Source organism: Solanum dulcamara, chromosome 3 (genome assembly GCF_947179165.1).
Source record: "Solanum dulcamara chromosome 3, daSolDulc1.2, whole genome shotgun sequence".
Classification (NCBI taxonomy): domain Eukaryota; kingdom Viridiplantae; phylum Streptophyta; class Magnoliopsida; order Solanales; family Solanaceae; genus Solanum; species Solanum dulcamara.
Genome location: NC_077239.1, coordinates 15,945,086 through 16,017,174, shown reverse-complemented (window position 1 = coordinate 16,017,174; position 72,089 = coordinate 15,945,086). Strand labels below are relative to the sequence as shown.

At 36.7% G+C, this 72,089-nt stretch overlaps 1 protein-coding gene across 1 annotated transcript; it reads right to left on the bottom strand.

Moving 5' to 3' along the window:
• Positions 1 to 41,634: 41,634 nt before the first annotated feature.
• Positions 41,635 to 57,730, bottom strand: LOC129882443 (protein trichome birefringence-like 34). Its single transcript, XM_055956736.1, has 5 exons — positions 57,280 to 57,730; positions 56,116 to 56,293; positions 47,268 to 47,464; positions 46,254 to 46,412; positions 41,635 to 42,205 (listed from the first exon to the last, which is right to left on the bottom strand). The coding sequence occupies exons 1-5, from the start codon at positions 57,681 to 57,683 to the stop codon at positions 41,848 to 41,850; spliced, it is 1,296 nt and encodes a 431-aa protein (XP_055812711.1). The 5' UTR covers positions 57,684 to 57,730; the 3' UTR covers positions 41,635 to 41,847.
• Positions 57,731 to 72,089: the final 14,359 nt, after the last annotated feature.

Here is a 72,089-nt window from a genome sequence, read left to right as displayed (position 1 = left end):
CTGATCCCTTTAGCGACATGGGTCATGCTTTAGCAAGGCTCGCCTCTTGGTAGGGTAATTTTATGATGCCTAGGAGTTTATTCTAAGTCTGTATTTCAGTTATTTCTCTAAACTTTAAAATCTCATTTCGCTCTCATTTCCTGGCAAAATTTGGTGAATCAAAGGTCAATTTGTGGGATATTACTAGGAGAAGGTGCTGGAGACTTCGAAACTTGGTTGGGGACCTTCATTTGAGATATATTCAAGAATTTACTTGCTTCCATTGTGTGTTTTAAGCTAATTTGAGAAAATTCTTGCATGTCCTTGTTCTTGTTGATCCGAGCCCCAAATTGTGTTCTATTTTGGAAAATAAATCCAAGGAGGCATTTTGGATCTTTACACGTAGTCTATTCTAGAATTAGCAAAATGGGTCCATAATCCCATTTCTAACTCTAAAATTGGTCCATCTCTGATTTTAGTAATATTAATGTCAAAAGGACCATATTTACGTTGTTTACTGATATTTTATAGCGTGACAACATTCAAAGGCCATTCAGAAAGGAAAAGCTCTGGTTTCACAATTTTGGAGCACACGTGATCGGCCTATAGGTAAGCTACGGCTTCCTATTTCCTAGAATAAACTTGGTTATGTGATAGTATGAGTATTATGAAGAATTTGGGTTGCTTTGGTGATTGAGCATGCCTATTAGTATAAAAATCATTTTTTATGTTTTTTCGGGTATTACCTGGTACTTGTGAGCCTGTTATTTTAAATGCGATCATCCATACTTTGTGGCCTTCATTATTACTGTTTTCTATTGATTATGAGCATGCTGGCCTTATTCTAGGCTTAGTCTAGTGTTGTGATACACTTGCGATAGATGGAGATTTTAGTCCTTATTTTTACCTTGATGTCATTCCGTACGTCTTAGATCCTTGTAGACTAGAATTGTAGATTTAGGTCTGTTAGTTTGAGCCTTAGGTTAGGCGTTGCTTAACCTAGCAACCTTCTACCTCCCTCCCCTCCTCTTATAGCTCGTTTGTAGATGATTTGAGTTTTTGTGCCTCGTTTGGCGATATAGGATCAAGTATGAGTCAATCTTGGAGTGCTGAAGTGATTATCTGAGAGTGGACATCGATCCACGATGGTTTTATTAAGACGAGCTGACATGGTATCATTCGGTAGAAGCTATCATCACAGATTCAAGGTTCATGTTATCTATTTATCTCTTACAGAGATGAATTATCTAATCACAAACTCTTGCCTCTTTGAGACACATCCGTGGTTCAAGTTCCAAGAGATTGATTTCTTAACTTAGACGTCTATATTAACTCTTTGGATATTTCAACTTATTTTCCCCTTTGAGACTCATCTACGATTCGAGGTCTTGGTGGTAGACTTCATAAATAGGTTGTTACTATTGGATAATATTGGTTACTTAGAGGATAACTGTGGTTCGATACTCGATCTATGATTTTCCGGCTCTGGACTCACTATTTCTCATTTGTAGTACTCTTAGCCTTTCTGTGTACCCATCGGTCTTATGGGGATCTTATCGGATTTTTATTTAAACTTGCGTACGAGTGTAACTTCTAGGCTTATAGTGGTGCAGTTATGTTTAGTTATACTTAATTCCTTTAGTTCCTTGCACTTGTGCGCACCTCCTTATTTATTATCTCATTCAGTTATTTATCTCAGATTCTATCTTTTCTTATCACTTTTACTTTTCAAGCTCAGCCAGCTTATGATTCCTACTGGGTAACTGTTATTTTAGTACTTATACTACACTTTGCATCTATTTTAGTAATGCAGGCCCGAGCATCAGTTACCAACGTTGATTTGGGCCAGTTGTAGTCTGTACCAGAGACGAGGGTGAGTAGAGTGTGTTTTAGGATCTTTCTGTCTCTATCTATATATATTTGACTTATCTTTAGCATTTTGATAAAGTCTTTGTTTTTGTAGTCCACTTTTGTGACTATCAATATAGGTAGAAGCTCTGTACTTGTGACTTTCAGGTTCTGGGAGGGATCTTACTTTGAATATATAGTTATTCAATCTGCTTCCGTTACTTCCTATTGTTCCTATTATTGTTTAGTATTATTTAGTTTCAACCTTTAATCCGATTACTCGCAGTTCTGGCATATGGGTTGGATTATTTACTGATGGGTTATAGTAGGTTCCATCATTACTCTATAGGTCATTTTATGACAACCTCAAACCAAGTTCCATGAATAAATCACTCCAAACTTGAACAAAATCCAACCTGAATAGACTAGCGGCTTCAGAAATAAGGACCAAGTACACCGGAACTGATAGAATGAGGGAAATTATGGATATAAGGTTCTAAGAGATGATTTACAACCTAGTAAGGCTCAGACTATCAGACCCAAGTCTGTTATATCAGTCTAGAGGGAGCTAAACCATACAAAGCAACCTCGAAGAAATTCTAAGGCCTATCGCTCTGTAATGCACAAATCTATGATGATCACTAGTCTAAACCTAGACAAAGACCAAACATGCTTCTATAACAATTACAAGTCACGCCACAAGGTAGGGATGATCAACTAAAGCAACTAATATGCTATCGATACCCGAAATACCCGAAAGAAGCCTAACACCTGTATTCTAAGAACTTAAACATGATCAACTAGAAAACCACCTCAAATTCATGAAAATCAACATACATTTACATATTCATTCTCATCTAAGGAGAGGGAAGTTATAGCCTACCTTTAGGATGATCATGCGTGCTCCAATTGAAGTTGTCAGAGCTTTTCCCTTTCGTATGGCTTTGAACGCTTCCAAGCTATCAAAAATTATTTCACAACGTCAATGCGGTCGTTTAGACACTAAAACCACTAAAAACAGAGAGACTAATTTCAGAGTCTAAAATGGGAATGTGGGACCCATGCCAGAATTTCTGAAATTGTCTTTGTAAAAGAGTCCAAGCTCACCTCTCCGAACTTATCTTCTAAAATTGAACACAATTCGAGGCCCGGGAAAGCAAAATTCAACTCATGCAACATATTTCATTACTAAAGCTAAGAAGGACCACTAGGAAATCAGCTAAAATACATAAATTACCTCAAACGAAGGTCTCCCAACAGCTCCGGAAAACTCTAACATGTTCCCACAACAATATCCAACAATTCAGCCTTTGAAGCACCTAAATCGGAGATAAAACTAATGAGATAATAAACTTTGAAATTGAGCAACTAAGCTGAAATATGGTTCTAAAAAGTATCCAAAAATTGTCGCTACAGGGATCCAAAATGTCGCTAAAGAAATTGGGCCTCATAGGCGGGCCTCGCTGCCTCTTAAACAAGGGTCGTTAAAGCGGAGCCAAGGCCACAAAAAAGGAGGTATCGGTAACAGATGCATCAACTGCGGTGCGGTAAAAATTTTCATTCAAATAGTGGACCCCACACTAAATTGCCATTTTTAGCAAATCCACAAGGAGCCTCAAAATTATATCAGAAGCTCAGAATATGCACAAAAGGTTGTTCTAGACCCAAATTGATATTTTAGAGCTAACTGCACTGCTAAATTTTCATTTGAGCTTGTTTTCTAGTAATGTTGACTAAGGTCAAACTTAGGCCAAAACTTAAAGGCTAAATGCCTAATTGTTCAAATTCGCACTGAAAGCCTCAGAACTCGAGCTGAGCATGCCCCTAGCCTAAAATGACCATTCCGGAGATGATGAATCCATAAAAGCTTTATTTATTCTAAGGTTGTTTACCTAAAGTTTTGACCGAAATCAACTATTTAAGTTTTCAAAGCTCTAAAACGGAGAAACTGGCATAAATCCGAAATGAACGGCTAGGCAACCAAACATTCAGTGCAAGCAAGTCACAAATGATTTTATGTCTTTATAGAAATGCTCTAAACCATGAAAATAATGCATTTATGTAGAAATGACCTGGAGGGTCATAACATTATCTTCTGAACTCTTTGTATTTGGGTTTTGGTTTTCCTACTTGGGGGTTATAGTAGGAGTCATCATGACTCGATTTAGGATCATGAAGATAATATATATCACACAAAAACCTAAATTGAAACATGAATTATTAGTTCAATTTCAAATGATTCATATCCAAACATGTACTTCGCATTATTTCCAAAAACAAACATAACATACATATAAGTAATATTATTCACTTTCTCGTTGTCCCTTCTTTGCCTTGTCGATTTCAATACTTTTCTCATTGGAGGTATTCACAATTCTTTTTCATTTGCCTCTTTTCTTACTTTTGTTCTACTAAAAAAACTCTTTACATTTTTTTGGGACATAAAAGTCTTTAATGTTCTTTTTCTTGATTCATTTCTCAAAAGTCTTTAATGTTCTTTTTCTTTATTAGTTTAAATGGTTGATATACATTGATTTGGTTTTGTAGGCTTAATTATTTTGAGTTATTAATGTTTTTCTCTTTTCCAATTCTTAAATTTGTAACACCTCTTTTATTAGATTTGATGGTTTTAAAATGTTTGATGAAGTTCTATGACACTTCTGTTTATTATTATTCTATCAATTCAAAAGGCAAAAAATTATCTTTTAATTTTTGTTGTTGTTGTTCTCTTGCTTTCTCAGATTTGATGTTTCTTTCATTATTGATTGGTTTTGTAGGTTCAATGACTTAAATTTATTAATTTTGTTGCTTCCTTTTAATAGATCTTGAATTAGTAAAGCCCTTTTCCATGATTTGATATTTTTTTATTTAAAAAATCAAATATTTTTTTCTTTAAAATAATCTTCTATGATAATTCATTTTATTGTTGTATCAAATAAAAAAGCGAAAACAAAAATAAAGATTTTCCCCTTATTTGTTGTTGTGTTGTTTTTGTTGTTGTTCTGATTTCCCCTTAAGATCAAACCTTTTAAGGGTATAAGTATATAAAGAATGTGTTTTTCATCCTTTAAGAATATCCCTTTTTGGGATTTGAATTTACAATTTTTTAAGGATATTTGTTAATTCAATTGATATAAATTAAAAATTTATATTTTCTTAATTAGTGTTTATAAATAAATTTCGTGAATAAACTTGTGGGTGTAGTGATATAATTGTTTTTTTTACATTTACTTGTTTAAGCATAATGATAAACACTCTGTTAGCATTTATGATCTTACAAAGTTTCTATGTTATACATGTTATGAGGAAAACAAATCTTATCAAAGAAATAGAGATATAAGTGGGGCAGTCTTTCACATACGATACTTTATCAAGTACATTGGAAAATAACCAAGGACATAATATCCCTACAATTAGATTTATTAAAATTTTCTCTCACCTTTTGACCCTTCATAGAGGAAAAGTTGTTAAGTTTACCCTCGATATCTCTTTTTTGAAAACATTTCCTAATAATAAAAACTTGGTATGTTTCCTCTCTAGAAATGACATTCAAAATGCTATTCTGAAAATCCTAATATGAAATCGATACAATCTACTATTTTCATTTTTACAAATTTGCGTAAGAAGCATTTAACTCTCAAAAGATGCCTAATGTCTCCTCCATTAGTGTTGGAGATATTTGATAGGATAATTAGTCTAGAACAAAGTCATGTCACTATATCTTTTGAATTTCCATGATACATGAGATTAAACTTCCATGAAATCCAGATGAAATTGTGACATCACTTAGTTCCAGAATAATTAGCTTATCACATCCCTCAAAGGCTTGTGGAAGATTCACTTGAAATCTTTCGAGAATCAAACTCATCAAAAACAAACTTGTGAAAAATGAAGAAGGTAATTGTATCGATTCTATATCAGAAGTTTAATAGAATATTTTGAGTGCCAATCATACAGAGGAAATTGATGAAGTGGTCAACATTAGACCATGTTTTTAGAATAAGAATGTCGAGGGTAAACTTTGTAATTGGTCCTTTATGAAGGATCAAGAGCTGATAAACAATTTAGAAAACCTAATTATAGGAGGTATTAAGTCCTTTGAAGTTTCTCAAAGTGTTTGATCAAGTTTAAAATGTGGAAGGTCGCACTAGTTATATCGCTATTTCTTTGATAAGATTATTGTCATCACAACACGTATTACACAGAAACACTATAAGACAAAAATGTTAGCAGAGTGTTCATTACTTCTCTTAATAAATTGTACTTATACTTGCATAATTGAGAATTAAGCTGATTTAAAATAAGTGAATAAACCAACTATTCAAACTATAATATTTATAAGGTGTTTCTAATGTGTTTGCGTAGTATGAGATGCTTGTTGTGTGGGGATTGGATTTGGAATGTGATAATCTAGATCCTGCCCTATGGCCATCGGATAATCACCATATGAATCACCAATGTACTATACATGTCAAAAATGTAAATAAATGTCGTATACATGGAAGAGTATAAGTCTTGGACAAATATAAAATGTCGTCTAATCAAATATTTCAGGTATATTTATAATCGTTAATTATATGTGCCAACACAATCAAGTAGTCTTTTATTGGCCATTTAACTCAATTAACATGTTCCCATCGTAGTTGTGTCATAAATTAGTCAAACATGATATATATGATTTCTACCATAACATGACACCAGTACCCATTTAAGTTCACTTGATCTCACTTATACGGGATATGTAAATGCCCCTAACTCATCTCATATGTGATTACCAACACAACACTTAATAAAGAGTTTTAAAAGTCTCATGTTGCTTCAAGCCCAATGCACAAAACTGTCAAATAACAAATTTTCCGTCTCACAATTCCTTAGAACTACTCTAATCTGGTCAAATATGTAATCCACGTGAATATATGAGTCCGTATACATTGATAATACAAATTGATTGTAATATACTTTTCAGACTTATTGAAATTATCAAATCACCAATTTGAAATTTCTTGATCAAAAGTTGACTGTGATCAAACATAACTATTACAAAACTCTATAATTTAACCAAAGGCTCTAATCATTCTTAGATGCTTTAAAAGTCGTGCCAACAATCCAACTTCCCGAAAATTCACCCTACAAGCCTAATGGAGATGTACTTAAAACCTTCAAAACTAAAGTCTCATTCTATATTCATCATATCACCTCGGAATCATGCCACTATTCCACCGAGTCACAAAGAATATACATAAGCTACAGGAAGAATCAAAATAGGAAAAACACATTAAAATTTCAAAAGAGATTACGTCAATATCCAAGTTAGACCCTAGATGTAACACGGTGATTAGAATCCCGAGGTACTCCAACCAAGCCTCTTGCCATACATAGCATGACATACAAAGCATGAAATCGAAAGTAAATTTTCAATGCGGAAAATAGTCTCAAAACATTAAAATCTCAATAAAACAGAATTCAAAACATAACGTATGAAATGAACAAAACATACTAGTCTAGTCTAAGCATTCCTCTACTAATATAGACAGGGGCTGTAACACCCCTCAAAATTTTTCCCTAAGATTCAGACCATTCTTGTATTCGGGTAGGGTCGAACTCGAGTATTGTGGAGCATTTGCATGAGTAAGACAAGTCGTAGAGAAATTTAGCAGCGTTATAGGTGATGTGGGGTCATGAAGGACCCCTAGAATCAAATCAAATCCAAAAGATTCATCGTGGCTAAGTTTGAGGAGGAGTTCGCATAAGGGGTTGACTTCTAACAACCCTATCTTTTGAAAGACGACAATCTGGGCGTCCCACGACCCATCAAATTAAAGTTCGTCGAGTCTTCTTTCCAACGCCACCAAGAATGTAATTTTTGGAGTTCGGAGTCGAAAGATATGACGATCCTAAGATAAACTAGCACAACAGAGATTTTCAGGCCTGGGTTGCAATTGCTGGAAAACTGGGCTTGGCGCCGCAGTGGCGCAATGCGCCACTATCGCGCCAGAAACATGCCTCAGTAGTTTGGGCTCTGGCGCGGCGCGCCACTATAAGGTGTGCAGGGTTTTTCAAGCCAATTTCCAGAACCCAGAAAATATTGGCCTTGGCGCCGTAAGGGCGCGATGCGCCACTATCGCGCCAAGAATGTGCCTCAGTAGTTTGGTCCTTGGCGCGGCGCGCTACTACGAGATGTGCAACTTTTAGGCGTAATCAGCCTAGCACTGCAATGGTGCGACACACCGCTATCGCGCCAGGTGCATTTTTGCCTATTTTTCAGAACTTTTGAGAAGGGGCAATTTGGAAACTTACCCAAATTATATATGTATCACCCTATACTATTTTGAGATCATATTTTCATCCCCCACTCTCTCTCTAAAAATCCCTAGGAGTCTCTCTCTCTCTCTTCTTCTCCATTTCCAACAAGAAGAGTTCCAAGAACTTCAAAATTTGAGTCCTCCATTGAAGACCAACATCAAGGTTTTCTCCAAGTCTCCGCTAAGGTATGTAAGGCTATCTAAAACATGGGTTGAGTCCACCCATGTGCCTTACTCTTGCTTTGAGGTTAGATGTCCATAAAAATAGAGTTTCTTTGTAGGGTTTATGCTTGAATGAGTTTTGTCCCCTATTTATTTGATGTTATACGTGTTGATGTAGTTGAGCTAAGAAGTTCCTAAAACCCTAATGTTAGTAGGAGTTGATGGAGATGACTTGTTATTTATGTTTTGTTGATCTCTTTAGCCATGTGATTATGTTGCTTAAGTCAATTTCCTTAAATGTGTTATTCTACTTGAATTGTTGAGCTAAAGTCATAGAGTTGTGATGAGTCTTGAAGAGATGTCATAAATGCTTATCTAAATGAGGCTTTATTGAGTTGATTTGAGGATGGAATTGATGAGTGGACAAGGTCCTAAATGAGACATGCCATTATGACTTAATTGAGTTGAAATGAGAACCGAGTTGATGAGGTGGCAATGTACCACATGAAACTAGCCATGAGGGCTTGTTTGAGATGACTGGAGGAGTTTTATGAGTATGGAGTCATAGGAGGAGTATCTAGCATCGAGGCGGGTGAGAGTATAGTCCATACTCGAACCCTAGAAACTATGCCGCCAAGGTAGGTAGGGATGGAACTATTAAAGTCAGATGCTTCCCGTGGGATCGAACCATTAAAGTCAGATGTTTCCCATTTTATTGTCCTGAAATGATAGGATTTGACTAATAGATGGTATCCATGATTAGAGAGGCATTCATGCCTTGGCAAGGTATGGACGGACGTGGCAACGACGTCTGATTATTGTACTATCACTGGCTCATAATTGATGGTTATAGGATAAGAGAAACTCCCATTTAGGTCTTGATAGTGCTCCGAGTCAGTTAAGTTGAGTGGCTTATGAGTTTGTCCTGTCTAAACTATCTCTTGTTAGACTTAGGGCATTGGAGTGAGTTGCTATATGCCTATGAGTTAGTCCCGTTTAAACTATTCTCGTTAGACTTAGGACACTTGAGTGAGTTGTCATGTATATATGAGTTGAGTCCCTAGGTTGATATTGATGTTTGTTTGGTGTGTTTCATCCGGCCATTTTACATACTCGTATATTCCATGTACTGACGCCATTTGGCCTGCATCATTTCATGATGCAAAGGCAGGTACTAGAGGTTATCAACCGGCGCTCCGTTGAAGATCCACATACACTTCCAACTAGTTGGTGAGTCCTCCTAGCTCCCGGAGGATGTTGAGCCTTCTTGTACAGTTTTTTTGTCATTTCCTTTATTTTGATTATTGGTAGCCATGAACTTGTCATTGGCACCTTTTAGACTTTGATAGAGGCTTCATAGACTGGAGTGTGGGGAGGTTGAACGGTTATTTTGAGGAGTCTTATCATATTTGATTGTTGGGTTGATAAATGTTTGGCCTTCAGCCCCCATATTATGAATAGTATTTCATTAATTGAGTTTCCGCTAAGAGAATGTGATTGAATGAATGTGTGACTGGACCAGGTGGTTCGCTCGGAGGTCAGAAATGGCCTTTCGATGCCGGTTACGTCTAGGGTACCCTCCCGGGGCGTGACAAACATGGTATTAGAGCACAGAGTTCAAGAGTCCTAGGGAGTCTATGAAACCGTGTCTAGTAGAGTCTTGCTTATAGGTGTGTTGTGCACCACACTTATAAGCATGAGGCTATAGGACATTAGGAATTATTTCACTTCTTTCATACTCTGACTTCGTGCGATAGAGTTAAACTCTATAAAACTCCTTTCTAATTCATGCATTTGTACGTTACAGATAATGCCTACTAAACATACAGCTGGCCAGAGAAACGTTGACAATGCTGAGATGCCCCAATCAGAGGTATACCCAGCAAGGGCTAGAGACCGACCTGCGAGGTATGTGGAGGCACCCCATGTGCCTGCTACTCCGCCTGCACCCACATTAGAGGCAGAATTTCGAGGGGCGATTGTCATGCTCACGCAATTAATGGCTGCCCAGAATGGTAACCAGAGTTCGCCGACTCTTAGCTATAGTTCCCCAAAGCCATCTGCTGCCACTAGAATTAGAGACTTTCTGAGGATAAATCCGCCAGCATTCATGGGTTCTAAGGTTGACGAAGACCCCCAAAACTTTATTGATGAGATGTGGAAAATTCTGAAAGCTATGCATGTTACGAAGGTTGAGGGGGTTGAGTTGGTATCTTACCAGCTCAAGGATGTGGCAAACATTTGGTATAACCAATGGGAGAAAGGTAGAGGTGAGGATGTTGAACCTGCTATGTGGGATGAATTTGAGAGAGCCTTTCTTGACCACTTCTTTCCTCGAGAACTGAGGGAAGCGAAAGTGGAGGAGTATGTAAATCTAAAATAGGAGGGTATGTCGGTTAAGGAGTATGGCCTGAAGTTCATCTAGTTGTCCAGGTATGCTCCCAAAATGATCCCAGATATAAGGTCAAAGATGAGGAAGTTCATCTCCAAATTAGGGAGGCATGTGAAAAAGGAATGCAAAGCAGCATTGTTGATCTCGGATATGGATATTTCCCGATTGATGGTGTATGCTCAATAGGTAAGGGATGAGAAGAGGAAAGATAGAGAATAACATCTGAGTAAGAAAGTAAAATCAGCGGGTCATGAGAGTGAACAGAGGCAAATCAAGGGCAACAGGTCCTTCTTCCAGAAGAGGCCTCCCAATTATGCCTCATCTACCGCCAGCGTACCTATGCCGCAAAACAGGTATGATCGGCAAGGGCAGAGTCGCCAGAATTTCAGACCCCAGGGTTCTCAATCCTAGTCCAGTGTAAGTCAAGGTTCGAGGGGGAAGCCACCATGAGGCAAGTATGGTAGGCTCCACTTGGGAGAATGCAGAGCGGAAAGAGTTGGTTGCTATAAATGCGGCCAAATGGACCATTTTCAGAGGGAGTGCCCAACCGGGGGAAACAGAGTCCAGCATTCCGCCATAGCACCGCCGGCTAGGGGAAATCAGAGGGGCACTATGTTAGGTACGAGTGGAGGTACAAACCGCCTATATGCTATGGGTAGTCGTCAAGATCAAGAGGACTCCCCAAACATCGTAACAGGTATTCTACGAGTCTCTTCTCTTGATTGTTATGTATTGATGGATCCGGGTGCCACCCTATGTTTTGTGACTCCTTATGTGTCTAGTAAATTCAATAAAGTTCCTGAAAATCTTCGTGAGCCTTTTTGCGTAGCTACTCCTATTGGTGATTTGGTCTTAGCTGAAAGAGTTTATAGAGATTGCACTGTGTCAATCCATCATAGGGACACCTTGGCCGACTTAATTGAGTTGGACATGGTCGATTTTGATGTGATCCTTGGCATGGACTGGCTTTATGTCTGTTATGCCTCTATCGATTATAGGACCCAGATTGTCAAGTTCAAATTCCCGAACGAAGCTATCATAGAGTGGAAGGGTTGTCCTGTTATGCCTAAGGGTAAGTTTATTTCTTACCTTAGGGCCAGGAAGCTAATCTCAAAAGGGTGTATCTATCACATTGTCCGAGTGAAAGATGAAAATGTTGAGTCTCCATCTCTCGAGTCAGTCTCGATTGTCAATGAGTTTCCCGACGTCTTTCCCGAAGATCTGCCTAGAGTCCCTCCTGATAGGGAGATCGACTTCGGGATTGATGTTTTTTCGGATACCCAGCCTATCTCAATCCCGCCATATTGGATGGCTCTAGTTGAGTTGAAAGAGTTGAAGGAGAAGTTGAAGGACTTGTTAGACAAGGGATTTATTAGGCCGAGCATCTCACCATGGGGTGCTCCTATCCTATTTGTGCGAAAGAAAGATGGGTCCCTTAGAATGTGCATCAATTACAGACAGTTAAACAAGGTCACCATAAAGAATAAGTACCCTCTCCCTAGAATAAACGACTTATTCGACCAACTTCAGGGTGCCACTTGCTTTTCAAATATAGATTTGAGATCCGGCTACCATCAGTTGAAAGTGAGGGAGAGCGATATCCCGAGGACTGCTTTCCAAACTCGTTATGGCCACTTTGAATTTTTGGTCATGTCCTTTGGGTTGACAAAGGCCCTCGCAGCTTTCATGGATCTCATGAACCGAGTATTTAAACCATATCTTGATATGTTTGTGATTGTATTCATAGATTGCATTCTGGTCTACTCCAAGAGTGAAGAGGAGCATGCCTATCATCTTAGAATCGTTTTACAAACTTTGAGAGACCAGGTATTGTCTGCAAAGTTCTCAAAATGTGAATTTTAGCTTGCATCAGTGGCCTTCCTAGGCCACATTGTATCTGGAGATAGTATATAGGTTGATGCTCAGAAGATTGAAGTTGTGAAGAATTGGCCCACACCCACATCCCCGACAGCGATAAGACGCTTCTTGGGTTTGGCCGGCTACTATCGAAGGTTTGTAGAGGGATTCTCATCCATATCATCACCATTGACTAAACTGACCCAAAATAAGGCTAAGTTCCAATGGTCGGATGCTTGTGAGGAGAATATCCAGAAAATGAAGGCCAAGCTGACCACTGCCCCTGTCCTGACCTTGCCCAATGGAACAGAGGGCTTTATAGTCTACTATCATGCATCCAGGATTGGTTTGGGTTGTGTGCTGATGCAAAGGGGGAAGGTGATAGCCTATGCTTCAAGACAGCTTAAGGTTCATGAGAGGAATTACCCAACCCATGACCTTGAGCTGGCAGTTGTGGCATTCGCGCTTAAAATCTGGCGCCACTATCTATATGGAGTGCACGTTGATGTATTCACTGATCACAAGAGCTTACAATATGTCTTCAGCCAGAAGGAACTCAACCTAAGGCAAAGGAGATGGCTCGAGCTACTCAAGGACTACGACATAAGCATCCTCTACCATCCAGGTAAAGCTAATGTTGTTACTGATGCTCTTAGCAGGTTGTCTATGGGTAGAAATGCCCATGTAGAGAAAGGGAGGAGGGAATTATCAAGGGAGGTACATAGATTACCCCATTAGGAGTTCGACTCGAAGAGAACAATGAAGGTGGAGTGAACGTTCGAGATGGGGCTATGTCCTCACTTATAGTAGAGGTAAAGGAGAAACAAGATCAGGATCCTGTCCTCCTTCAATTGAAGGAAGTTGTTCACAAACAAGGGGTGATGGTATTCACCAAAAGGGGAGATGGTGTGTTGAGATACAAAAATAGACTATGTGTGCCAGATATCGATGGTGTTCGAGAAAGGATTATAGCTAAAGCGCATAGTTCAAAATACTCTATCCATCCCGGCTCTACAAAAATGTATCATGACTTGAGGGAAGTCTATTGGTGGAGTGGGATGAAGAGAGATATCGCAGAATTTATTTCCAAGTACCCGAATTGCCAACAGGTGAAGGTCGAGCATCAAAGGCCCTGTGGTTTAGCCCAAAATGTAGAGATTCCAGAATGGAAGTGGGAGATGATCAACATGGACTTTATCACCGGGTTGCCAAAGTCTCGGAAACAACATAATTCGATATGGGTAATTGTGGATAGGATGACGAAATTATCTCACTTCTTGGCAGTTAAGACTACTGACACCGCAGAAGATTATGCAAAGTTGTACATTTAGGAGATCTTCAGATTTCATGGGGTCCCTTTGTCTATCATCTCAGACAGAGGAGCCCAATTCACTTCCCAATTTTGGAAATCCTTTCAGAAGGGATTAGGTTCGAAGGTGAACTTGAGTACGGCCTTTCATCCCCAAACAGATGGCCAGGCCGAGCGCACCATCCAGATATTGGAAGATATGTTGAGGGCATGTGTGCTTGACTTCAAGGGAAATTGGGATGACCACTTACCTCTCATAGAGTTTGCATATAACAATAGCTATCATGCAAGCATTCAAATGGCTCCTAATGAAGCCTTGTATGAGAGGAGGTGTAGATCGCCCATTGGGTGGTTTGAAGTTGGTGAGGTTGAGTTGATTCGGCCTGACCTTTTCCACCAAGCCATGGAAAAGGTGAGGGTTATTCAAGAGAGGCTAAAGAAAACCCAAAGCCGCCAAAAATCTTACACCGACGTGAGGAGGAGAGACTTAGAGTTTGAGGAGGGTGATTGGGTATACTTGAAAGTGTCACCCATGAAGGGAGTCATGAGTTTCGGAAGGAAGGGGAAGCTTAGTCCCCAATATATCGGTCCTTACCAAATTTCAAGGCGGATTGGGAGTGTTGCCTATGAGTTGGAGTTACCCTCAGAACTAGCCTATATTCATCCGGTGTTCCATGTTTCGATATTGAAAAAGTGCTTGGGCGATCCCTCATTGGTAGTCCCCATTTATAGCGTTGGAGTTAAGGATAGCTTGTCTTATGAAGAGGTTCCGGTCCAAATTCTTGATTGCCAAATTCGCAAATTGAGGAACAAAGAGGTCGCCTCAGTCAAGGTCCTGTGGAGGAATTAATTGATTGAGGAAGCCACATGGGAAGCAGAGGAAGCCATGAAATCTAAATATCCACATCTATTCATGCCTACCGAGGAGAATATTGAAGGTAATATCCACTTCCTTGACATTGAATTCATTTGTGCATTTTGAGTCTGGTTTGTTAATTGATAGAGAATTTGATTTATTGTATGACTGAGTTTTGATTGTGATTTGCACCCCAATCCTATTCATGATTTCTCATCATTCGAGGACAAATGATCTCAAGGGGGAGATAATGTAACACTCCTCAAAATTTTTCCCTAAGATTCAGACCCTTCTTGTATTCGGCCAGGGTCAAACTCGAGTATTGTGGAGCATTTGCATGAGTAAGATGAGTCGTAGAGAACTTTAGCAGCGTTAGAGGTGATGTGGGGTCATGAAGGACCCCTAGGACCAAATCAAATCTAAAAGATTCACCGTGGCTAAGTTTGAGGAGGAGTTCGCATAAGGGGTTGACTTCTAACAACCCTATATTTTGAAAGACGACAATCTTGGTGGCCCACGACCCATGAAATTAAATTTCATTGAGTCTTCTTTCCAACGCCACCAAGAATGTAATTTTTGGAGATCGGAGTCGAAAGATATGACGATCCTAAGATGAACTAGCACAGCAGAGGTTTTCAGGCCTGGGATGCAATTGTTGGAATACTGGGCTTGGCGCCGCAGTGGCGCGATGCGCCACTATCGCGCTAGAAATATGACTCAGTAGTTTGGGCTCTGGCGCGGCGCGCCACTATAAGGTGTGCAGGATTTTTTAAGCCAATTTCCAGAACCCAGAAAATATTGGCCTTGGCGCAGTAACGGCGCGACGCACCACTATCGTGCCAAGAATGTGCCTCAGTAAATTGGTGCTTGGCTCGGCGCGCCACTACGAGATGTGCAGGTTTTAGGCGTAATCAGCCTGGTGCTGCAATGGCGTGATGCACCGCTATTGCGTCAGGTGCAATTTTGCCTATTTTTCTAAACTTTTGAGAAGGGGCAATTTGGGAACTTACCCAAATTATATATGTATCACCCTATACTATTTTGAGATCATATTTTCATCCCCCACTCTCTCTCTAAAAATCCCTAGGAGTCTCTCTCTCTCTCTCTCTTCTTCTCCATTTCCAACAAGAAGAGTTCCAAGAACTTCAAAATTTGAGTCCTCCATTGAAGACCAACATCAAGGTTTTCTCCAAGTCTTCGCTAAGGTATGTAAGGCTATCTAAAACATGGGTTGAGTCCACCCATGTGCCCTACTCTTGCTTTGAGGTTAGATGTCCATAAAAATAGAGTTTCTTTGTAGGGTTTATGCTTGAATGAGTTTTGTCCCCTATTTATTTGATGTTATACGTGTTGATGTGGTTGAGCTAAGAAGTTCCTAAAACCCTAATGTTAGTAGGAGTTGATGGAGATGACTTGTTATTTATGTTTTGTTGATCTCTTTAGCCATGTGATTATGTTGCTTAAGTCAATTTCCTTAAATGTGTTATTCTACTTGAATTGTTGAGCTAAAGTCATAGAGTTGTGATGAGTCTTGAAGAGATGTCATAAATGCTTATCTAAATGAGGCTTTATTGAGTTGATTTGAGGATGGAATTGATGAGTGGACAAGGTCCTAAATGAGACATGCCATTATGACTTAATTGAGTTGAAATGAGAACCGAGTTGATGAGGTGGCAATGTACCACATGAAACTAGCCATGAGGGCTTGTTTGAGATGACTGGAGGAGTTTTATGAGCATGGAGTCATAGGAGGAGTATCTAGCATCGAGGCGGGTGAGAGTATAGTCCATACTCGAACCCCAGAAACTATGCCGCCAATGTAGGTAGGGATGGAACCGTTAAAATCGGATGCTTCCCGTGGGATCGAACCATTAAAGTCGGATGTTTCCCATTTTATTGTCCTGAAATGATAGGACTTGACTAATCGATGGTATCCATGATTAGGGAGGCGTTCATGACCTGGAAAGGTATGGACGGACGTGGCAATGACGTCTGATTATTGTACTATCACTGGATCATAAGTGCTGGTTGTCGGATAAGAGAAACTCCCATTTAGGTCTTAATAGTGCTCCGAGTCAGTTGAGTTGAGTGGCTTATGAGTTTGTCTTGTCTAAACTATATATTGTTAGACTTAGGGCATTGGAGTGAGTTGCTATATGCCTATGAGTTAGTCCCGTCTAAATATTCTCGTTAGACTTAGGACACTTGAGTGAGTTGTCATGTATGTATGAGTTGAGTCCCTTCGTTGATATTGATGTTTATTTGGTGTGTTTCATCCGGCCATTTTACATACTCATACATTCCATGTACTTACGCCATTTGGCCTGCATCATTTCATGATGCAGAGACAGGTACTAGAGGTCATCAACTGGTGCTCCGTTGAAGATCCACATATACTTCCAGCTAGTTGGTGAGTCCTCCTAGCTCCCAGAGTTTGTTGAGCCTTTTTGTACAGTTTTGTTGTCATTTCCTTTATTTTGATTGTTGGTAGCCATGGATTTATCATTGGCCCCTTTTAGACTTTGATAGAGGCTTCATAGACTGGAGTATGGGGAGGTTGAATGGTTATTTTGAGGAGTCTTATCATATTTGATTGTTGGGTTGATAAATGTTTGGCCTTTGGCCCCCATATTGTGAATAGTATTTCATTAATTGAGTTTCCACTAAGAGAATGTGATTGAATGAATGTGTGACTGGACCAGGTGGTTCGTTCGGAGGTCAGAAATGGCGTTTGGGTGTTGGTTACGTCTAGGGTACCCTCCCGGGGCGTGACAGGGGCTTAGGTTAAGCCCTAGCTCTGCTATAACATGAGAAAGTGAAATAGTCTAATGTGAAGAAAAAATGACATAGTGGGTTTGCCCTAGAATCATGAGCACTCACCAAAAATTAGTAACTTGGGGTGGAATCTATATCAGCCATGAGAATGGACAGTAGCATCTGACCTATATTATAAAATAATATAAGAAAACTTATGTGTTAGTACATAGAATGTACAAAGTATGTGAGAAATATGCATAACATGAATAAAAGGACATGATAAATATGAACATGAGATTCATGACCAAAATCCTTGAAAACGTGAAATAAATCATAAAATCACAACATAAGGTCAACGCATCATAACAAGACAACATTCAAAGGTTTGTAAGAAATATGGTCATTTTGTGGGATAAGGACCGTAATCGACAATAAAATCATGTGAGCTATAACAGGAGTTCAGTGTAAATTCTACACCAAAAAAGGAGAACATACTTGTCAAGGTAGACTCTGCATCATTAGCACCATGAGTTATTTGTGGATTCACTAGATAAGTTATTTAAGACAACTTGTGGGGGCACGTAGTTTGGGACTAGAGGCTGCTACTAGAATTTTCTTACCAAGCTTCCACCTCAATCCCTCTAGGTGCTACGTCAAATCTCAATGGAATAGGTAATATCAATTATCATCATATCATTAGAAAATTTAATAAGCATATACTAATCCACATCATAAAATTCATTTAAGAGTATCTCCTTTACATCATGATTCCTAACATAATTCATATAGACAATTATCTTTCTAAGTATCTAAATCATGATTCCATTCATATTATGATAAAATCTTTCACAAATCATTGATACCTACTTGAAAATATTCTTGAAACATACTCCATCACTTTCATAAAATATTTGTAAATACTTCATAAAATTCATGATTATTATTCAAAGTTCATACTTGAAAATCATAGATATAATACATGGGTCCATATAAAATAAATTGAAAATCATGTATCTTAGTAAATTCTTGCATACTAATGTAGAATAACATTAATTGAAATCAATTAAAAATAATCCATGAAGAATTGACATGAAACTCTCATTGAATTGGATTAAATTGAACTTGAAAGTTGAGATTCTTTTGGGATCCAATGGATGAAAGGAATTCATTGGTGAAATACATCATAACTGGCTAACAAATCCCTAAAATCAATGGAGATCAAAGAAATTGAATCTTGGAAACCCTAGCTTTTCTTCCTTGAGTTTGAGAGAGAATTAGAGAAAATGAGTTAAGAGAATTTGAGTGTTTTGAGTGAATGAGAGGGAACAGGGAACTCTTTAAGGGTAAAAATAATTATAGGGTTAGTTATAGTTCCAAAAAAACATCATTTAGAGTTTAAATGATTGGGAAAAGTCCACAATACCCTACATTTAAAACTGTCGGAGTGACCTACGACTGGGACCTATGGGTAGTCGGTCCTTAGACAAGTCATCAAAATGGTTCGTAGAACCAATGTCCAAAATTGCCCAAACTCTACAACCCTTGTCTTATGGGTCATAGGATGTTCTACGAGTCATAGGACTGGCCTTAGAAATCATGTATCCAAAATGGTAGTTACTAGAATTTGCATTTGACCTTATGACTCTAGTCTACGGGTCATAGAAATACTTATGGGTCGTCAAGATTATTCTTCCTAAAAATTTCCAAAATCCCCAAAACCAAGTCTCTGAACCTTGACCTATGGGTTGTCCCTATGGATCGTAGAACATTACTATCCGAGAGGGCCCTCTCGTCAAGTCTTTTTACACTTAGTAAATGTTCCCAAACTTCATGGCCTTCCTAAGACTCATACCTACGGAACATAGGACCTTATACGGTCCGTAGGTATCACGACTCAATTTCCTGAGTTATGATGACCCCTACTATAACCCACCAATAGATAAGCCAACCCGTAATTCCAACAACAATTAATGGGTTTGAGGACAGAAACTAAACAAGAATAGGTAATTCTAAGATAAACAAAATAGATAAGCATAACCAAATCAAAACATACATATATATAACTAAATATCCCTCCCAAAACCTGAAAGTCACAAGTATAGATCCACTAACAAAATGAGTACAAGTCCCAAAAGTTGACCGGAGGAACTGGACTATATTCAAAATTTAAAAGACTAGTCAATATATACAGATGGAGATTGAAATAGTACAAAACAACATGTGCTCATCCTGTCTCCAGATCAGACTACTACAGGCTCGATATCAATGTTGTCCATTGGTGCTCGAATCTGCATCACGAAAAAGATGAAGAATGTAATATGAGTACCAAAATAATAGGTACCCAGTAGGCATCATAGGCAAACTGGGCATGAAAAGTAAAGACAATATGACAAAAAGGAATAAGGTAGAGAAGAGGTCAATGAGTGGAAAGCTAAAAAGTAATAATGAGATGCACATGAGTATATAAACAACTAACTAAAGTAATCTACAAACTAGACTCACCTAACCCCCATAAGCCTAGAAGGTACACTGTACACAAGTTGAATAAAAACCAGAATAGGCCCCGTAAGCCCGATGAATACATAGAATAACTATGACTTAAGAGAACTAAAGCTGAAAACCCAAATTCAGAGTATGTTGAACCTATAGAATCTGACTAAACAGAGGCCAGACCTCGCACTAGATGCTCCCCAAAAGTAACCAAGTAACTGAGGTCGGACCTCTAATAGGATACTTTATATGATTATCTGAGTGATTGAGTCCGAAGCTTGAATCTGGATGCTCTTTGAAATATCAATAAGGTCGGGACTAAAGCATGAATCTGGATACTTGGCAAAAGTGCCAATGTAGTTACTGAAGGAGTATAAATCGATCCATAATCATAACATCTATGGAATCATATCCACACATAGCCAATCAATATAATTCTTGAGGCTGAATCCACAACTAATTAACCTCTAATCGTAGAATGAAACCAATGTTGCTGACGTAACTTGCGAAATCATAGAATCAAAGAAATAAGGTCAAACTATCATCAAGGCAAGCGCATCGCCTAGCTATGGCTCAAACTATCATACTCAAGTCTTCTATACCAGTGTACAAGGATCTCCGCCGAATGAAGCGACGTTCGAGCAAAACTAAGACCTATCGGGTCTAAATCATCAAGTTCTAATGTCAGCACTATTCAAACCTAGGCTAAGGCCCAAAATACTTCCAATAAATAGTAAATAAGTATACAAATACTCCACATAGCATAGAGAATCAAATAATAGTACAAGGCATGCTCACAGTTACCCTATAATCTCCAAAAATAGGCCTAAACATGAATTCTAAATACCTATGCATGATTCAACAGCTACCCAACCAAAATTCCAACTAATCAACATGCAATCACATTCTCATGCTCAATCTAAAGGAAGGAAAGTCGTAGCCTACCGTTAGGCCGAACACGCATGCTCCAAACTACTCCGGTAAAGCTTTCCCTTCAGAACGGCCTTTGAATCGCTGCCATGCTATCACAAAATAGAATCACAATGTTGTTATGATCAATTAGACACTAAAGATACATAAAATGAAGATGGAAATATTTTGGAGTCAAAAATAAAAATATAGGACCCACTATGATAGTTCTAGAATCAACTCCATCAAGATTTCCTAAACACTACCCCAAACTTGTGTTACAAAATAGAATATAATTCGAGGCTCGGAACATCCCAAAGAAGCACATTCAACAATTTTACAAAATTATCACCATTAAAGAGACATGGCAAAAGTTATAGCCAAGAAATTACCAAAAACAAGGGTCCACAGCTGAAATCATTCACACCACAACGATCCACGATAACAAACCCCACAATCTAGGATATTGAATCACCAAATTCAGACCTAAAATAGCCAAAAATATATCTTCCAAAACTTCTCAAATATTGATCTCAAAAATGAGTTATGGCAATAGTTAAAATGAAATTCTTACTTTCAACGAAGATTCAAATACAAATTTTAAGCATGCCAATGCGTTCTCCTCGAAAAATCACCCAACATAGCCCAAAGAATCACCAAAATCAAACCTAAAATGGCTAAGATGTCAAGTCTCAAAAATTTCCAAAATCAAGGTCACAAAAAGGGTCGTGGCAACAGGTATTTCACATAATTTACCTCAATAGGAGATTCCAAATTAGTTTCTGAGCTCACCAACGCGTTTCTTGCAAAAACAACCCAGCAAGATGACCTTCAAATCACTAAAATTGGACTTAAAATGACCTTCAAATGACCTTCAAAGAATCACCAAAATCAAACCTAAAATGGCTAAGATATCAAGTCTCAAAAAATTCCAAAATCTAGGTCACAAAAAGGGTCGTGGCAACAGGTATTTCACATAATTTACCTCAAAAGGAGATCCCAAATCAGTTTCTGAGCTCACCAACGCGTTCCTTGCAAACAAACCCAGCAAGATGACCTTCAAATCACTAAAATCGGACTTAAAATGAGAGAGTTATGAAGGTTTGAAGTTGAGAAATGAGGTTGAAATGGGCCTGCACCAGCTATATATATCAGCTGAAAACCTGAATTTTTTTTGCCAACTTCAAAATATCCGATGAGTGTTCAGGATTCATTCAGAACTTGATAAAAATAAATTAGATATTCTACCATACTAAATTCTATATTTCAGACTCAATGGCGCAGTTGGAATTTTCATACGAGGTCATTTTGACTGAAAGTGAGTCTCACACCCAAGTGTCATTTTTAGCCCACTTCCACAACAGGGCTCGAGATTAGATCAAAAGCCTCGGAAAGAAAATGAAGGATAATACTAGACCAAACTCGATATTCCATAACTAACCGTACTGACAGAAGTTTTATCCGAGCATATGTTTTAAAAATGTTGACCAAAGTCAATTTTAGGCCAAATTTCAAAGGCTAAAATGCCAAATGGCACTAACCTCGTACCGAATGTCTTGATACTTGAACCAACTATGTTACTAGCCTAATTTGGTCATTTAAAAGTTAATGGAACTATCGAAATTCCATTCTGAGGTCATAAACCTGATATTTTTATTAAAGGTGTTAAGTTTCAAAAGTTCCAAAATGGGGAAACGTTCATAAAACCCAAATGTACTACCAGGCGACCAAACAATCAGTGTCACCAAGTCACAAATAACTTGGAGTCGCTATAGAAACACTCTAAATGATGAAAATGAGGCATTAAGAAAAACATGACGTGGTGGGTCATTACAACATCCATTACTAAAAAGTAACTTTGTTTGTGAGAGTAACAGTCAAGAAGTAACTAAAGGCTCAAATAAGCCAAGGAACTGCTTACGCATGTCTTGCTTGGTCTCCCAAGTAGCCTTCTCGACTAGACGATGCCTCCAACAGACCTTAAAAATAGGAATGGCTCTTGACCATAACTTCCTGATATCTCTGGCTAAAATAGCAACTGGCTCTGGCTCCTCTACGAAGATCAGACGATCATCCAACACAACCGAATCTTATCGTAGAACATAAGACTTATTTGGAACATATCGGCACAACATCAAAACATGGAAAACTGGGTGGATAGCTGATAGTGCTTGAGGAAAATCTAACTTATAGAAAATGTCACCAACTGTCCTCAAAACCTTAAAAGGGCCTATATACCTGGGCTAAGCATATCTCGCCTCCCAAACCTCATCACGCCCTTCATGGGAGATACTCAGATGAATACCCGGTCACCTACTACAAACCTCAATGGCCGATGCTTGTGATTCGTATAACTCTGATGTCTACTCTAAGACATTCTGAACCTATCTTGAATAACTCTTACCTAATCCAAGGCCTTCTGAAGGAAGTCTATACCACGCAACCTCGGCTTAATAAAATCAAACCAACCAACCGAAGAGAGATAACTTCTACCATACAAGGCCTCGAGAGGGGCTATCTAAATACTAAAGTGCTAGATGTTGTTGTACGCAAACTCTGTCAAAGGCGAGAACTGGTCCCATTGACACCCAAAGTCCATAGCATAGGCCTGCAACATGTCCTCAAGGACCTGAATAGTGCACTCTGACTGGCCATTATTAGTCTACGGGTAAAAAGGTATGCTAAGATGAACATGGGTGCCTAACTACTTCTGAAAATCCCTCCAAAAGCTGAAAGTGAACTGCGAACCACTTCCCGAATATAGATACAAGTCAACCTCACAGCACTAAAGGAAGTATGAACAGGTAGAAAGTGTGTTGACTTGTTCAATAGGCCCACAATGACCTAAATATTTTCAATGCCTCTAGAAGTCCAAGGGAAAACAACAACGAAGTACATAGTGATACATTCCCACTTCTACTTCGGAATGGGTAATCTCTGAAACTCACTACCATGCCTCAAATGCTCAGCCTTTACCTGCTGGAAACACAAGAAAAATGATATATAGTCTAAGATGTCTCTCATCATATCGCTCCACCAGTAGTGTTTACTTAAGTCATGATACATCTTAGCTCTGCCTAGATGGATACAATATCTGGAATCATAGGGCCTCTCTAAGGATAAACTAAATTAAACCCCCAACTCTTGGGAACATAAATCAGCCATCGAATCTTATAACCCTATCTGAATCTAAAGTATCCTGACTAGTATCACCTGCCAATACCCTATCTCTGAGTTCCACCAAGGAATCATCCTTAAACTGATGACCACGCATCCGATCTAGCAAGGATAGTTGAACCCTCACATGGGCTAATACCCATCTGGAATCTAAGATATCAAGTAGAATCATCATGTTAGATAAGGACTGAATGTCCAAACAACACGGTCGCTAAGAAACAAAAAAAAGGATATACTTCCCATACTCATTACCTTTTGGCTCAAGGCATCTTCTACTATATTTTTCTTGCATAGACGGTAGAGAATAGAGATGTCGTAGTCCTTTAGGAGCTCAGTCCACTGATGTTGCCTCAAATTAAGGTCCCTCTGGCTTATAATGTACTAAAAGCTCTTTGATCAATATAGATCTCACAACGAACTCCATACAGGTCAGTATCTTAAGCACAAAAACTATCGCTACCAATTATAATTCATGAGTGGGGTAGTTGCAGCTTGAGGATGACATGTGGTGCTTAACTTAACCTTAGTATCGAGGCCTTTTTGAAAAGATCTCCAAAAGTAAGAAGTAAATTAGGTACCACGATTCGAAATAATGGACAATGGCACACTATGCAACCTCACTAACTCCCGAATATACAACTTGGCATAATCTTTGGCACTATAAGAGGTCTTGACCGGTAGAAAGTGAGACAACTTGGTCATTATATCAAAAATTATCCAAATTAAATCATAACGCTTTCGTGTAAGAAGCAAACCTACTACAAAATCCATCTTCCCATCTCCAAGTAAGGATTTCAATATCTTGGGCTAGGCCACCCAGCCTTTTATGTTCGACCTTCACTTGTTGGAAATTCGGACAAGAACCTTGCTATGTCCCTCTTTATGCCACCCTACCAATAGAACTCTTTTAAGTATCGGTATATTTTCATTGAACTGAGATAAATAGAGTATGTAGAATTATGAGCCTCCATTAAGATCAAACTACTGAGGTCATCCACACCAGGAACACATAACCGACCTTGATAGTATAACACTCCATCTCCCCCTTATGAAAAGACCTCTACCTTTGTTTATTTTATGAACTTCTTTAACTCAACAAGTGTCAGATCAAGGTCTTATTTTGACTTGACATCTACCACCAAGGAAGATTCAGACCCATTTTGGACAACCATACCACCATCATCGGTATAACACAACTTCACCCCTAATATAGCCAACCGGTGAACATTTTTTACCAACTCCCTCTTACCTTGATCAATATGCTCTAGACTTCTCATAGATACTCAACTAAGTGCATCGACAAACACGTTGGCTTTACCAGCATGATAGTGCACACTGATGTCATAGTCCTTGAGGAGTTCTAGCCACATCTTTTGCCTTAGATTGAGGTCCTTTTGGGTGAACACATATTAAAGACTTTTATGATCGATATACACATATACATGCACCCCATAGAGGTAATATCGCCAAATCTTCAAAGAAAAAACAACGGCCGCCAATTCAAGATCATGAGTAGGGTAGTTACGTTCATGCACCTTCAGTTGCCTACAATCATAGGCTATGACCTTACCATTTTTAATTAAAACACAACCCAACCCAATTTTTAAAGCATCATAGTAGACCACAAACCCTTCTAATCCTTTTGATAAAGTCAGAATAGGAGTGGAGGTAAGTCAATCCTTCAAAGTTTGGAAACACCTTTCACACTCATTCGTCCATATGAATTTTACCTTCTTCTGAGTCAACTTTGTCAAAGGAGATGAGATGGAAGAGAACCCTTCAATGAACATTCTATAATACCCAGCTAGATCCAAGAAGCTCTTAATGTCCGAAGGAGACAATGGTCTAGGACAATTCTTGACCGCTTCTATTTTCTTGGGATCAACCTTGATCCCATAACCAGACATTATGTGACCCAAAAAGTCTACCTCCTTTAACCAAAATTTGCACTTACTAAATTTTGCAAACAACTGTCTATCCCTCAAGGTTTGAAGCACAATCCTCAAATGGTTCTTATGCTCTTCCTCACCCCGAGAGTAGTTTAGGATGTCATCAATGAAGACCACAACAAAAGTATCAAGGTAATGTTTGAACACCTTATTCATTAGGTACAAAAACACTGTTGGTGCATTCGTTAACCCAAAACTCATCTTTATAAACTCGAAGTGACCATACCTTATTCGAAATGCCATCTTGGAAATGTCATACTCCCTCACCCTTAATTGGTGATAGCCGAACCGAAGGCCGGTCTTGGAGAAGTGACTTGCCCCTTATAATTTATTAAATAGGTCATCTATTCTAGGGATTGGGTATTTATTCTAAATGGTCACGTTGTTTAATTGCTGGTAGTCTATGCACATTCGAAGCGACCCATCCTTCTTTCTTATAAATAACACGGGAGCACCCGTGGTGAAATACTCAGCCTAATGTACTCTTTCTCCAATAGGTCTTTCAATTATTCCTTAAACTCCTTTAGTTCTGCTGAGGCCACTCGATAAGAAAGAATAGAGATAGGTTGGATATCGGGGACTAGATCAATACCAAAATCAACTTCTCTTTCAGGAGAGGCACCGAGAAGGTCGTCGGAGAAGACATCGAAAAACACATTTACTATGGGTACTACCGACTCAATAGATGGACATTTGGAGTTGACATCCCTAACCCTCACTATATGGTAAATACAACCCTTAGCAATCAACGTTTGGGCCTTAAAACAATAAATGAACCTTCCTTCATTATCGAATCATGACCCTTCCATTCAAGAATAGACTCATTTGGGAATTGAAACTTGATTTGACAATTCCTACAATCTATGGAAGCATAAGATGCATGTAGCCAATTCATCCCAAGAATAGCATCAAAGTGCACTATGTCAAGTTCTATGAGATCACAAGGAACAACTTTATGTCATAGATATGGGACAACCCTTATAGACTTTTCTAGCAACAATCGAATCACCAATAGGGGTAGACACCAAATAAGGCTCTACTAATATTTCAGGTAATACATCAACCCTATTTACTAAGAATAGAGTAACAAATGACAAGTTCGCACTCGGATCTAACAATCCATATACATCAAAAGAAAAGATCTTTAAAATATTGGTAACAACATTTGGTGCTTCCTCAACATCTTGCCTCCCATGCAAAATATAGAAGTGATTGGTGCATTGGCCACTTCTTTGAGCTTGTTGACCATGAAAAACATGGCCTTGAGGCCTCATACCACCACCACTACAATTCTGAGCATGATGACCCATCTTGCCACATTTGAAACATGCATTAGAGATGGCTAAGCACTCCCTTTTGTGAGTCCTCCCACATTTCTTGCAAGCGGGGAAAGCTTGGTGTTTTCCATTATTACCATAATCGGACCTTTGAGGATTGAACCCTCCACCATCTACTCTAGCTTTGTTGAACCCACTAGAACTCTCCCTCAACTTCTCTTTTTTAATTTGCTTGGTCTATGTCATAAGTCAAGCGATGTCCATCTCTTTGACCAACATGGCCATTTTGCATTCGTTGGACACTAAGCTAGAGACATCGAAAATGAACTTGCTCATCCTTTCCCCTTGGGTCGGAGACCATGAAGGGAGCATACTTGAAAATCTTCATAAATTTAAGAGCATAGTCCCTTGACGGAGGTTGATGAACTCTTGTATTTTGGCCTCTCTTAGCTCTAATGGGAAGAAGCGATCTAGGAAGGCACCTTTGATATCTTCTCATTCAATCGACCCAATTTTTTTTATCCCTCTGAACAACTCATTGTTCATACCTCACTCGAGCCACATCTTTGAGTTGATAGGCCACTAGTTCGTCCTTCTAATTCGGTGGCACACCCATTATAGCCATAATTCAGAACAACTCATCGATGAACTCTATAGGATCCTATTCTAATTTAGAACTATCAAACTCAGGAGGATTCATACTTTAGAAATACCAATCGTACAGGCCGGATTTTGCACTTAAGGAGGAGGTACACCTTGATACCCTAAGTTGACTGAGTCTTGAGCCAACAATGTAATTACATTATGAAACTCAGCATAGGTTACCCATTCCTCATAATGTGGGACATCGGGAATCGGAGGAGCTTGGTCCTCATCATCGACCCTTTCTCTTGGAAGTGCTTTTCCTTGAGGCATTATCTAGAGAATACAAAATGGATCGTTAGTTAGAGGCAGGCTTAGGACACTTTAAGGCATGCCATGAATTTGAAAGAAGTGAAAACTTTCCTAAACGTCCATAGTATCTTATTCATAGTTGTGGCATGCTTCACTACTATGAACAAGATCCTATTTTATGCGTATGTTGGACTCCGGGAACAAGATCCTACTCTAATACCATGTTTCCCAAGACCAAAGCCTAGAGCCTAGATGAGAACGGAGAATGAAGCACTCGGAGGCACCTCACCCAAGCCTCTTAGCATTCATTGAGCAAATCATCAATAATGACAAGCAACAAGCGGAAACATAAGGGGTAATCGAGAATAAGGGATTTCCATTGAATAAAAGTCAAAGTGAACATATCATCTTATTCTATGTCCACCAATACCTTCTACATTAATACTTGGCGGCGGCTAAGACATTTTCCTAACTCACCCTCAAGATTTGATCAAAATAACAATATATATAACTCAAATATCTAAACATAACATAAGCTAGATAGGTTAGAAGTGTTGTTTCCAGAACATGGGAACTCATAAAAAGTGATAGCATTCAACGATCAACTTAGCGATGGGGAGGAGAGTGTGGGGCAATGTCGGTTCCTACATGGTGATATCATGTAGGCAAAAGTATGAATTAGTACTTTGAATGTACTAAGTATGTGAGCATGCTAAAAATGAAAAAATATCAAGTCATATATAATCAATATGCATAAGTGAATGCATGTATGAAAAACATCTTATGAAACCTTAAAACATTTATTTTGTGGGAAAGTGACGTAACCGACATTTAAGACCATGCGAACTATTACATGGAATCCAATATAACCCCTTACGTTGACACGGGAAGACTACTTATCAATTAGAACTCCATCAACTTTAACATTCCTTTAACTTTATCTTTAATGACTAATCGTGGATCCACTAGCCTAGAATAGCCGACAAGGACCTCTTTGTTGGCACATAGTTAATGCAACACGAGACTTTACTTAAGAACCCCTTGGGTTGAGTCCCCATATACATGATATATTCAGTGCTAGGTCAATCCCATGGAATAATATTTAAACATCATAATAGAATAAACATTATATAAATTCAACATTTAAACTTCATTCGGTGGAATAGATCATTAAAACCTTCCATTTGATTCAATGTATGAATTGTCCTTTCACATTGAAATCTTACTTTGGCTAAGAGGACCTTTCATCAATCAATCATTTCATAAAGACTCCCTTTCATAAAGATTTACTTTATATCAAGCATTTTGAGTCCAAAGCTTCATTTCACCTTTACTTTAATCATGAGGAAAACTAGGTGGGTTCTTTTCATAAAACCTTCAAATTCATTTTTAAAGAGTTCTTACATGTATGAGAGTGATGAAATACATCAATTTAGAAAAAATCAAAATAACCCACCATTCATACTTAAAACTTCTTTCAAGCCTTCATAGAGGCACTTTAGCAAATCATTCTATTAATATAATTGAGAGTCAAAATACATAAATATAGGTAAATAAACTTAAAATACTTCATAATCCATGCATTTGAAGTTATTATATAAAATCCCATGAAAACTCATCATTAGAATTGAAATATCAAGTTGAGAAGAACTTTTGGTCTCCATGGGTGGAAGGACCTATGGGTGGAAACTCGCATACCTTGAAGAAAACAAAAATCCCAAAGATAACTTGGGGAAGAAAGGAGACTTGAGGGGCTTTAATTAAAAACCCTAGGCTTGCCTTGAAGTTCTTGAGAGAGTTTGAGAGGAGGGGAATTTTGTGTATGGAGTCTAAGTATGGACAATGAGGGTTTTAAAGGTTTTAGGGTCTTTAGATAGAAGGATTCAGCCTCCAAAATGACACCATTTAGAATTAAAATGCAAGAAAAGACTGAAATGCCTCTTTTTAAAATTTGGCCAAAAGGGATTTCACAGGGACCCTTCACGATTTGTGGTGGGGTCCTACGGTTAGGGACTTACAAATATCTTGGGAAAAGGCCTGCAAGATAGTCTCTGAACTTTCACCATGGGACCTCTTCATGATCCATGAAGGGAATTACGGGTCGTAAAAGGTGGACGTGGTGTAGGTCATGTAGGTGGACTTTCAGGATGTCCACTATGAGGGCACACCACAGTCCGTGGAGGGTTCCATGATCCTTGGTGGTCATCCATGGATCCTACCATGGAAAATTCCTGAGGGTCTTGGCGAGGGATCACCACAAAGGGCTTCACGGCCCGTGGTGTTCACCACGGTCTGTGGTCCTCCTTCGTGGTTCTTTTCCTTCAAGTGTTGAGTCTCTAAATCTCTACCACATTTGCTCACCATGGTCAGTAGTGCTTACCACGGTCCTTGATGGCTTCCGTGGTCATCTTCTTTTGCCAGTTTCTACAACTTTCTAAGAATTCATCCTTAGTTCCTTGGTTTAGGACCTTCCACATTTTCGAGCTTTTATACTCCCTAATGAGCCAAACCTTATCCATAGCTTCACAAATCAACTAATTCCCTGTCAAAGTGAACTTACCAGCATCAAACATATAATCAGAGATATACACCTCCCACCATATAAGGCCTCAAATGGTACCATTTGTATACTCGAATGATAACTTTTGTTATAAGCAAACTCAATCAGTGGAAAATGGTCATCCCAATTACCTTTGAAGTAGATCACACAAGCCCTCAACATATCCTAAAAAGTATGAATAGTTTGTTTGTCTTGACCATCGGTTTGAGGTTGAAAAGCCATGCTAAGCTTAACTTGAGTATCAAGACCCTTTTGCAACGATATCCAAAACCGAAAATTAAACTGAGTACCTCAGTCCAAAATGATAGACAAAAGAACCTCATGAAACTTAACCAACTCTCAAATATTAAGTCTTGCATAATCCTCGGCTGAATAAGAAGTCTTAATGGGAAAAATGTGTCAACTTAGTCATTCGGTCCACAACAACCCAAATCAAATAATGTTGACTATGACTATGAGGAAAACCCGTAATGAAGCCCATGTTCACGTCTTCCCACTTCCAAGTAGGAATCTCAATATCTTGAGCTAAACCTCCTATTTTTTCATGGTCAACATTCACTTGTTGACAATTCAAATACTTAGCCATAAATTCTGCAATATCCTTCTTCATGTCATTCAACCAATATACTTCCCTCAAATCACGATATATCTTGGTGGATCCAGGATGAATAGAATATCGTGAATTATGAGCTTCGAAAAAATCATTTCCCTCAACCATCAGCATTGGGAACAAAGAATTGACCTTGATATCAAAGCACATCATTTCCCCCTATGAAAATGTCTCAATGGATTTTTAAAAATCTGTTTTCTTCAAGTCAACCAAAATCAAATCATTATCAAGTTTTCCCTTCACATCCGACACAAGCGATGATTCTGAGCCATTTTGGACAACCACACCACAATCCTTGGAATCAAATAAGCAAACACCTAAATGAGCTAGTCTATGCACATTCCAAACTAACTCTTTCTTTTAATCCTCAATATGGCAATATTATCCATGGACAGCCTACTTAGAGCATCAGCAACCACATTTACCTTTTCAGCATGGTACAATACACTCATGTGAGAGTATTTAATTAACTCAAGTCATCTCCTTTGTTGTAGGTTCAAATCCTTTTGCTTGGATACATATCACAAACTATTATGATCGGCCAATACATCAACATAAACACCATAGAGTTAGTGTCAACAAATCTTCAATGCAAACACAATCCCCCGCTAATTTCAAGTCATTCATCGGATAGTTCTTTTCATGTACCTTACCATTTTGCATCAACATACAACCTAGACAAATTTTTGAACCATCATAATACAAAACAAAACCATCGGATCCTTCTAATAATGTTAACACCGGGGCTGAAGTAAGTTGATATTCAAATCTTGGAAACTCTTTCACACATATTTCGGTTCATTGGAATTTCACCTTCGTTTGAGTCAAAGTAGTCAAAGGCAGATTAATAGAGAAAAACCCTTCCAAAATTCATTTATAATAACCGGCTAGATCCAAAAAAAATTGAATATTTGAAGGAGATAGATCTCTCAACCAATTCTTCATCACCTTAGTTTTCTTGGGATCATCTAGAATAGCACTACAGAACATAATATGGACAAGGAACGCTACCTACCTCAACATAAACTCACATATTATAAACTTAGAAAATAACTGACGATCCTTGGGAACTTTCAAGACAATACTCAAATGACCAGTATGCTCTCCTTACTTAGAGAATAGATCATTATATCATCAACAAACACAATGACGAACATATTCAAATATTACTTGAACACCATATTCATAAATCCATTAAAGGTGCAAGAGCATTTATTAGTCCAAAAGAGATAATAAAAAATTCAAAGTGACCATACCAAGTTCTAAAAGCCATCTTCAGAATGTCACATTTCCTCACTCGAAGTTGGTGATAATCTGATCGAAGATCAATCTTTGAGAATAACTCGCACCATGGAGTTGATCGAACAATTTATCAATCCTTGGGATAGGTTATTCTTAATTGTGACCTTGTTTAACTATTGATAGTCAATACACATATGAACCAAACCATTCTTCTTTTGAACAAAGAGAATCGGAGAACCCCGTGGAGAGATACTTAGTCTAATGAAGCCTTTATCCAAAACAAAAATCCTTTAATGGATCATTACTCTTTAAGTTTCACCGAAGCAATTCTATAAGGAGGGATATAAATAGGTTGGGTATTGGAAAGAAGATCAATGCCGAAGTCTATCTCCCTTTCAAAGGGATAATCGGAAGATCATTAGGAAACACTTCCATAAAATCATTAACAATAGAGACTAACTCAAGAGTAAGGGCTTTGAAATTCATATACCTAACCCGTATGAGTTGATAGAAACCTTAGAAATTATTTTTAGAGCTTTAAGAAATGAGATAAATTGACCGTAAAATATGAAATCACTACCCTTTCATTCTAAGACTGGCTCATTTGGAAACTGAAACTTAACCACTCGAGTTCTATGATTAATAGAAGCATAACATGCATTAATCCAATCCATACGAAGAATAACATCAAAATCAGTCATATCAAGCTCTACAAGATCAACTGAGGTAGTTTTATGAAAAATCTGAGACTGGACAATCTCTATAGACTCATTTAGCCTAAATTGAATCACTAATAGGAACATAGACTTAAGAAGTCTCTAACAAGACTTCGGGACTAACATCAAATTTCATAGCAAGGTAAGGAGTAATAAAAAAAAAGATTTGCTCGAGAATCTAACAAAGAATAAACATCAAACTGAAAGACTCATATTATACTAGTCACTACATTGGGAGAATCCTCCAACTCCTGACTAATCTAAGGAGCATATAATTTTTTCTGGCACTGACCACCACCAGAACCTGATAAAGTACCCTGCTGAGCTGGACAATTAGAAGTAGTAATCAGAGTCTGTTATCGACTACCTCCACCTCTACCAACACTTGAGGCATAATATCTCACTCTATGGACCATCTTACCACAACCATAACAAGCATTAGAACCTGCCAATAAGTCTCCTCAGTAGCTCTTCCCACACTTTTTACATATAAGGATAGTATGACCACTCGGAGAACTCTCTTAAGGATTAGGTTTAGACACCCTATCCTTGTTAAACTTTGATGTCGGACAACTAGAATAATTTTATCCTAAGAACTTTGGGTGAAACTTTCAACGACCACCATTATTAGACCTCAAATAAAAATAGTCGCCACCATCGATCCTTTCCCTCATTAACTCCCTAGCCTTTTCCTTAAATTTTTCTTCCTCAATTTTCTTGGCTTAAGTCATCAACCTTGAGATATCCATCTCTTTTATCAACATGGCTATTCTAACTCTTTAACCACCAAGTCCAAAAACTAGAAAAAAAACTTAGAGTTGGAAACCATGAACGAAGGATACTTAGACAATTTTATGAACTTCAAAGCATACTCTCTCATGCTCATATTACCTTGCTTAAGATTTTTGAACTTTTGAATTTTGGCCTCCCTCAACTTAATGGGAAAGAAATGATCAAGAAAGGCATCTTTTACTCTTCCCAATATAAGGGACCCGTATCCTTAGCTCTTTCATCCTTCTATTGGTCAAAACAAATTTGGGCCACACCTTTTGATTGATATGCAGCTAAGTCTACCTTCTCCACCAGACTAACTCTCATGATATCAACAATCTTGTGGAGACCTACTATGAACTCTTGTATATTGTCATCCACCTTTGATCCAGGAAATTCAGTAGAGTTTAACCCTATGAAGTCACAAACTCTAGTAGCCATCGTACACATATTTGGGTTCAAGGGAGAACCACCTCATAGTTCACCTGTGCCACCATAGCTTGGGTAAGCACTTAAAAAGTCTCTCTGAATTTGGCATGTGATACTTGATCACCCAAGGGATCATTAGGATCTTGTGCAGCCTATTTCTCCAAGTTCACATTCATATTCGCATTTTTTCTCATATAGGCTCTTCGTGGAGGCATGATTATTTAATCGCAAAGAACAACATTTATGAGGAAAACTTATGGTGCTCGACTCTATTGCATGACATAAGAATGATGAAAGAAGTGAAGTTTTCTAAATGCCTCATGGCCTCTAATTCATAAGTGTGACACGCTTCATACCCATTCTATTTAATGCAGTATGTTAGACACCCTAGAAAACTTGAACCTTATGCTTCGATACCATGTTTGTAAAGACCCAAGATAGACCATAGATATAAGACAACAATTAGAATTCTGAGGAACTCCAACCAAGCCTCTTAGCATACAAAGCATGACATACAAAGCATAAAATTGAAAGTAAACTTAGAATGCAGAGGATAGTCTCAAAACATAGAAATCTTGATAAAAGAAAATTAAAAATATAAAGTATGAAATAAACAAAACATATTCATCTAGTCTGACCATGCCTCTAATAATATAGACGGGGTGTGGGATAAGCCATATGACATGCACCAAAACTAGGAAAGGATGCATTGGCCTCGATATCATATCGGTGTTGGAAACATGTAAGGATACTCTACCTCATTTATTCCTCCTCTTCCCAAGTCACCTCCTCAATATTATTACTCTTCCATAATACTATAATTGAGGTGACTTCTCAAGTCCTAAGCTTTTTGACCAAATGATAAAGAATAGAAATCATGACCTTTATATATGTCATTAATTTTAACCTCATCAAGTGGCATAATATGTGTTGAATCTTCTATGTAATTACGTAAAATCGATACATGAAATATAGGATAAATTGCTGGTAAACCTACGGCTAACTCCAACAAATAGGCCACCTTGCCTATTTTGCGAATAACTCTGTAGGGTCCAAAATAGCTAGAGCTTAACTTTTCCTTCCTGTGAAAAATACGTAATGTCCTTCATAGGTGATACATCCATAAACACCCAGTTATCAAACACGAACTCCAGTACTCAACAGTGCATATCGCATTAAACTTTTGTCAGCTCTGTATTGTATGAAGCTTATCTCTTATAAGCTTTACTTTATCAATAACTTGCTGCACTAAATTTATCCCCAATAATTGTCCTAGGGAGTCAAACATGCCACGTCAAGTAGAGTCTTATTCACAAATGTAAAGCGCTCCATATCTATAAGTATGAGGCTATGAGGCATTTAGGAAATCTTCACTTCTTTCATGATCTATGTCATGCGATAAGTGTACTCCAGGTCTCTTCCCCCTAACTATTGTTCTTTGCAATTTTCAAAAAATACCTCCAAGAGGAGGTCCACTCTAAATAGGGGTTGATGTTAATGAGGGACAAGCCCCTAATGATCCTCTAGAAGATCAAGTTATCCATGCCAAATTCCATACCATCTTCTCTATGCTAGCCTAAGACATGACTATTCAAGTGAACCAAGTGGTAGTGGCTCCTCCAAATGTGGTTACACCAGCTTCAGGGGTTAGGGACTTTACAAGGATGAAATCTTCTGAGTTTCATGGATCCAAGGTTGATGCGGATCCCAAGACCTAATTAATGAGGTGCATAAGATTGTCGCTATTATAGGGGTGTCTTTGAAGGAGAAGGCGGAGTTGGAGGACTACCAACTCAAGGGTGTTTATTAAGTGTAGTTTAATCAATGGAAGGATGAAAGGGTTAAAGGAGGTCCCACAGGTTTGGAGAATTTCAAGGCTGCATTCCTTGATTACTTCTTTCCACTTGAATTGGGGAGAAAAAAGTGTTAGAATAAACCAATCCCAAGTAAGGTAATATGAGTGTGAGGGAGTATGCCCTCAAGCTCACAAAGTTGTCTAAGTATGCTCCTTTTTTGGTAGCCGACTCCCGTACCCTCATGAGTAAGTTTATTTCGAGAGTGTCAGACTTGGTGATGAAAGAATGTTGAACCGCAATACTTATCAAAGAAATGGATATTTCTAGGCTCATGACATATGCTGAGCAAATAGAGGAGGAAAAGTTGAAAGAGAGGTCTAAGAAGGAGTCCAAGAGAGCTCTAAGTAATGGTGGTTCACTTTTTTATATTGATCCGGTGTCTAAGTTTAACAAGGATAGGTTGCCAAACCCTAAGCAACAAAGTGACAATTATAGTAGTCGGATTTTTCCCGCATGTCAGAAATGGGGGAGGAACCATACAGGAGATTGTCTAGCTGATTTGGGTGCTTGTTTTGGTTGTGGAAAGATGGGTCATAAATAATAGATTGCGCTTCGGTTGCTATTTATGATGAGGATAGTCATCAGAGAGCTCAACCTTATCCTTTTTTAGGTCGTCTGACTCGACAAGGTACCTCATCTAGTATGTTATGAGTTTCTAGTTTAGTGTTATGATTGTTATGGATTGGCTTCGTGTTCTTTATGCCTTGATTGACCTTAGAACCCAAGTGGTTGAGTTTCCAAGTTAATTGAATAGTTAGTTTGTCATGTCCACCCTTATGAATCCCTATGTTTCGGTCCTACTCATGTTTACATATGCATGCATCTTCATGAAATCAATTTTAAACTATGTTTTATGATTGAGTTGAAAATTCATGGTTTATGCATTTTAAAGTATCATTGCATTCTTGTTGGGTTGATAATCCTTTTTCCATGCTCTATTTATTCTAGCTTGAGTCTCATTCAAGGATGAATGTTCCCATGAAGGATATGGTGTTTAAAGGTTGGAATATGATATTATAAGGTTAAGCATTGCAAAAATGGCCTCGGTGAATTTTTAGAGCAAGTATACTAGAAGATAAAATTTTCCAAAAATTGCATTTTTAGAAGGGTGCGCGATAAGTCCATGACGTGGACCTACTCCCACGCAGTGCCATTTTTCTCCTAAGTCAAAATCTGGCTAAATTTTCATTCGCTATAGATTTTTCATCAAAATTCAGTTTTTAAGTAGGGGCATTTAAATTTTTTCCTAACTATTAGTTAATGAACCTATATGTTTTTAGGAATTAATTCGACCCTATAAACTACCATAAACCCCTATTCTCAATCATTCTACCACAATTGATATATTTAAATAATTCTCTCTCTAACAAGGCTCTCAAAAACTCTATTGAAGACATTCAAGGAATTCTCTCAAGTTATCTATCAAAACTCCAAATCTCTTCAAGTTTCTTTGATCTTCTCATTCAAGGTATGTGGGTAGTTCATTCAAGGGTACCTTTCACCCATGGAGCCCAACAATTTCTCATCTTTTTGATAAATTCAAGTATGTATTTTTATGGATTTTATGAAATCTATTTTAATTACATGAATTATGATTTTTAATTATGACTATGATCTTATTTCAATATAAATTAATGATTATTGCATGAAATTAAAGATTTTCTATGGATTTCTTACACTACTCTTTAGGGTTCATGGCATGGATTATGGGTATTTTCAATTATACTTTAAAATGATATTATTTCTCATACATTACGTGTGATTTGATAAATTGGGTTATATTGAGGTTTTACATGTAAATTTCCTTTTATTTCATCTAGAAATTATGAAGGTCAAAGTAGGATCTTGTAGTTTTGACTTCTATTGATATGCTTCACTCAATTAAGCATGAGTATATTCAAGTTGTATGATCATGCATGTTTTCAATTCAATTTCATGATTTCTAAGTCAATTAATTGTGAACCTAAGCTTTCATCTTAATTTTAAGTGTAAGTCATAATCATGGAATTTCAAGAGATTTTAATGAATGTTTGTGAATGACTTATGAAAGGTTTGGAATGATGTTTCAAGCAAGCTAATGATAGGGTGACTTAAGACCCTTATGATACTCTTTATGAGAAAGGATTCGTAATGATGGAAAGTCTACACCCACATTACATGAATCACATGTTAGTGAGCTATTCTTATGAACAAGTTTTATGAATGACTATCAAGGCATATGAATGACTTATGAAAAGTAGTGAATGATGATGAATGAGCTCTAACTATGATATGTTTATATTATGAATGATTTTTTGTTGGGCGTGTACTTAACACCGAGTAGACTAGTGGTGATTATCCATGTCCCATAAATACGTGACACCGTAGGCAAAGAGATTAGAGGCGAGTTCTCAATCTCAAGAGATTAGAGGCGAGTACCCAATCTCAAGAACTAGAGGCGAGGATCCAATTCTAATGATGATAATGCCTTTATATCCTAGCAATATATATTATGCCCTGTTCAATGGAAAAATACATCGGACTCCATGTTGTAGCTCGCATGGTTATATGTCGGTTGATGGTCTCTCCCACAAAAGCCCATGACACAACTACCTCACACCCTTACTTATGATTTACTTATGAATTTTGTATTGACCATGTCTTATGACTTATGATGTTTTAAAGGATTTTTACTATGTTTTAAGCTTGGTCATTTCACTACCATGTTTTATGTATTGCATTGCATAATTTTCACATACTTAGTACATTCAAACGTACTAACGCATATTTTTTCCTACACTGTATCATAATGTAGGGTTAGGAGATCACGCACATTCTACTCGTGGCTAGAGACTTAGTACTACTTCTATTGTTGGTGAGTCCTCATGATTCTAGGACAAGACACTTGGCTTTTTATTTTTCCTTATAATTTTTACTTTTCTTGAGGGTGAGCTAGGAACATGTCCTAGTGCTCGCCTATGTTAGGTCATGTAGAGGCATGTTGGATATGTGTATGGAGTCTATGTCGTCTTACTTCATTCTAGCTATGCTATGTTCTTAGACTTTTATGAGTTTCCACTTATTTGTTACCTTATGTATGCTTATGATATGGTAAGAGGCTTGGTTGGGGTTTCTTTGGGAATTCCAATCGTCGTGTCATACCTAGGCTCTAGTTTGGATCGTGACAATATGGGAGGGTTTGGCTTGAGTTAATTGTGCAAAAACCCTAATTTGGGTGGAATAAACATGAAACTCGCATGGTGTTTGAATTAAGTTATAATTCAAGTATAATTAGTCCATGATGGGTTAATTGTGTGATATGATATTTTTTATAGACCACGAACAAGCTAGGATTCATAACAAGGGAAAGACCCAGATTCAATATAGGTTTCAAGGCTTGCTTCGAGGTAGATAGTGGTTGTTATTTTCCAGGAATGTTAATTTCTTCTATGGTATTACTTGTATGATCAATGTTGAGGGAAACTCAAGGGTTGAATGTGATGTTCCTAGTATTGTTATTGTAGAGCCTTAGCCTACGTTTTGATAGAGTTGCTTTAGATGTTAGTTTTTAAGATCCATTGGGCTTGTTTTGGGAATGAAATTGGGTTTGATGCAATCCTCTGGGCTAGGTTATGCCCTTTGGGCAGTCCTGTTAGTATATGTGATTAGATGATTGTGGTGAGTTGATTACCTAGATTCATTCAGGACTCTATTTCCTTTTAGCGTTATAGCTGACCCGAGGTGAGATTTTTAGAGGGGCTAGCTTATGTTGTAGCTATTCCGATGTAAGATTCTAAAATGAGTTTGGGTTCTGTAGAGCTGATCTAATGTAAGATTTTGGGAGCTGCTAGGTTTTAGTGTGGCCATTTCGATATAAGATTTCAGAGTGGAACCGACCTCTATGATATAAGATTGCGGGGACTGTTGGATTCTGATAAGATTTTCCAACGTAAGCTTCTAAAAAGGACTAGCTATTCTGCCGTAAGATTTTTAGATATGCTAGAATCCAATAAAGGTTTTTCGATGTTAGATTCTGAAAAGGACTAGCCATTCCATCATAAGATTTTGGGGTGTGTTAGGTTCTTATAAGGCTTTCTGATATAAGATTCTAAGAGGGGCTAACTATTCTAACATAAGATTCTGGGAGATGCTAGATTTCAATAAAGGCTTTTCAACATAAGATTCTGAAAGGACTAGCCATCCTGACGTAAGATTCCAGAGTGTATTAGGTTCCAATAAGGCTTTCCGTTGTAAGATTCCGAGAGGGACTAGCTATTCTGACATAAGATTTCGAGAGATACTAGGTTATATGGTATTATCCCGATGTCGAATTCTTGGAGGGTGTTGGTGTTCATTTTGGGAGTTGTGCCTTGTAGCGTAGCTTTTGTTTGTACCCGTTAGATCGTATTATTGCTTGTATTATTATCGTTGTTTGCCTTTGTATATGCCTACTGGGCTTATGGAGGTCCAGTTAGATTTTTATAAATTTATTACTTTCATTATTATCATAGTAGCTTTACTTTGATGTATGTCTAGTTATGCCTTCACTTTTGTCCTATTATCAGGTTAATTACTCACTTGGTATTCTGTTATTGCAAGAATCGTTGTTTTGGTACTATACTACACTCTACATCATTTTAACTGTTGTAAATCTGATCTATAGTCATCCGCATTGATTCTCGTGTTACTATAGGTGGTGTTCTGGAGATTGGGGGTGAGCTTATTGGTGTTCGTAGTTGACTTATCTCCTTCTGCATAGTTTTGACTAGTATTTCGTATTTTGAGCAGTCTGCATATTCTTGTATATGTCTAGTTTGTATCTGTCTTTCATAGCGGCTTTGCACTAGCATCCACTAGGTTTTGGGATGGATCTGTTTTGTATTTTCTCCTCGTTCGAGGATTGTATATATAGTAAATTCTCTTATTTCCATTGTTTCTTCCTTATTTATGTTTTATTATACTTCTTCCTATTTCTTCCGCTTTCTAGGCCCAGTATTATTGATTTTGGGTTAACAGTTGACTTACCTAATAATGGAATTTAGTAGGTGTCATCGTGACTTCGATTTTTGAATCATGGCACCGAATCTATCTCCTCTGTTGATACTAGTTTGTTTTATGGAGACTGATTTTTTTTTCCTCTTCTTAATTAAATCCACTAAATTTGGGGGACAAAAAACAAGAAGACAGAATAAAGAGTTAAATATGAAGTATAACACAGAAGTCGACCATAAAATCCAAATTGAAACCTAAATAAATGAAGCTTTTTTCTCAATCTCAACAAATTAATTTCTTAACAAAAGTCGAAAAATTATATAGCAATTGTCAGTTTGTCACTTATATACAATTGCCAAATAGACCACTTACAAGTTTGGATTTCAACAAAATCACAAAGAGAAAAAAATTAACAAAAATTAAAAAAAAAAAATTAAAAAGCCAGCCCCACATGCAACAGTTTGGTCCATGTTCATGTCATATGGGACTATGGGCTAAATAAAGAAAAATACTTTACAAATGCAGAGTTTCTTTTTACTCTTGGTAGTTATTAAAGATATATGCATGAAGAAGTTCATTCCAAACATCAGGGACTCCAGGAAGACACCAATGTATACAATCTGCATAACTACTTGGATTTGCAATTTGATCTTCAGTAAGAGAGTCCCATTGTTTCCTATAGATAGAAGGATGACCTTCTTTTCTATACTCTGATAGTTGTGTTATGTTGAGTAAATGAACATTTAATCCTCTATTTTTGAGTTCATGCATAGTTGATTCTACGATTTTCATCATCTTTGGATCTGATCCATTTCCTTGGTATCCCTCTTCTTGTATTAACTCCTTTTCATTGTAACAATTTTCCCCTTTTGCTTTGCCCCATTCTTCAGCCCTGTGATATAAGAAAAGGATTGATGATGTTGAGTCAATGTTGGTGTGGCGAATGAACGACCCTTTGATCTATGAGGGTGTTTCAGTAAGTTTATAAGCCGATCAAATTAGCTTATAGATACTATATCTTTTAGCTTATACTTTCTTTGTTTCAATTTATTTGTTTGTTTTTAATTTGATACTGAGTTTAATAAAATGAAGACGACGTAAACTTAAAATATGTTGACTGTAACGAAATGTCTTTTAATCTTGTGATCATAAACATATCAAATAGAAAGCTAAAATTAAAGAATTGTCCTGAAAAAAGATATTTTTTTTTAGACACATTAAAAAGGAGAATTGTGCTTTCGAAATAATTAAAAAAGTGGTTGTTCCGTTAAAGTAGATATAGTTTTCCATAAAGAGTTAAGAAAATGTTGGTAGGAATAGCTGACTTAATTTTTTAAAACTAACTTAACTTTTAAATGAGGACCACAAGTCTCACTTTTAAACATTCTTAGATACAAATTTGATTTCTCAAATGATCACTCAATTAAATAGTTAATATCTAAAAAAAAATATTGTTTCAGAAAATTGAAATTAAGAAAAAATATAATTTTCTGAAATAGTAACTATTAGTTAAATATCTACATAAGAAGCAAGCCGATTCAAAACTCTACAAGTTGTGGTTTCATACTTTACATTTATAACTAATTGTCTTTCACTAAGAGTAGGTTCTTGGAACATTGGGACGTTAACGGGAAAGTCAATAGAGCTAGTTAAGATTCTTAAGAAAAGGAAGATTAATATAGCTTGTGTCCAAGAGACCAAATGGGTAGGTACTAAAGCTAAGGAGGTAGATGGGTATAAGCTTTGGTTCTCTGGTAGATCAAAGTATAGGAATGGGGTAGGCATTTTAGTAGACAGTGATCTAAGGGATCAGGTGGTGGAGGTTAGGAGAATCACTGATAGGATGATGTCGATTAAGGTGGTCATTGAAGGGACCACTTTGAACATTATTAGTGCTTATGCGCCGCAAGCGGGCTTAGTAGAGGAGGAGAAGAGGCGCTTTTGGGAGGATTTGGACGAGTTAGTAGGAAGCATACCGCCTACTGAGAAGCTTTTCGTGGGAGGTGACTTCAATGGGCACATCGGGTCTATTTCGGGAGGGTATGACGATGTGCATGGAGGCTTTGGTTTTGGGGACAGAAATGGAGGAGGAGTTTCACTTTTGGAGTTCGCAAGAGCTTTTGGGTTGGTGATAGTTAATTCGAATTTTCCAAAAAAGGAGGACCATTTGGTAACCTTCAGTAGTTCGGTGGCTAAGACTCAGATAGACTTTTTACTCCTTAGGAAGGATGATAAAGGTCTGTGCAAAGACTGCAAGGTCATTCCGATAGACAACCTTACAACCCGACATAAGCTCTTGGTAATGGATTTAGGGATCAAGATGACGAGGAAGAAGAGGGTCGGGAATGATCGACCTAGGATCAGATGGGGGAGTTTGACCACGGCTAGTGCTCTAGAGATGGGAGAGAAATTGAAGGACATGGGGGCCTGGAATAGTAGTGGGGATGCGAACAGTATGTGGGATAGGACGACTAGTTGTATTAGGGTTGTAGCAAGGGAAGTGTTGGGAGTCTCGACAGGCAGTCGTAGTCGACATCAAGGGGACTGGTGGTGGAATGTAGAAGTGCAAGGGAAGGTGGAAGCAAAGAAAATGGCATACGCGAAGTTGATAGAAAGCACGGATGAGGTGGAGGAGTGGACGAATAAGGAACTTTATAAGATGGCGAAGAAGGAGGCGAAGTCGGCTGTTTCGACGGCAAAAACGATAGCTTTTGAACGCCTCTATGCTGAACTAGAAGAAAAAGGTGGGGATAGAAAATTATTCAAGCTAGCCAGGGTGCGGGCGAGAAGGGAACGCGATGTGGACCAAGTGAAGTGTATTAAGGACGAGCATGGAAAAGTATTGGTAGAAGAGACTCTCATTAAACAGAGGTGGCAGTCATACTTCCATAAACTCTTGAATGACGTAGGCGACAGAGACTTTGTGTTGGGAGATTTGGAACATACAGAGAGGCGTCGCAATTTTGGATATTGCAGGAGTATTAAGGTCGAAGAGGTTAAGGGTGCTGTTCGTAGGATGCGCTGGGGAAGAGCAACCGGACCTGACGAGATTCCTGGGGAATTTTGGAAGAGTGCCAGCTTGGTAGGTTTGGAGTGGCTGACTAGGTTATTTAATGTCATCTTTAAAACGGCAACGATGCCCGAAGAATGGAGGTCGAGTGTAATGATCCCTCTATACAAAAACAAAGGGGATATCCAGAGTTGCAACAACTATAGAGGTATCAAGTTACTAAGCCACACTATGAAAGTGTGGGAAAGAGTGGTGGAGATGAGGGTGAGGAGAGGCGTGTCTATTTCAGAGAACCAGTTCGGATTTATGCCGGGACGCTCAACTACAGAAGCCATCCATCTTATGAGGAGACTGGTGGAGCAATATAGGGAGAGGAAGAGGGACTTGCATATGGTATTCATCGACTTAGAAAAGGCCTACGATAAAGTTCCAAGAGAGATACTATGGAAATGTTTGGAGGCTAAAGATGTACCTGTGGCATACATTAGGGTGATCAAGGACATGTATGAGGGAGCCAAAACCAGGGTAAGGACAGTAGGAGGGGACTCAGAGCATTTCCCAGTTGGGATGGGGTTGCATCAAGGATCAGCTCTAAGTCCATTTTTATTTGCCTTGGTAATGGATGCATTGACGCGACAAATTCAAGGTGAGGTGCCATGGTGTATGCTTTTCGCGGATGACATAGTCCTGATTGATGAGACTCGTAGTGGAGTTAATGCTAAGATGGAGGATTGGAGACATACCTTGGAGTCTAAAGGGTTTAAGCTGAGTATGACCAAGACAGAGTACTTAGAGTGCAAGTTTAGTGAGACACCTCACGAGGTTGGCGTGGAAGTTAAGCTTGGTGCCCAAGCTATTCAAAAGAGAAGTAGTTTCAAGTATCTTGGGTCTATCATGCAAGGCAGCGGGGAAATTGACGATGATGTCACACATCGTATTGGGGCAGCGTGGATGAAATGGAGGCTCGCTTCCGGAGTGCTATGCGATAAGAAGGTGCCACCACAACTTAAGGGCAAATTCTACAAAGTGGTGGTTAGACCGGCTATGTTGTATGGGGCAGAGTGTTGGCCAGTTAAGATCTCTCACATTCAAAAGATGAAAGTTGCCGAGATGAGAATGTTGAGATGGATGTGTGGTCACACCAAGAGCGACAGGATTAGAAATGAGGCTATTCGGGACAAGGTAGGAGTGGCCTCGGTGGAAGACAAGATGCGGGAAATGCGACTGAGATGGTTTGGGCATGTGAAGAGGAGAGACACAGATGACCCAGTGAGAAGGTGTGAGAGGTTGGCTATGGATGGCTACAGAAGAGGTAGGGGTAGGCCGAAGAAGTATTGGGGAGAGGTGATTAGACAGGATATGGCTCAGTTACAGCTTACCGAGGACATGACCTTAGATAGGAGGCTGTGGAGGACCCACATTAGGGTAGAAGGCTAGTACATAGTATCGTTATTCTTCCCTATTCATAGGCGCACTAGCACATTACAATTCCTTGTACTCTCATTTCTGCTATTTCTGTTACTATTTATTGCTTTCAGTACTTTTGATTACTCTATTTTATCTGTGATGACTTCGTGATTTATTTTTCTATAGCGCTTTGAATTTTTTTAACTTTATATGCCCCCCTTTTCCGCTTTTTTTTTTTTTTTTTTTTTTTTTTTTTTTTTTTTTTTGAGCCGAGGGTCTCTCGGAAACAGCCGTCCTACCTTGGTAGGAGTAAGGTCTGCGTACAATCTACCCTCCCCAGACCCCACGTTGTGGGATTTCACTGGGTTGTTGTTGTTGTTGTTGTTGTTGTTGTTGTCTTTCACTATATGGAAAGAAAAACAAAGTAAAACAAAAGGTTTAAAGAAATTGCAGAGAGTGTGTTTTGTGATTACCTTTCATGAACTGGTTTAAAGAAATTGCAGAGAGTGTGTTTTGTGATTACCTTTCATGAACTGGTGACATGCTCATGAAGAACAATTGGGTTTTGGTGCGATTGACATGAATTTCCAACCAATCAGCCCAAGCCTTTAAAGCCATTTCGTAACTCCGTAACATTTTTACTTCTTTGTAAATTCCATCAGACTTCTCAAATGAACCCCACCTAAGATGAATAATGATAGATTATTGTTAAACAATAGTTAAAAAAACTATATTTTTATCATTCACTGCAAAAAAATTATTACAGATTACTTGATAAAATAATATCTATATTATTATCAATACGAAAAACGTCAATTTACTATGCGAAATTGAACAAAAATATTCTCAGTTAATAATTTGGTCTACAACTGTCTCTATAGTTACTTAATGGGTCAAAATGTCTTTTTCTAGATAAATATATAGTATGACTTTTCTTTTTAAACAAATTCTTTCCAAATTCTGAATTTTTTTAATTTGAAAATGCTTATCCTACTTCAATTCGGAATAGATTAAGAAATAAAAATATTTTTTGATTTTATTAGAAAATCTTTTTATCGTTAGCTAAATGAAAACTGATGACAAGGCTACTATAATCTTAATTATATATATGACCTATATTATTAGTTGAAAATGTATATGAAATTATTTTATTTTAATTGTTCAAATGGCATTAAAATGAATAAAAGGTTATGTCCAACATATTTATTAGTGAAGGTGATTTTAAAATTAAAGAAACAAGAATTGAGTTCTTTAATAGTACTATTTTTATTACGAATAGAATATGTTTTTTTAAAAAAATTATTTATATATTTATTAGGGAAAAAAGGATATTTTAACCCATTAAGTAACAATAAGGTATTTTTGGACCAAATCATTAGTAAAGACATTTTTTAACCAAATTATTGACAACGGAGATATTTTTAAACTAAACTAGTAAGTGAAAATATTTTTCAAACATAATTTAAAAACATTTTTGATCATTTTCTGTTATCAATATAATGCTTGGTATGTTTTGAATAATGTATATTATACTCACAAGACTTTGATATGAGGGCGTCTCCACCAAAGGTAAGTATTGAAAACAATAAAATCAGCATTAGTCCAACGGCTACCATGTTTTTCAATGGAATTGGCTCTAACAATTCGCTCAGGGAGACGATGGTGCACTGGGTCATCTGAGTTTGATTCCACCAACAGTGGCTCCCAGTAGAATTCTATTGTTGCATTATAATCCTGCATTTCCAATAATTTAGCAGGTTATATGTTTGCCATATTTTTCCAGGTTATTCATTTCAATTATTGTGAAACTATATTAAATATGTTGTTATTGAGGTAATGATCCCAATCATTTTGGATGTGGGAGTTGCACATTGTGGGTCGGATTAGATATGAACAGATCAAAAATAAATAAAATATTATATTTGCCTGTTTTAATTTAATATACGGAAGAAAAAAATGGGTTAATCAACAAATTATATGGATATCCATATTATCTATGGTTTTAGGAATAATCTAGTGAAAACACAAGCTAAAAACCAAAATAATGTTACACTCTCTTTTTTAAAAACTAGAAATAAAAAAAATCACCATAATGATGGGATTAGGTTTCAGACTTAATTGCATCCAAAAAAGTTGCAATCTCATGAAAAATAATCTTAGACTCTCATAAAGCAATATCTCATGAAAAATAACAAACATACAAATAAGTATAGGTAATATGAATATATATCCATAATATCCATCTAAATATACAAATTTAAGAAGTTAGATATCCAACTCATGTCTAATGAATCGGATGATTGCTTGTTATTTTTAACCATTTTGTCAGCGATTCAGTTATCTTTTCTATGTTCCGTCAATGTAAGAAATTATTTACTTTCTTGCCCTTGGTTTTAATTTATTTGCTACTTTTTATTTGATAAGAAGTTAATTAAAAAGTAAAATAAAATTTGAATTTTGTTGTTTTAAATTAAAAAACGAAGAATATACTAAAATATCTTGAATCGTATGATCTTAAATATATAATATGAAAAATTATAATTAAATTTTGTCACATTTTTTTAAAAAAAATAAGGAAAAATAAGTTGAAACCAACAGAATACAAAGTCATGTAGAAAAGTTACGGTCAAAACATAGACTCATACCCACGCATACAACAGTTGTTGATTAGATAATTCTACCTCAAATTAAGATATTCCAAGTTTACTTTGCAGTCAAGCCAACTATGAAATCTCACTATTAAACTTTAAATCATTTCACACGACTTCCATCCTAATTTAATCAGAGTAAGATTCTAAACTTTGAAAAATTAAGGTTAAATATTGCTCTAACATAATTGGTGTTGGGGGAGGAAGCACCACAACTAAAGTTTGATATGATGAAAATAATGAAAATAAATTGGACATGAGAATTTTACGTGGAAACCCCTCTAAATGATAGAAGGGAAAAAACACGGGGTAGAAGGATCTCACTATTTAATATGGAGTACACAACTCTCAAATACAAGGAGAAAACAACAATTAACACTTTTCTCTTGTAAAAGGAACAACTACTAAAGAGGACACTCAAGACTAAAATATTTATCTTGGTGTATAACTCTCTTTGTATTCTTACTCTCTCTTTCTGGGATGGGATAAATGAGGGCAAGAGGTCTTCTATTTATAGGAAACTAGAAACGCGTAAAATCCGCGTATTGAACCTCCCTTTTTGACTACGCGTTCAAAACGCGTTTTGTTCCTTTTTGACTACGCGTTTTGTTGACTACGCGTTCAAAACGCGTTTTGACTATCTTGCATTCTCCCACTTGAAGATTTAATTGAGAATCAATTAAGTCTTCACACCATCCTTTCTACCCAATTACTGCAATGTTACGTTTCTGCTAGGCCAATAGAAGATCGACACCATATAAACTTATTACTGTTGATCGGCTTCGTAAACATATCTACCAGGTTGTCATTAGTGTGAATTTTCTGAATATCCACACTGCCTTCTTCCACCTTCTCACGGACAAAGTGATACTGAACTCGTATGTGCTTTGTTCTTGAATGAAATGCCGGATTCTTTGCAGGATGCAAAGCGCTCTGACTGTCACAAAACAAAACAATCTTCTCTTGTTTGTGCCCGAGCTCCTCCAGTAACATCTGCATCCATACTGCCTCTTTGCTAGCTTGTGTAGCTGCTACATATTCTTCTTCCATTGTAGATGTAGCCACGATAGATTGTAGTTTTGAAACCCAGCTTACAGCTCCTCCAGCAAGAGTAAACACATAACCTGTGGTGGACTTACTTTTTTCAAGATCACCTGCATAATCTGAATCAACATAACCTTTAACAGTAAAGTCTGATCCTCCATAACACATTGTAACATCTGAGGTACCCTTGATGTATCTCAGGATCCTCTTAACAGTATTCCAATGCTCTCTACCAGGATTAGCCATGTATCGACTAACCACTCCCACTGCTTGTGCAATGTCAGGTCTTGTACATACCATAGCGAACATTAAACTTCCCACTGCTGATGCATACGGTACTCGAGACATCTCCATCCTCTCTGCTTCATTACTAGGACACATACTTGATGATAACTTGAAATTAATAGGAAGTGGGGTAGAAATTGACTTACAATCTTGCATCTTGAAGCGTCTCAAGATTTTCTTCAAGTAGTTCTTTTGAGAAAGCCAAATCTTCCTATTATTTCTGTCTCGGTGAATTTGCATCCCTAGAATCTTGTTTGCTGGTCCCAAGTCCTTCATTTCAAACTCCCTAGCCAACTGTGCCTTTAATTTTGTAAGACGATCTTTGTTGGGGCCTGCTACCAACATGTCGTCAACATACAACAGCAAAATAACAAAATCGTTATCACCAAATCTCTTGTAATAAACACAAGGATCTAAACTATGTCTGTTGTATCCAAGGCTTATAATGAAGGAATCAAATCTCTTATACCAACATCTCGGCGCCTGTTTGAGACCATATAGAGATTTGTTCAACCTGCAAACCAAGTTCTCTTTTCCCTGTTCTTCAAAACCTTCTGGTTGGAGCATATAAATTTCTTCTTCAAGTTCTCCATGAAGAAATGCAGTTTTGACATCTAACTGCTCCAAGTACAAGTCAAATGTAGCACACATCGCCAGGACCACTCGAATTGTTGTGAGTCGAACCACCGGAGAAAATATCTCATTAAAGTCTATACCTTCTTTCTGAGCGAATCCTTTCACCACTAATCTCGCACGATACTTCTCTACTTGATCATTACCATTGCGTTTGATCTTGTAGACCCATTTGTTTCCAATGGCCTTCCTTCCTTGTGGTAATTGAACAAGATCCCATGTTTTATTTTTATGAAGAGCTTCAATTTCTTCTTGCATTGCTGCCACCCACAGAGATGATTCTTGGCCTTTCATAGCTTCTTGAAAGGTTGAAGGCTCTCCATCTTCTGTTAATAGACAGTATGCAATATTACTCTCCATAGAATAATCTGAGTGCCAAGCTGGTTCTCTTCTCTCCCTAGTTGACTGTCGAACTTCTGGAGTTTCGATCTCAGTTTGCTCTTGTTCTTCGTGCTCTGGTGCTGCTTCAGAAGAAACTGGAACTTCTTCTATTTCTTCAACTTCAACTGTAGTATTCTCTGATTTTTCTTTTGAAGTACTACCTTTTTTTGCTTGTATCTTGTTTTCAACAAATACAACATCCCTGTTGATTACCACCTTGCGGGTTGTGGGATCCCACAAGCGATACCCCTTGACTCCATCAGCATACCCTAAGAAAATGCATTTTCTGGATTTTGGATCCAACTTCAATTTTTCTTGGGTGTTGTACATAACATAAGCAGGACTTTCGAATATATGTAAGCGAGAATAATCAGCTGGTTTTCCTGTCCACATCTCCATTGGCGTTTTCAGATCAATTGCGGTTGATGGTGACCGATTGATCACATAATAGGCAGTTTTGACTGCTTCTGCCCAGAATGGTTTTTCCAACCCTGCAGTTGCCAACATAGCTCTTGTCCGTTCCAACAAGGTTCTGTTCATCCGCTCTGCTACTCCATTTTGTTGTGGAGTATATGCCACCGTGAACTGCCGTTTAATACCTTCTTGTTTATAAAAGTTATTAAATTCATCACCAGTGTATTCTCCTCCATTATCTGTCCTCAAACACTTGATCTTTTTCTCAGATTCAAGTTCCACCCGCGCTTTGAATTCTTTGAAAAGTGAAAAAACATCTTCCTTCCTCTTGATTGGATACACCCAACTTCTCCTGGAGTAATTGTCGATAAATGACACGAAATATTTTGCTCCTCCTAGAGACTCCACCGGTTCTTGCCAGACATCAGAGTGAACCAGATCTAGTATTTCCTTGCTTTTAGCAGAGGAACTGCTAAACTTCAGTCTATTTTGCTTATTGGTAACACAATGCTCACAAAAGGTTAGTGAAACCTTTTTGAGCCCTGGAAGAAGTTTTTGCTCAGCAAGAATCTTCAAACCTCGTTCCGACATATGGCCAAGTTTACGATGCCACATCATCGTTGATTCTTCAAATGAACTTGTTGATGCGGTTGATGCTTCTCCTTCTTTGTGTGTTTCACCTTTAAGCACATATAGATTTGCAGCAAGTTTTTCTGCTTTCATCACTACAAGCGCTCCTTTGGATATTCTCATGACTCCACCATGAGTCTTATACGAACATCCATTATCATCTAGTTGTCCTAAAGACAATAGATTCTTCTTCAAGTCTTTTACATGTCGTACCTCTTGGATGGTGCGAACCGTGCCATCATACATCTTTATTTTGATGGACCCAATACCAATAACATCCAAAGCATGATCGTTTCCCATGAACACAGACCCTCCTGAGATAGGATTATATTGATGGAACCATTCTCTCCTGGAAGTCATGTGCCATGTTGCTCATGTGTCCATGATCCAGACATCAGCGAAATGTTTTCTGCCTTCATTATTTGATATTGCCTCACTACATAAAATATCGCCATCATCCGAGGTACATGCAACATTCCCTTGAGCATTTGATGGCTCAGGGTGTTCACTCTTCTTCTTGAACCGACAATCTTTCTTGAAGTGCCCTTTCTTGCCACAGTTGTAGCACTTGATATTCTTCTTACTTCTTGATTGAGATCTGCCATGATTGTGACTCTCACTGGGGCCACGTTCCGTTGGTCTTCCTCTCACCATCATCAAAGCTTTAGCTTGCTGCGAACTTGCTTGTCTGTCTTCCTTATTTTTGCGCCTATTTTCTTCTTCCAAGATAGCGACTGCAATTTCATCGAAAACTAGACTGTCTGTATTGTTCGTCAGGTTGATGATGAGTTGATCATACGAGTCAGGCAGACTTTGAAGTAGAAGCTCCGCACGTTCAGTACCCTCTATTTTGCAACTCATTGTTGTAAGTTGCGAAAATAGAGTATTCAAAGTATTGATGTGTTCAGCAACTGACATGGATTCTGCCATTCGAAGAGTATAAAATCTTCTTTTTAAGAAGATTTTATTATGTAAAGACTTGGCCTCATACAACCCTGTAAGAGTATCCCATATTTCCTTCGCTGTCCGCTTTTCCGCCACACTAGACAACACTTGATCAGCTAGTGCCAAATGTAGATCAGCAACTGCATTGTTGTCTATGTCGTTCCACTTGCTGTCATCAACAAAGTCTGTGGGCCTGCCTTCAATTGCAGCTAAGCAATTGTCTTTTCTCAATAACCCTTTTATTTTCATTTTCCACAATGAGAAATTAGTCCCATTGAACTTTTCAACGTCAAACTTTGTTGTACTCGACATTGTTATTTGCTTCACACCCTTCTAGATCGTTTCTGAATATTTTTGCGAACAATTGTGACAAACTGTACCATCACCGAATTTACTATTCACGTGAATAGTACTATTCACCGAATTTTACTATTCACAAAATTTACTATTCACGAATAGTATCTTCGCATAAAATAGACAGAATAACCGAGGGCTCTGATACCACTGTTGGGGGGAGGAAGCACCACAACTAAAGTTTGATATGATGAAAATAAATTGGACACGAGAATTTTACGTGGAAACCCCTCTAAATGATAGAAGGGAAAAACCACGGGGTAGAAGGATCTCACTATTTAATATGGAGTACATAGCTCTCAAATACAAGGAAAAAACAACAATTAACACTTCTCTCTTGTAAAAGGAACAACTACTAAAGAGGACACTCAAGACTAAAATATTTATCTTGGTGTATAACTCTCTTTGTATTCTTACTCTCTCTTTCTGGGATGGGATAAATGAGGGCAAGAGGTCTTCTATTTATAGGAAACTAGAAACGCGTAAAATCCGCGTATTGAGCCTCCCTTTTTGACTACGCGTTCAAAACGCATTTTGTTCTTTTTTGACTACGCGTTCAAAACGCATTTTGTTGTCTACGCGTTCAAAACGCGTTTTGACTATCTTACAATTGGTTGGTCAGACCATCGAGTCTAACAGATGACACGTAAAATTTATAGGACAAACGAATTAACTATTAATCTTAAGCTTCTTTTTTCTTGGGGCTAAATATTAAGGTGATTTATGCAATTTCCCAAATAAATTTCAGTATCATTCTTATAAATTTCAACTTTTAATTTGTCCCTTGGCCGACAAAGATTTTGACTCCTGACAGCAAAAAGGATGTTACTGATCATCTACCAAAAATACAAAACAACAAAATGAAATTTGCAAATGTGAGCAGTTTTTTTACCGTCACTGTTCCAGTTTATGTGATATAATTTAACTTAACATAAAAAAAAAGATTATTAATACTTTTGATCTAAAATAAGTCATAGATTGTGTGAATATAAACTATATAATTGTTACTAAATATAGAAATATGCTAATCTTTTTAAAATAGACTAAAAAAGAGTGAGTCAAATAAATTGGGATGATGGTGTTGAAGAATGGCAAAAGTCTCACATTGATGATTAATGAGATGAGTAGACTTCTTATAAGGCTCGGACAATCCTCCTCTCTTTGAGCTAGCATTTAACAATATTGAAGATAAGAGAAGGTGAAGATATATATGTGACAGAAAACTAAAGATATATGGAACAAGTTAAACAACCTGATCCAATCAACGTACAACTAGAGTTCGAGTCACACTAGGACTTGACTCCTATATAGACTAGGCTACTACTTCGTGTACTAACTGAAGTCGATTAGGAATAGATTATTTATAAATTGCAGTATTATCATAGTAGTAATAGTTATTGTAGTCGGACTCTAATTATAACTAGTTTCAGACTCTACAATTCACTCCTATATAAGGAGTATATACTCTATAGTTTTAATTATCAATACAACCTCGATTTCTCTCATTCTTTTGCTGAGAATTCTACATCGTATCAGAGTATTAAATCTCTTCCGCTATCTATGAGTATTGATAAAAAAAAATAAAAAAAAGAAATCACACGTTCAAACTGCAATGACCACCTCCACCAACACTCTGTCAATCTCCTTACTTCACCACCTCATTGCCTATTTCTCCATTAAACTTAAATCAATAAACTATCTCATATGAATGATGCAGTTGATTCAGTGATGAGACTAATCTGTCACATTACAGAGAATGAACCAATTAAAAGTAGTTGTTCCACTAGAAAAGCTGCTGAGAAAGTTGTCGCTTGGGAGGAGAAAGATGTGTTGCTAAGGGGTAGGATCTTAGGCACCTTGACAGAAGAAAGCATGTACCTGATTGTGGGCTGCTCAACTGCCAAGGAGATGTGTGAATTCTTGGAAGAAATTTATCTTCAAGCAACAAAAGATAAAGAGTTTCAGTTCAAACACCACCATCGAAGTGTTAGGCTAGGAACCAAAAAGATTGATGAATATATTAAGAAATTCAATGCAGCCATAAACAAACCATTCGATAAAAATAGCAAAGTAATCAATTTTTCTAGAGGTTTAGGTCTCAAATATAAGACCTTTATGACTATCATGCTAGGTAAGGCACCATATCCCACTCTTAATCAATTTGTTAATACTCTCATGGGTTTTGATATAATGGAAGATGAAGAAGAGGTGTCACAAAAGAATCCTAACATAGCATTCTCTGCCCAAAGAGGCAAAGGAAGAAGAAACAACAACTTCAACCCTGGAGGAAGAGACAACAACACAAAGAAGACACTACTAAAAAACGGGAGACAAGCAAATTCTATGGCATTATTGAATCCCTCTGAAGATTATCTTCCTCAACAGGAACAATTGCCACAAACGTATTACACGGGTGAAGGCAACAATAGTTGGTATACAAATTTTGGAGCGAACGCTGAATTGGGTTGGTATGTGCTTGCGCAAAATCAACAACAATTAGGCTGCTATTCATACCGAAGCATTGACAAAACATGTCTTTACTGAATTTTTTTTGGTCCAAGGATCAACTAGGCAGGTATTCATGCCGAAGCATTGACATAACAAGTCTTTGCTGGATTTCAAAGCAAGTTAGGAGTAACCGTTCCTCCACTCTCTAGCTTGAGGGGAAGTGTTGAAGATAAGAGAAGCTGAAGATATATATATGTGACAGAAAGCTGAAGATATATGAAACAGGTTAAATAACCTGGTCCAATCAATGTACAACTGGAGTTCGAGTCACACTAGGACTAGACTCCTATATCGACTAGGCTACTACTTTTTGTACTAGCTGAAGTCGATTATGATTAGATTATTTATAAATTATAGTATTATCATAGTAGTAATAGTTATTGTAGTAGGATTCTAATTATAACTAGTTTAGGACTCTACAATTAACTCCTATATAAGAAGCATGTACTCTATAGTTTTAATTATTAATATTTTTCTGAGAATTCTACAGGTGGGAGTAGTTAATAAGAGTTAGAGAAGAATGAAATTTTTGTTTTGACTTACTTTAACTTTGAAAATGATCAAGGAAGCATTGTATCTGTAGTGCATGGATTTAAGAGAAGATTGAACTGCTGTATCTATCAAGCAAACCATGGAAACCCATTGGCCTCTGTTCAGTGAATCTCCAACGAACACAAGTCTTTTATTCCTCAATTTCTCCAACAATGCTGTGGCATTGAACCTTTTTTAAGACGAAAAACATTCCACCCAAAGCTCAAAAATACTATATCCAAAAATACCAAAGAGAAAAAAAGAAGAAGAATTAACCTATATAAATAGTTTTATATATATATATATATATATATATATATATATATATATATATATATATTGTATAATATGCATATACTCGTGAATCTGACCGGCTATTTGTGCAAACATCCCAAAAAAGAATACATATCATGGTCACTTGCATATATATTTCAAAGAGACAAAACTAAACCTATAAATAAAACTATAGCTCGCCTACTTTACAATGTCTTTTATAGAAGTCATAGTTACTTTTTTTTAGTGTCTGTTTGGCTTAGTTTATTTAAAACAACTTATAAATAGAAAACAATTTATAAGCCCCAAAAAGATAAGTTGGGATATTTTTGGGGCTTATAAAGTAGCTTTCAGCTTATAAGTTGTTTTAGATAAACTAAGCCAAACAGACTCAATTATTTTCTTGAGTTTATTTTAAGTACAAAATGGTTTTATCTTGGCCAGCCAAACACTCATAAAAGCTGAAAATAGCTTATAAGCCGAGTCAATCCAAATTAGTGCCACTCCCATGTATTTCGCTATTTCTCAACTATTAATTACTTTTATACACTAAATATATATATAAGAACTTTTACATTATCAAGTCCTCAAAGATAACTAGTGGATATTGTCCATAAAGAGCCTGAATAGTAACCTGAATAATAAGGTTACTGCTACAACCTGTAAATATTCTTTATACAAATTATTAGTAGGGACCGGATTGATTATATGATTTCTCCCTTCATAATTCAACTACTTTAATTTTATTCTGATCTATCAACCTACCGTAACCCTCCTTTATTTATCTTTCAGACATGTAATACCAAGTGAAACTCACATAGGCGAATTATATAATAACATGAAGAAAAAAAAAAGTAGTAGTTTTTATCGTGCATAATAATTGAAAAATAAAGGGAAAAAAACCTTGGGATATCACATTGATGAGGTTGCCACCTCCAATGTTGGTAGACCAAGTCTTTTCTTCCAAACTTCTGGCAAGCTAACTGATCAGACATGAACTTGCAATCTTGTTCCTTGTATAGAGGATAAGAATTGTTATCAAAAACCCACTTCCCAGAAAACAAATTACACTTATTATTTGAAGATGACAACGTTAACAACGACTCATTTTCCTTTCCCCTACCAAAATTACTATTACTATTATCTTCAAACAACAACTGGCCACTCTCACCGGTCAAGTAAACTACTCCAGCTACGAGGGAGACAATTAAAAGAACAATAAGGGAATGGAAGCTACATTTGATGTCCCAAATGGGAGCACTTCCTGTTGCTGGAACAGAAACTAGTAATTGGTGACTTTTAGCCATGAAGTTACTAATTTTGTTCTTCAATATTGTGGTGGAGGAGGAGTCTATGTTCATTGGTGGTTTTTATGCTCTATAGTAATTCTTTTTTGAGGATTAGCAGAAGTGCGTTAGGTGAGAAAGAGCTTTCAAGGTTTGTTAAATGATGAACAATTTGGGATATGGAGTAAGTGGAACTACATTCTTGGTAGTTCAGCTAAAGCAAGCTGGTCAAGTTACTTCAAAGTCATGCTTTTGCCAAATTGACTAAATTGCCCATATAAATTATTAAATGAAAAACATCATAATTTGAAGAAAACTAAGATATTCTGCTTAGTACTAGAAACTTCTTTCTGCTTTAAGATTACTCGAACATATTTTATTTCCATATATAGAATATTGTTTGTTATTTGGTCCCTTATTTAGGAAGTTTCATCATAGCAACTAAAAGCTAATTTTAAAACTTGAAAAGTGGCATCATCAAACGGGAAAAAGAAAAAGTTTTTAATAGCAAATGCTTCGATATAAAGGTGGAATCCTTTATTTACTGAGTCTAAGAACCCATTTGATCATAAGAATTATTCATATTTTTCTAAAATTTATTTTTTATTTTTTTTGAAAAACGACGTTTGATCATGAACATTTTACAAAATAAAAAAAATCTTATTAAAAACTTTACAAAATAATCAACATCTTTCGGGAACCTAATCTAGACAAGTACAAGAGTTTCTAACAGAGTATGATCAGAATATAAAATAAATAACGAAAAGGACCGACACAGTTTCCTCTTGAGGATGAAGTTGATGGAAGCTGATGTTGAGAAATTGTCATCCCACACTTCAAGCAACCTAAAACAAACCTACACCAACAAAAGGTGTCGAAAGAATAGAATCAGTACACCATACGTACTAAGTAGGCATCATAGATCGACCTGGATTAGTTTCACGTAAAACATCACAAAAATCACCAGAAAAAACAACATAATTCACATTATTGTATCACAGTTATTACAACGCAGTTTCACTAAAATATTGTCAATAAGCGACAAACTATGTCACTTTTTTTGTCAAAATTGATGGAAAAGCGACGCAGTCACTTTCGTCGCTTTTTGTCTCGACGCTTTTCAAAAAAAAAAGACGGACTGCGTCGCTTTGTTCTTCATCATGAGGAACATAGCGATGCAATTCGTCGCTTTTGTCAAGTTTTATATTTTCAAAAAAGCGACGGACAATGTCGCTAAGTCCGTTGCTTTGTTCTTCATTGTTCTTCGCTAGGAAGAACAAAGCGACGAACTAGGTGACCCTATCCATCACTTTTTTGGAACTTTTTTTAAAAATATGCATAATAGTGACGGATAAAAGGACCCTGTCTATCGCTTTTTCTACATTTTTTTAACAGCAGAAACCTGCAATTTTTGTTGCCCACCTGCGTAATATATTCATTTTAATTTAATTCAATGCATAGCCCAACAACACAATCAACAAAAAGCACAACACACAAAATATGTCATCCTCAACTTAATAAAACATTCAAAAATGTAAAAGATAATAGTTTAAAAACTTATAAAAGTCTTTCAAAGTTAGTCAAAAATCTAAAACATAACAAAAGGGAGTCATAGTAGCTAAGGAGTGGAGGCTATGTACTCATCCCCTGATTCATTGCTAGAAGTGGACGCTCTTGAAGAATGGGACGGCCAACGAAGTGAGGTTTAACACTTGTTCTTTGATTTTCTCGATGGTTTCGTTCATGCTTTTTTGTTCAGCAATTCTTCTTGCCTCAAACGATGTCAATGAAGGTGTAAGTTCTGAAATTTGCCTCAACATTTGAGCTATCTGAACACCATTAATTGCCTCGACTTGGCGTGTCGATCCAATACCTTTGTAGACTTGATTAGAGTCATCGAACATTGTTTTGAGAGCCCATTTGGTAGATCCTACCCTATGCATCCCTCCTACCACTTTTTCAGTTCAAATTTTAGTGGACTCTTCCAGCGCGAGCTAGATTGAATCTCCCATCTCATTAACGTACCTCTGGTACGTATCCTACATTTAAAAATAAAACTTATCATCAAAAAGTATATATAAGGATATATATATATATATATAAATTATTTATCTTAAATAACTTACATAACATTGTGCGGCTCTTTCCTCCACTCACTCGTTCAGATCTGACTCATTAATCTTCTTCTTGACATGGATTTTCTTGAATACCTCGCTACGAAGGGGAGGGAGCCTATTTTTTTCCTATAAATAAGAATACAATTTTAGATGATATTAATCAAATAATATTTAAAGAACTAAATTTATATGAATTAACATTTTAAATTTAGAAAACTTACCATCTTCCTTGTAATCGTTCCAACACTCTCTGCACCTCCAGTGTGCAACGAACCACCCTTTAGACAGCCTTAAGTTTTTTTGGCTTGTTCTGACATAGCCTTGAATTCATTGATATTCCAATACCGACACAACTCCTTAAATACATGTGGTAACTTTTAACTCAGAGGTGTCATTGAATCCCGGACCTTCTTAAGCTAGCTAGACAACGTAGCACTCATTTTTCTCTCAAATGTGGTCGCAATGACCATATTGTACTTCAAGTGCCAAGTACACAAAATCTAAAAAAAAAAGAGTAAGTAGATAATTAATAAAGTATGCTAAAAGTAGTAAGCTTAGCTAAAAAAATATATAACCAAACATATATATACCTTAAATTCATTAAACATAGCCTGCCATATACTATTTGAAATCTCGCGCCAAGAACGATACAGCTCTGTATTGAGCTTCCTAACACTCTTTTGTAGAAACTTAGAAACTTGTGTAGAAGGATGTGACCCACAAGAAAAACAGGTTAGTTCATGCATTATAAATTAATAGTAAATAAATAAATAAAATAAAGAAACATATGATGATCCATCGGGCTCAATCATGACTCGCTCGAGCTTGTCCTCAAGGATAGGGAGCTATATGCTAAGTTTTCAAAGTGTGAATTTTGTCTTGCTTATGTGGCATTACTAGGCCATATTTTATCCGGAGAGGGTATATGAGTTGATTCACAAAAGATTGAAGCGGTTAAGAACTGGCCAAGGCCTACATCCCCGACTGACATAAGAAGTTTCTTAGGTATGGATGGCTACTACCATAGATTTGTTGAAGGATTCTCTTACATATCTTCACCATTGACTAAGCTGAATCAAAAGAAGGCTAAGTTTCAATGGTCAGATACTTGTAAGAAGAGCTTTCACGAGTTAAAAACAAGAGTGACTACTGCTCCACTGTTATCCCTACCCGAGGAAGCAGATGGGTTTGTTATCTATTACAATGTGTCCAGAGTTGGATTGGGATGTGTTTTGATGAAAAAGGGAAAAGTAATCGCTTAGGCTTCTAGACAACTTAAGATTCATTATAGAAACTACCCAACTCATGACCTTGAGTTGGCAACCATAGTATTCACTTTCAAGAACTGGTGTCACTATCTATACGACGTGCATGTTGATGTGCTCACATATCATAAGACTCTGCAATATGTGTTTACTCAGAAAAAGCTGAACCTAAGACAAATGAGGTGGCTTGAGTTTCTCAAGGATTATGACATAAACATGTTTACCACCAAGGTAAAGTTAATGTTGTTGCTGATGCTCTAAGCAGATTATCTATGGGGAGAACTGCCCATGTAAAAGAGGGAAAGAAAGAATTGGACAAAGAGGTGCATAAACTTGCATATTTGGGAGTTCAACTTATTAACTCCAGTGAAGGTGGTACTGTTATCCGAAATAGGGCTGAATTATCTCTAGTGGCAGAGGTGAAAGAAAAGGAAGATCAGGACCCCATTCTTCTCTAACTGAAAGATGATGTTCATAAGCACAAGGTAATGGCTTGCGCCAAGGGGAGAAATAGAGTGTTGAGGTATCAAGGGAGATTGTGTGTTCCAAGAGTTGATAGCATTCGAGAGAGGATCATGGTAGAGGTCCATAATTCCAGGTATTCCATCCATCCAGGTGCTACAAAGATACACCATGACTTGAGAGAAATATATTGGTGGAGTAGAATGAAAAGAAACATAGTAGAGTTTATGTCCAAGTGCCTGAACTGCCAACAAGTCAAAGTTGAGCACCAAAGGCCTTGTAGAGTGGTTCAGAACATTGAGATTCCAGAATGGAAGTGGGAGATGATAAATATGGACTTTTTTTTACAGGTTTATCATGATACCGAAGACAACATGACTGTATTTGGGTGATTATGGAAAGGATGACCAAATCAGCCCATTTCTTACTAGTTAAGACTACGGATACCGCAATGATTATGCCAGACTGTATCTTCGAGAGATTATTGGACTGCATGGAGTTCCTTTGTCTATTATTTCAGATAGGGGATCTTAGTTCACTGCTAAATTTTGGAAGTTATTCCAGAAAGGTTTGGGTTCAAGAGTGAACCTTAGTACTACTTTTCATCCGCAGACAGACGGATAAGCAGAGTGTACGATTCAGACTTTGACGGATATGTTGAGAGCCTGTGTCATTGACTTCAAAGGTAATTGGGATAATCATTTACCTATTATTGAGTTTGCATACAATAATAGCTTCCATTTGAGCATTCAAATGGCTTCCTATAAAGCTCTGTATGAAAGAAGATATAGATCGCCGATCGGTTGGTTCGAGATCAGTAAAGCTGAGTTGATTGGAATAGACTTGGTTCATCAAGCTATGGAGAAAGTGAATATCATCCAGGAGAGGTTGAAAACTACATAGAGTCACAAGAAATACTACACTAATGTTAGGAGGAGAGATTTGGAGTTTGAAGTTCACGATTGGGTATACTTAAAAGTTTTACCTATGAAGGGTGTGATGAGATTCAAAAGGAAAGGGAAGATTAGTCCCCGCTATATTGGTCCTTATCAGATTTTGAAGAGGGTTGGTAATATATCTTATGAATTAGAGTTTCCCCTAGAGTTAGCAGCTATTCATCCCGTGTTTTACATCTCTATGCTTAAGAAGTGTTCAGGAGATCCTTCACTTATTATTTTGACTAAGAGTATGGGGGAGAAAGAGAGTTTGAGTTATGAAGAGATCCCAATTCAGATTCTTGATCGTCAGGTTTGCAAGTTGAGAATCAAGGAGGTAGTATCCGTCAAAGTTCTATGGCAAAATCAATTTATTAAAGAGGCTATATGGGAAGCCGAAAAGGATATGAAAGCTAGATACCCCCATCTATTTGTACCTATTAATAGTGATGTCGATTGTAATGTTCCCTTTTCCTATCCTTGATTTTAATTCCAATCTGAACTTGAGTAGTTGATATGATTCGTGAATGTGAGTAGTTTATTGTATGATGTTTGATTGTTGAGTTATTGATTGTATTCATTCCTTGAGTAAAAACCTTAACTTGTTCTTCATTTGAGGATGAATGATCCCAAGTAGGAGATATTGTAACATCGTGTATTATCTTAACCTAAACTAGGCTCGATGATGATAAGAGAAGTTGAGGAAAATAGACTTTACCAGTTGCTATTAGTCAACCTATTACCATAGAAGATTCTATGGATCGTAGGATAGACTCATAGGGTTGGTACTAAGGAGGAAAGATTTGATCAAGTATGGAAAGGAATTACGAGTCACCTTATGACATGTAAGGATATTGAAGACTCGTAAGAATGAGTCGTAGAGCCTTTGCCTAAATTCAGAAAATACAATCCTCAATACTTTTGTTACGAGTAACAGGATGACCCATAGAGATTATTACGAATCATAGAAATAACTTATAGAATCACCTAACACTTAGTCAAATTAAAGAACTGGAAGGACACATATACGAGGGAAGTTAACGAGTTATCAAAGTTCCTACGAGTCATAGAAATAATCCGTAGAGAAACTTCAGAGACTCATTACTGCAGGCTACTGAGAAACCTATAGGACGAGGAGAGTTTATGACCCATTGAGTCTTTGACGACTCATAGACTAAGTCGTAGACCGCCCTTTCTTCAGCCCAGCTTCCACGATTGAGGACGATGACTCATAGAAGTTTCTTCAAGTCATAATGATGACTCGTAGGTGATGGTTTTCAAGATTTTAGGGAGGGTAAATTGGTCTTTTCCCAATCCTCTTAGACTAAAACCATGATATTTTAGCACTAAATTAAGTCCCTTATCAGTATCTAGTATGCATAATACTCTCATTAACACTTAAATTATTTGAGAGCGGGGATTTGAGAAGAGGAGAGCGACTAGGGTTCAAGTTCCTCAAGCGAGGTCTTTGAGTTCTTGATTGTTCTTCATTCTAGGTATGTAAGACTGAACTAAAACATAGATTTTCTTCCTCCATGTGCCCATAATTGTGATAGATTGATTGTTTACGGATAGAGTCTCTATGATTATATTTCTTGAGAAATTCTTATCTTAAAAATATACATGTTGTACTGATTATTGATGAAATATTGATTTTATACGAATTGATTTCATGAACACATGATTTGAACTACTTGTTTACTTAAACCCTAGTAACATTTTGATTGATAATGAATTGTATACATCTTAAGATTGAGTCTAGAGCCTTAAATTGTAAATGTACGATTGTGATTGGAATGTGAGTGTGATGATAGTATCGAAAAAATTGATAGTCCGGCATGTTGTCATAAATAATTGTCTAAAATCTCTCTTAAATAAATGATTGAGAATGAGTTGAAAGGATTGCTCTGATAAAATGAATGAGTTGAAAATACCAAAAGAGACTTACTAATTTGGTTTGATTTGGATTGATTGTCTTATGAGCATGAGTCTTAGGAGGAGTATCGAGCACCGAATTGGGTAAGAGTAAGTAATAACTTGAACCCTATAACTAAGTCGCCAAATGTAGGAGAGGATTTAACTGTTAAAGTCAGATGTTTCCCAAATTATTTTTCTGACATAATAGGACTTGATTGGTTATGGATCCATGATTGTTGATTTGTTCTTACCCTGTCAAGGTATTGACGGATATGAAAACAACATAGGCTTGTTGTACTATCACTGGCTCATAAGTGATGGTTGTCGGATAAGAGAAACTCCTATATAGGTCTTGATAGTACTCTGATTTGGATTGGAATGGATTTGATTTGATTTGGTCCTTGTCTAAATCTTATTCGTGTTTACACTTAGGGAATCTTGATTGAGTTTTTCATTCTTCTAATTTGAGATTCTGAGTTGATTTGATTCTACGCTTACTCATGTTTCATTCTGCTATTTTACATACTCGTACAGTCCACGCACTGACGTCTCTTTGGGTACGCATCATTTCATGATGTAGAGACAGGTACTAGAGATCATCAACAAGTGCATCATTGAGGATCCATCTGTATTCAACTTTTTGGTGAGTCCTCTTTGCTTCCAAAGGATACCCCATATATCATTCTAGCTTAAGTTTAGTTTTCTTCATTTGATTTGAGGTTGCAATGAACCTATCATTGGCACCACCTAGATTGTTGATAGAGGCTTCATAGACTAGAGTAGTGATTCATTTTTTTTACTTGTTTCATTCTTCTAGTTGCATCGGGCTACCCTTGTTTCATTCTTCTAGTTGTTGATTGGATAGATGGTTTGCCTTTGACCTTATTTATGAATAGTAATCTTAATGAGTTGAGGCTTCCGCTAATTGAATGAATATTTGATTGGACTAAGTGGTTTGCTTGAGGACCAGCAATGGTCTTCGAGTACCGGCCATGTCTAGGGTACCCTCCCGGAGCATGACATATGTATGCAAATTATATTACAAATATATAAAAATGATTAAATAAAATTAGTAGTAGAAAAATAAATTAACGTACATACTAGCTATAGTCTATCATTTTACCACTCTTCCTCCTCGCTTGTTTCATTTTCATCATTCTCTCATTCTCCCTCCTCAATTATTTTATTTTCATCGTCCCATTCTTACTCCTCGAATGATTTATTTTCATTATCACATTCTTCATCCTCAACATTTGGCATTATCTCATCATTAGAAACTTCTTCTAATATGTGTTGAAGATGTTCTAGTGTGGTTTCTAATTCAATATCAACTTGTTGTTGAACAAGTGAGACATCATTTTGATACACCACATCTAACAAATTTTCAATTTCAATTCTTCCTGCAGGCTTTGTCTTTATTAGAATCCACCAATGAGCTTGTCTCTACGGAACAGATATGGAACGTAATAGACTTTCTTAGCATTTTGTGCAATGATAAAAGAATCATAACTTTTGTATTGTCTGGTGTGCATAACTTCAATTATATTATGTTGTTGGTCCACCCTTGTGCCTCTATGTGATGGGTCAAACCACTTACACCGAAATAATACAATCTTTTTTTGCCAGCCTAAATACCTTACTTCAATAATATCATGAATAACACCAAAATATTCAATAGTTTGGCCAGTACCATCAGCAGCACCTTGTATATAGACACCACTATTATTAGTTTTCTTAAACCTAGAAACTTGTTCATTTTGAAATTTAAAACCATTCACACAATACTTATTGATTGTCTGAATTTGAGATTCAGGTCCAAATGAAACTTCTCTTACTAATTGCAAATGTTTGACATTTGAATATTCATCGTAAACCTACATATTTTTATTCAAAATAATACAATTTAGTATAGATTGAATACATTACTATACTTATTGATTCAATGTTGTCATGCCCCAAGCTTACACCCTGGACATGGCCAGCACTCAAAAATCATTGCTAGTCTTAAGCGAACTCTTGTTATGGCTTAATACTAAACTAAAGACTCAACATACAAACGGAAGCTTTAATAAGTGAACCTTTAAAAAAATTATGCATAACTCAAAACATCTCAATAATAATTTACTCAAAAACTGGAAAATAGCTTTTAATATAAATAACATAACAAATAATGTTTAAAAATCATATGAATGAATAGACTAACTGACTCACTAACTCTGTCCATGAAGCCTCTACGAAACTGTGATAGGTGACGATACAAAATCCAAGGCTACCTGACTACTCAACTATAAATAACTCAAAAGTAGTTACACTGATTTGACTAAAGTGGAGCCCTTCGGAAGTGAGGAGGTCTCACCAACTGCTGATAGATAGAAATCGTACTGAAGCATCTGCGATAATGATTACCTAAATCTACAACATGAAATGATGCAATGAAGAATGATGTCAGCACATGGAATGTACAGTATGTAAAATAGATGAAAGGAAACTTACTTAAAGATACTCAATTCAACTCTGAAAAAAGCTCAACTCAATAAAACATACAATATGTTAAAGAATGATTTATAAAACATAAGTAAATGCAACTCAGTATATAAATATAATACTTTACTTCTTAGGGAGTTTCTCTAACCGATAACCAACTTATGAGATATGTGATGATACAACGTCTCACCCATGTTGCTAGACCCATTCTACATTGTGCCCAAACATAGAACCTCTCAAATAAGTGGATGCATTAAGTACTATAATGAAGTCATCTAAAAGTATTCAACTTCTCAATTCAATGCATAAAAATAGTTATTTAAATATATTAATGTTCAACTCGCTTATATTAAAAATTACTCATGATCAAAATAATGATTAAGAAACTTTTCAAACTCGTGCTCAAAATAATAATTAGAAGAATTTTCAAAATCATGCTCAAAATAATAATTAGGAGACTTCTCAAACTCGACTAATTCTCAAACTCTTTCTCATGTAAAGATGAAAATATATCATACTTTAAACTCAAATAATGTATAAAATATTTAATGCAAAAACTCAAGTAGGGTTCACATGAATATACACAAGAACGTTAATCTCAAGGACTCAACTCATGAAAATTATCAATGTATATTTAAATATATACAAGAACTCAATAGAATTTATATAGATAACTCAAGAATTCAATTTTTCGGAACTCAAAACTCAAACTCAAACTCAACTCGACTGAATGAAGATGTAGGGAACGAGTACAAACTTAGTCCAATGTTATGATAGCCTTACATACCTTAAACACTCCAATTGAAAATCTAAGAGGAATTCCAAAAGTTCTTTCTTGAACCTTGAGATGAGTTCTTCTCTTCACAAGATATGAGATGAGGATTTGATGTTACAATCTAGTTAAGAATTCACAATTAGATATTAAGAATGTTTAGAAATACCTGAGATACATAGGAGGGACATATCTTGGTGTTGGATATGGAGGAGAGGAGATAATTTGAGAGAAAATAAGCCCTAGGTCGTCCAAGATGAAGTTTATAATGACCCACCGACTTAACTTAATAAATAGAGCAATTTAAAAATCTACACCCTCAAAATTTGGCTTAGCGCTGTGCGTCCATTCTACCAGGCGCGCGGAGTGCACGACCAATCTGGAAGTCCTTCAGTAAAACATACATAACTTTTTACTCCAAATTCTAAATGAAGAAAATTTGGTGGCGTTGGAAAGAAGACTCATAGAATTTAATTTGATAGCTCATATACCACCAAATTCTTTATATACTAAAAGTTATGATCATTTAAAATTGACCCTTGCATGAATTAATGCAAAAAACTTAACTGCTAGAATGATTTTGAACTCAACTCGGTACTAAAGGTATGTTATAACCCTAAACCACCTCCAATAAACTTCCCTCTCATTGTAATGAACCTTAATACATAAGCATAAGTAGGACACCGCCCGCTTCAAGGTTAGATACTTATGATGAAAGATTTAGATTTTATAAGAGAAAGTTGTGGGGTGTTATAAATGTAAGCTTGCATTACATATTCTTTTAGCCATTTGAAAAACCCCGTATATATGGCTTCATTACCCATGCATTTACGAACAATATGATAATTGTATATTCAAATTTTTTGTTAGTAATAAACACTTATTAGTATGTAATTTGATAACATACTTTAACACTTACTCGAGATATGATTGAATATCTGGATAATTAAGCAAAATATGTGTCATAGCTGATTGCATTTCTATACTAGTGAAGCCTCATTTTTCACACTTTTTAGATCCCCAATTATTTTGATTATAAATTGATATAGGGGAAACAAAGGATCGATAGCAGTTTAATCATTGTGATTGGGTCTATTTATCCTACATGAAACTTTTTCCCAAAGTAATAAGAATAAAAATCACCAGTTTCTCTCGCAATATAATCTTGAACAACTTATCCTAGATCTTTCTCCATTCCTTAATTGTTTGTTTGCAACTGCCAATTTTTCTGTATGTATATAAGTGTGTATGTTAGCTACTAATTATAGTATATATATAAGAAAAAATAAATTAATGAATATAAATAATAATATTACCTCATAAATGGATACATCTATCTTGTTTGAACTGGACCTCTGAGGCGGGCCTCTTGTACAAGGTGAATTGGAAGATGCTCCATCACATCAAAGAAACCACATGGAAAGATTTTCTCCAACTTAGTAGTAATAACAAGAATATTTTTCTCCATCCTATCTAAACTACTCTGCAACAACTTTTCTGAACACAAATCTTTAAAGAAAAGATTGATTTCTGTGATTGGTTTCCATATCCTATTACATAGATGTCTAAAAGAGATAGAAATTAAAGTTTTCATAAACACATGACAATTATGACTTTTCATACCTATCAACTTTCATTTATTCATATTTGTTCGCTTTCCTAAATTTGAAACATAGCCCTCCAGCATCCTCAAATTTTTAACCAACTCACTAATTTCACGTTTCTCATCCAATTTGAATGAAAACCTGGCTTTGGGCTTAACTATTTTATCATTTTATAGTTTTTGCAACCAAAACGTTTTTCTTCAGCAATATTTCTTTATGTCCATTCTATCTTTTGGATTTTCTTTTATTTTGCCTTTAACATTCATCACTGTGCTAAATAAATTGTCAAACTAATAATTTTTTTCAATGTGAATCACATCAATATTATGTTGTAGGAGATTATCCTTCCAATACGGAAACTCCCAAAATATGCTCTGTTTCGTCCAATTATGTTCAACACCATATCCTGGTAGCCTAAAAGGTAAAGCTTATGTAACTTTAGGCAACTGAGAAACTCTCTCCCAAATTTGATGCCCTGTGAGTAATGGAGGTGGGGGTGAGGGTCATTTTCAATCTTATTTTTCATTAATGCATTTTTCATCTTTGTAAATTCATGGTCCATTGGAAAGAACTGACGATGATAATCAAACCATGTAATTTTTCTTCCATGCTTTAAAGTGAATGCCTCACTATTTTCCATGCAATGTGGACAAGCTAGCTTTTCAGCTGTCATCTAACCAGACAACATTCCATATGTAGGAAAATTATTTATAGTCCACAATAAAGATGCACACATAAAAACATTCTGCTTAGTTGATATATCATAAGTCACTACGCCTTCAAACCACAATTTTTTAGCTCTTCTATTAATGATTGTAGATAGACATCAATTAAACCTTTTGGATTACAAGGACCCAGAACAATAGAGATTAGAAAGATGTATGGAATTTTCATGCACATTTCAGGAGAAATATTGTACAAAGTAAGAAATACAGGCCAGGAAGAATAAGGTGGGGCAGAATTAGAGAATGGTGTGAAGCCATTTGCACACAACCTCAATCTAACATTTCTTGGTTCACTAGCAAAATCAAGATACATGTTATCAAAATGCTTCCATGCTCTTCCATCAGATGGATGAGACAAGACACCTAAAGACCTTCTATATTCACGATGCCATCTCATATGTGGGGCAGACCTCATCGATGCGTACATCCTCTTTAATCTAGGAATAAGAGGTAAATAATGCATCACCTTGATTGGGACCATCTTTTCAGTAGGAGTCCTCTTATAATGACCATGTTCGCAAAACTTACAATTTTCTAATTCACTATCAGTTATGTAGAACAACATGCAACTATTAACACAATAATGAATTCTATCACATGACAATACTAACTTGAAAACCAATCTCTTTGTCTGATAGAAGTTCTTAGGTATGTTAATCTCCAGATAAATTAGTTTGCCCAAAAGATCAACCATTGAGTCCATAGCCTCATGAGGAACACCCCAATCTAATTTAATATTCATTAATCTAACTGCAACTGACAAAACATAATGTGGAGTCCCTTGACATAGTGGACGACTAGCCTCTTCTAATTGTTGATAGAAGCGTCTTGCTTCTTCATTAGGAGCTTAATCAAAAGAATTTTTGGGTTTCGTCCCACCTTGAACCTCGAAAGCATCATTGACCATTTCATGAACTCTATCATGTGGAACCTTATCATGTTCAATCCGAATTTGACCATGTGGTGCAAGCACATTATATTCATCCACGGGAAATAAATTATAAAATATATTATTTAATTCATATATTTCTCCATGATCAATCCATACAAAATATCTAGGCTTAAATTCATTACCATACAAATGAACCATAACTGTATCTAGCTTTAAAAAATTGCAAGCACCTACATTCACGACAAGGACACTTAACCAATTCAATAAATTCATATTTCAAACAATCACCAACTTCATAGTGTATGTTATACATCCACAAATAATGATCTATCTACAAAATTTTTTATATTCAAGCTTAATTAGCTCATAAAGACTATAATTCATCGAGATTTCTAAAGTTTACAATCTAATTTCAAGTTATAATTAAGTTCACAACCTAAATTCAAGTTATAATTAATTCAAATCTAATTAATTCAAGTTATAATGAAGTTCAAGTTCTAATTAATTCAAGTTATAATTAAGTTCAAGTTCTAATTAATTCAAGTAATAATTAATTCAAATTATAATTAAGTTTAAGTTCTAATTAATTCAAGTTATAATTAAGTTCACAACCTAAGTTCAAATTCTAATTAATTAAAATTATAATTAATTCAAGTTTTAGTTAAGTTCAAGTTATAATTAATCAAGTTATAATTAAGTTCAAGTTCTAATTAATTGAAGTTATTATTAAGTTCAACTTCTCATTAATTCAAGTTATAATTAAGTTCAAGCTATAATTAATTCAAGTTATAATTAATCCAATTTTCAATTAAGTTATAATTGCATGGTCTAATTAAGTTTTATTTCATGACATTCAAGTCGGATGTTTCAAAGTTAAAGTACAAAATTTCAAATTTCAAATATATACAAATTAAATTTCTAAAATTCGAGTATTCAAGTATCTAAATTTTAAGTTCATGACAACTTAAAGTTCTAATTAATTAGTTATAAAGTCTAAAAGTTCAAAATTTATACAAACTAGAAAAATTTCTAAGTTCAATGACTTCAAAAATTCTAATATTCAAGTTGAATTTTTCTAAGTTCTAATATCATGATATTCAAGTTGAATTTTTCTAAGTTGAAGTACAAAGTTCAAGTTCTAGTTTATGATTTTGAATATCTAAAGTTCATGTTCATGACTTTGAATATCTAACTCTAATAGCTTAATTAGTTCATAAGGACTACAATTCAACAAGATTTCTAAAGTCAACATAA

Excerpts from the sequence above, each read along its gene's own strand:
- LOC129882443 (XM_055956736.1), bottom strand. The coding sequence starts at position 57,683 with ATGGCTAAAAGTCACCAATTACTAGTTTCTGTTCCAGCAACAGGAAGT. Across the intron at positions 56,294-57,279 it reads CATCAATGTGATATCCCAAG|GTTCAATGCCACAGCATTGT; the intron begins GTTTTTTTCCCT and ends GTCTTAAAAAAG. Across the intron at positions 42,206-46,253 it reads ATGTCACCAGTTCATGAAAG|GGCTGAAGAATGGGGCAAAG; the intron begins GTAATCACAAAA and ends CTTATATCACAG.